At 29.8% G+C, this 72,089-nt stretch overlaps 2 protein-coding genes, 1 long non-coding RNA gene and 1 other non-coding gene across 5 annotated transcripts; 2 read left to right on the forward strand and 2 right to left on the reverse strand.

Annotated features, from left to right (window-relative positions):
• Nucleotides 1-6,548: 6,548 nt before the first annotated feature.
• On the reverse strand, nt 6,549-7,155 carry LOC127256817 (uncharacterized). The gene is made up of 3 exons (XR_007839905.1): nt 7,032-7,155; nt 6,771-6,892; nt 6,549-6,689 (listed from the first exon to the last, which is right to left on the reverse strand). It is a non-coding gene; the product is annotated as an uncharacterized LOC127256817 (long non-coding RNA).
• Nucleotides 7,156-16,250: 9,095 nt separating this feature from the next.
• TRNAL-UAA (transfer RNA leucine (anticodon UAA)) lies at nt 16,251-16,333 on the forward strand. The gene has a single exon. It is a non-coding gene; the product is annotated as a tRNA-Leu (tRNA).
• An 11,654-nt stretch (nt 16,334-27,987) lies between these two features.
• Nucleotides 27,988-35,623, forward strand: LOC127257469 (uncharacterized). 2 transcript variants are annotated; one of them, XM_051283913.1, is made up of 14 exons: nt 27,988-28,106; nt 29,943-30,254; nt 30,581-30,658; nt 31,536-31,693; nt 32,103-32,166; nt 32,560-32,627; nt 32,771-33,023; nt 33,196-33,306; nt 33,468-33,574; nt 33,664-33,717; nt 33,810-33,893; nt 34,291-34,454; nt 34,668-34,817; nt 35,011-35,623. In XM_051283913.1, exons 2-13 carry the CDS (start codon nt 29,957-29,959, stop codon nt 34,813-34,815), a joined length of 1,587 nt encoding a protein of 528 aa, XP_051139870.1. In that variant the 5' UTR covers nt 27,988-28,106; nt 29,943-29,956; the 3' UTR covers nt 34,816-34,817; nt 35,011-35,623. The 2 variants fall into 2 exon arrangements, with proteins under 2 accessions (XP_051139870.1, XP_051139869.1); XM_051283912.1 differs by having other exon boundaries at nt 28,037-28,215.
• A 16,199-nt stretch (nt 35,624-51,822) lies between these two features.
• On the reverse strand, nt 51,823-55,147 carry LOC127257437 (probable L-type lectin-domain containing receptor kinase S.5). Its single transcript, XM_051283860.1, has 2 exons — nt 53,787-55,147; nt 51,823-52,973 (listed from the first exon to the last, which is right to left on the reverse strand). The coding sequence occupies exons 1-2, from the start codon at nt 55,051-55,053 to the stop codon at nt 52,156-52,158; spliced, it is 2,085 nt and encodes a 694-aa protein (XP_051139817.1). The 5' UTR covers nt 55,054-55,147; the 3' UTR covers nt 51,823-52,155.
• Between the last annotated feature and the right edge of the window lie 16,942 nt (nt 55,148-72,089).

The raw sequence follows: 72,089 nt of genomic DNA on the forward strand, positions 1-72,089 counted from the left end.
AATAATAAAATTACGAGTAAATACAATTGTTTAACATAAATGGGATACGTATAAATTTAGTGAAAAATCAAAAATATAATAGTTATATAATTTTATCAATAAATTAAAATAAAATATTATTTTTTATATTACGTACGTGATCTTTGGGATTAACACAGAAAAATAGTACATTTATCCAAAAATTCAAAACCAACACATCCTAAAATATCATTCAAAATGTAGTAAATGGAAAATGATATTGATTTTAATACTAGAGGGAATGCAAGAATATATTAATATATGAAATCTATATTTACTAAATGTATTATGGATCATCTAAAATAGTAAAATGGATATATGAATAACTAAAGGGGTATTAAATGTTATATGTATTATATATATATATATAAAAATTAAATAACAAAAAATATTTATAAGAATAAAAATTATGTTTAGTTTAATTGTATATTAAAAATATTAATTTTAGTCTAATAGTAGTTGACAATAACTAAACATGGTTATATTAGATGATGCAGAAAAGTGAAATGATAATCTAGCTATCTAACATGATCATGTTTTATTTAACAAGGTTGTGTTCATTACCATGCTCTGAACATAGTCGTGTTCATATCTCTATTTACGGGCATATTATTTTCCGTGTTCATATATGTATTTTCAAAATAGTCATATTTTTATTTATATTCACAAGTTTGTTCTCAACACATCTATATTCTTGTCTATGGTTACAATTCTATTATTAACATGACTATGTTCTAAGTTGTATTCATTATCATATTCACTTCTTTGTTCAAATTATATGATATATATTTATAATTTAACCAAAAAAATATATATATGGTTATTTAAACATATAAAAAAATAACCAAAATTTTTAATATTTTACAAAATAATTGAAAAATATAAAAATGATAAATTAATATCTATTTTTAATAATCATGATTATATATATTTTGTCCCAAAAATTATAGTAAAATTTTAAAATAATTTTAATTTATAATTCAAAGTATAAAAAAAAATATAAAAATTATTTAAAAATTGTACGATAGTTTAACTAGAAAAATTTGAAAAAAAAAAACATCAATAGTTTATATAATTATACATAATTATAATTTTTTTAGTTAAAATAGAATATATTTAAAATAATATTTATAGTTATTTTTTTTAAAATTATAAATATAAATAATTTAAAAAAGTTTATTGTAAATTTTAAAAATGATCGGTTGTTCACTTAGCATTTCCAAATAGAACGATTCTTTATAAATATTATTAAAAAACACAATATATATACATTAACATAATATATATAATACATATATTTTATCAACTCACAAAAAAAAATAATTCAACATAATTTTTTTATATAGTAACAATACGATTCTCCATGCCAACATAAAATAATATATTCATTAAAAAATACAAAGTGAAATATAAATATATATATATACATATATAATAATTTGAATAAAGAAGTAAAAATGATAAAAATTACCTAAAACATAATAATATTCAAAACAGACCGTAAACATGGACATGAAAATAGTTATATTGAGAACACAAATAAAAAAAACATATTGTCAGGACATGGCCGCAGATAGGTGCAGAACACAGTTATGTTCAGAACAAGATAATGAACACGGCCTTGTTGCGTGTCCGGATTACCCAGTGACATTTCTGAGTCATCTAATACAGTCGTATTCAGTTTTTGTCAGCTATCGTGAAGTGGGACCACAATTGATAAAAATAAAAAATAAAAATCAATAGAATCAAAATTGATAATGGTAACATACAATGGTATAAAAAATCATTTTTACTCTATTTATAATATCACAAATGTATGATTAGTTTTGTTTATCTTTTTCTTTTTTCTATTCGCTTTCCAAACCCTCTAATAAAATCATATTCGATCTTTGCTCGACAATTTCTATTTGTTCGTCATCTTAATTCATGCAATCAGTATCATCTAGTCTTTAATTGGATTGGAGTAAGTTGCACTAGAACTAAAACTTAATCCTAAAACCTTCTGATGGGCTTTTGAAACATATTGTAACTAAAAATTGGGTGAAACTCTGCTCATATTGATTGAATAATCGTTGTTTTTGTAATTTTCTGAATTATGCAATTACAAACATTATGATAATTTTTTAAGATTTTTAGTTATGATCATTTTTGTTACAAATTTTTAGTTATAAATGTTCTTTAATTTTAAATTTATAAGTATAGATTTTTTCTCTTTTTTGGTGAGTGGAAAAATCTATTTTTAGGTTGCATTCTCGTGTCATATAATCAAGTGGTAGAAATTTTACATTCATTCACAACCAAATTTTGCCCTCCACACCTCTCTTCTCAATTTGTTGATACATTCCGATTGTGGTGTTGTTTCAAAAAACTTTAGTGATTTCATATTTAAGGATGATTAATGCTATGGATGAATTAGAGTACTACCAATCATATTTCATTTTATAAGAAGAAGAATTTCTCAACTCTATTAACTGAATTTTAAATACATTTCTTGATTTATTGTGTTAAAAAAGTATCAATTTATGAAAAATGCTAAGATTTTGTGGCAATAACCGGAGAAATATATATATATAACTAAATATATGGGTATCAAAGAGTAAGCATTTGTTGTCCTAGATGGTTAATGAATGATCGGTTGTAAAAAGTATAAGTATTTTAACTCAAAACACACAATATTCAAACCGAGAGACCTCCAATGTCTTTAATGTGGCAATAGCATCGAAAAGTTGAATCACTCATAGAAGAACTTAAAAAATTAAGTTGAGAATCAACTTGTCATTCAAATCAAAACGATTTGAAGTGATAAAAACAAAGAATATATATCTTCAATTGTAGAAGATAGTGTATTAGAAGGTATAATTAATTACATGACAGCGCCACATTCTCTATAATCAAACGGTGTTATAGAACATAAAATAAAATACTACAAAATATGATGAATGTCATGTTGCTAATTTTTGAGTTATTTGAAAATATGTAAGGAAAAGCCGTGTTGACAGCAAAATGTATTTTGAATAATTTGTTTTCTAAAAGATAATGATACAACTTTTTTTGAGTTGTGAAATCATCATAAATTTTTCTATAAAAATTTTAAGTCTTGAGTGTTTGGTTAAGGTTGAAACACCTTTACTTAAAAATATCACGATCAACCTAAATATAATTAATTGTATATTTGTTGGATACACACTAAAAAAATAATATTTATCATTTTTTTGTTCACAAGTAAAAAATTTCCGATATAATTGAAGAAGCTATGATGAAGTCAATGAATGTTATATTTTTTGACAATATCTTTCTTTGTACGGATATGAAAAATGTTCTAAAATGTTCTCATAAGAGAATATGAGAAGAGAATATTAATTCTGACCTTATGAAAAAAAAAAAACCAATGCATAGTAAAGGTTAAAGTGGTCAGCTTCAGTTTCGATTTCATCACTAATATGTAGGATGGTGAAACAAAGATAATGAATGAAGTATTGTTGGGACCATGGTTTTATGGAAAAATGCAATATCGATGAGATTGATTTTATTATGCAAAGTTATACTTGGATCTTCACCGATTGCTTGAAGGATTGTAAGTCTCTAGAATGCAAGTAAATCTTAAAAAGAAAGTATAAATTTAATGGTCCATTAAAAAAATTTAAGGCTCAATTGGTTATAAGGGGCTTTAGACAAAAAAGAGATAAATAACTTATTTGATATGTATTATATTCTATAATGAACACCTCCACTAGAGTATTTTCGTGATTGTTGCACTACATAATTCCGATATTAATTGGATGTGTTCTTTTATCAAAATTTTCAGATCTTTACTATTCTAAAAAAAATATTTTCCAAAAATATCAAATCATTCATCTATTTTTTTTCATTTTCTATATTATATTATAAATCAATTTTACATTCAAAATATTATATCAATATCTATTTTATGCGAGAGTTTTAATAGTGCAGTATCGGATGCCCTGGACAAATATATATTATCTATGTTTGAGAAGATTAGGGTTTATTTGATGATGCGGTTGCAAGGAAATAGAGACCATGGCAGAAGGTGGAGAGACACGTTAATTTGCCGGAAATTAATAAAAGTGCTGAGAAGGAATATGGCAAAAGTGTCGGACTGTATTCCAATCAAATTAAATGACACACATTATCAGATATCTTGCACGGATGAGAGACAACATTGTGTGGACTTGGCAGAGAGGACCTGTTTATGTCGGAGGTGGCAGCTTAATGGAATTCCATGTAATCACGCTATATCGGCAATTGGAAATCAGAGGGGTGATGCTTTGGATTACGTGAGTAGTGTGAATTACCTGGAGGCCTATAGTCGTGTATATGTACATGCCATCAAAGTTGTAAGCAGCAAGGTGTTTTGGGAGTCTACGAACTTTCCCCCACCGAAGCCCCCGATAGTTAGAAGGCTTGTTGGGAGGTCAAAAAAACAACGAAAACGTGAACCCGGGGAGCCTCGCAAATCCGTAAAAACAAAATATGGGACCTCTAAGTTGAAAAGGAGACATAGTGGTATTAAATGCGGAAGTTGTGGTGTTGGTGGTCACAATGCCGCCAACTGCCCAAATTATCGACACAACGAGGTTCGTATCGTGTATTGCTTAATTTTAGAAAAATGCTATAGTGATATTGCTTACTAATTTCCGCATGTCTTTACTTTACAGACTGTAAGAAAGGAAGGGTCGTCCCCAAAGCCAAGGCGTACAAACATGTGTAAACCAACAAGATGGAGTGTAGGTGTTCTTGTCACATATTGTTCCAATGAAAATTTCATCATCACTTGATTATTTTTATTTTTTATTTTATTGCATATATTCATAAAGGAACGTGTCAAGAATAAGGAACAATGCACCTCCTAAACTGCCGGGGAATGTAGTACTCGACAAGAATCCACTTTCGAGGATTTGTGTGGAATGACTTCAATACATGAAAGTGCACCGGTAAGAAAGGTTTAAAGTTTGCCTTTAGAAGATCTATTTGTTGATTTTCATTTTTAATAAATTTTTGCATAGGCATCGCAAATTTTTCTAACGAGATACAACTAGATTTGGCAACGCAAGAATCTGTTGCCAACGTAGAGACAGACAAGATTAACAAACCTACACCGCGAAAAGGGAAGGGGCTTTCGATATTACCCACTAGGCGAAGCGTAAGTACAATTGTCTAAACATACTTTATACTTCATTTGAAATGAAATTACTTTGTACGAAATATCCATTCTCAGAACTATGTACGAACTATTAATTTTTAGGTGAGAAATATTAGGACACACAATGCATCTCTTGAAGGACAGCAACAGTCTCTAGATAGTACTCCGAACCCGATAACGGTGGTGGTACAAATCCCTAAACTCAAGTCTTCTGTTTTATATGAAATGAACTTGGTAGTAAAGATTAATCTTTTGTTTTTCTTTTACAGCAGTCTCCGAAAGCCAAGGAAAAAATTCACGGCGAGCAGCTCGCATAAATGCAAACAAAACGAAGCGTGAGTGCTCTTATGTTATCTATAGTTCCTAAGCACCATATTGCATATCTACAATTTTCATTATCTATAAGGTGTAAACAACACAAATCTTGATTTTATTTACAGACACGTTATGGTATCAAGGTCATCAAATCAATCATTGATATCACCACTCAAGCAACAATGACTAAGGTAAGAAATTATTTGTGTTATGGGTAATTATGTTATGTTTACTTTAGCCATTAAAATTGCGTATTGACGCAGGAAAAAAACTTGGCTAGAAATAATGATAGCACCAACCTAAAACCGCCAACAATGTTTGAGCAGACTTAAATGTCTTGACCTGAACGGGTATCGGATGCTCCCAATTACGATGGTGTGTCTTCCTTCGAGCTTCCGGCGTATATTTGTCAACAACAATTAACACGGCTTGTTGAAGAGAATAGAGAATTCAACAAGCGGCATGGAATACGGAAGGGGGCAACGACAACTCGATCAACCAAACAAAATAAGTGTTGTGCATTTTCATATGTGTGTGATGTGGTGGGTACATGATTGTGAATTGAAATGAACAGCGTTGGATGCTGTTGGATTGTGTGGTCTGCATGTTTTTTGATTGTGTGTGGCTTCATTAAATAAGGTTAGTCTAGATATTCCAATATCAAAACTACTTACAACGTTTTTTGCATTTGTTCTATTTTGTAACGTTTTATTGATAGTAATGTAATATTACTATCTTAACAAAGAAGTACCAATGCCAAATCATTCGTCAACATCAATATTACTAATAGGAAATACGTAATGTTACTACCTAAACGGCAGTACCGATTCAAAATACAATAGATTCCGTTCACGGAGTTAGTACTGCTACAACTAATTCCAAATACAAAACGTTATACCTAGACGGTAGTACCAATTCAAACTACTAAACCGAACAAACATACAACCAACTTCGATAATCCATTTCACAGAATTCGCTGGCAGAAATTTTTAATGGCATACATACACATAGTATCACTAGCACAACACAACATACGACAACAATAAGTTTCAATTCCTTAACTTTTTGCTTCAAATTCATAATTTTGGCCTCTCGATCATTCATCTTCTTTAACAACCCAGGATAATAACCTTGGCTCGAGGACACATATGAAGATCTTCCCACAAAAAAAACTGCACCCGGAGCGTGTTCCTCTCTACACATAATCCACACGTGATACAATGAGTGTTCGTCTTATACTATATCGTATGCACCAATTCATAACATAAATTCTTACCTTCGATTTGATACAACAATTGAATCTCTTCCCAGGATTTTCGACCGTCCATGAAGTACGGAATATCGATTTCATTCCACAGTAGCATTCCACCTCGCCAGGTGCAAACGACGATGCTCTACCTTCGAACATCAACACATTTCGAAATGTATAATCGATACACATAAAGCAACACCCAGTAATCAATAACTTCGCCAAGATTGGAAGACTAATCACCCTACGAAATACAAGATTTTAGTAAAAGGAAAAAAAAAAACTCACCGGAACTACTATGAATGCTTCTCCATTCTCCACTCGTGTCGTGTCGACTAAAGAATCACATTGGAAGACAAATGATTTGATGTCCGTAGACGAAGGAAGCGGCGGTGAGCTGCCGCAGTGGATGAGATTGACGATTTACGGATCGATTGAGGAATTTAGGGTTCTTGAAAATCAATTGGGGGTGTGTTATGGATCTATTGGCTATGGTAAATTTGTTGTTTTTTGCAATTTAGCCCGATATTTGGTCCAATCGGGCCAAATTGCAAAAAAGAACAAATATTAGTTTCAATTTTTAATTTTTTAATTTCCGGCACGTCACTTGCCGACGACGACCACATCATCTGACATGTCAACACCGGCGAGTTATACGTCCACAACGGCCAATCCACGTCTGCATACGTGACCGACACGTGATATTTTCCGGCGCCGGAGGATATAAATAAGGCTAGAGAAAGAGTTACTGTCCTATTTTGAGAAATTGAAAAATACATGTCTAAAAACGATAATTTGACCCACATATATATTAGGCAATTTTTGCAATTTTCCCTAAAATCAATTATGTTAATTATATATAAATATGTATTTTTTAATTTCTTTGTATTATATATAATTTTATTTTTATAAATTAATATTATTTAAATATTTATTATTTAAAATTTTAAAGTATTTTTATTTTATTTATTTTTAATCAAATCATATTAATATAATACACAAATTAAACAGCTTAAAAAAATTTCTAAAAATTAAACACTTTTCTCCATAAATATTACAAAGAATACACATTATTTTTTATATTATCGACATAATTTCTCATATCTAATATTAAAAAAAAAAAAAACCAAACAAACACCTAAAATAATATTTTAAATCAATAACCTTGCGATCAGGTCTACCTCCGTACCACCAGTTTATCCTACGGAACTTTAACTTTAGCTTTATCATTCTATTATATATTTAAATATAGGTTGAACATTATGCTTTGTAAAGGGTAAAAAATTAAAAATCAAATAATGAGAATTAAACAAAATTAAAATAAAATCATATCATACCATACACACAATTTTTATATATTACCCGGTCCGGCTCTAAGTTTCGTATTTACTTTTTGCATGTCGATCTTTGAATATTAATTATTATATGAAAACGTAGTACAAATTAAAAGAAAATGACAAAAATACTTCTATTAGTGTCTTATAATACTATTATAATGACATTTGTGCAAAAAATTATACAAATATAAAAATATTTTTTTTAATATTAAGTACAATAATGCAAAATGTATTGTACATAAGATCCTTACAGCCGAATAGAGTATTATATAAATATTTTATTTTATTCAAACAGTAAATTAAATATATATCACAATAAAAAATTAATTAATAATTAGTACTAATCTTGAAATATCAAAATACAACCAAACAAAAATAATAGCAAACTCAATAAAAATCAAAATATATAAATATATAGATAGGTATGCAAGGGTGCATTTTCATTGATTGATAAATTATCTAGTGACATAAGAAGGAGATATGACATTTATATATTTATTTATTTATATAAATTAGGTTGGTGTATCGAACATGTGAAGCCAATAAATGTAGAAGAACATGAAATAGGATGGAAGGATATATAGGGTTTTATGGGTTTATTTCATTGTGTTTTTCACAATATCACTTCATAAAAATATTATATCAATTGTTCTTTTTTAATATATAAATTAAAAGTTATTAGGGTATGTTTCTTTAGCAAAGTTTTTTTTTTTTCCAAATTTTATTATTTGGATCTTTGTTTCTTGATAAAAAAAAATATTTTTTTATATCACAAAACATCTCATCAAACATTATTTACTTTTCTCTTTGTTCTTTTACATTTATTTTCATTTTCCCCTCAAAATCATTATAATTAATACTCCCTCCATCCCGGAACTAAATATTCATTTGCCTTTTGCACGTAGTTTTAGAAATATTAGTATTTCATTGAGATATTGAGATATAGTAAGAATAAAGTAGAAATGACTAAAATAACTTTATTTGTATGTGTGATATAAAGGTAATGACATTTGTGTAATATATTGTAAGTTGTAAGGATATTTGTAATGTTGGGTAGATAGTACAGTTACTAAAAAAAAATGGATACTTTGTTATGGAACAGACTAAAATGGAAAAATAGATATTTTGTTATGGAACGGACTAAAATGGAAAAATGGATACTTTGTTATGGAACGGACTAAAATGAAAAAATGGATACTTTGTTATGAAACGGACTAAAATGAAAAAAATAAATACTTTGTTATGGAACGGACTAAAATGAAAAAATGGATACTTTGTTATGGGAAGAGAGTATTTATTTTTCATTTAGATCTTCATAAGAAAAACTTTTTTTTTTTTTTTAAATCTAAAACCATTTAAAAAGTAAACGAATATACAAGCAATGTTTGTATAGCACGACAAATCTCGTTTTCTAGATATAACTTATTATTACTACAGGTTAATTTATCGCATCATGACAAAAAACCTCATACTAATCTACTATTACTTATGTAATAATAATAATAATAATAATAATAATAATAATAATAAGAGTATGTTAAATAAAACAATGAAATTACCTAACAATACTTCCTCCGTCCCATAATAAAGTATGTATTTCTTTTTTTTGTTTAGTAATTTTACTATCTACCTAATATTACAAATACCCTTACAACTTACAATATATTACACAAATATCATTACCTTTATATTACACATACTAATAAAATTATTTTAGTCATTTCTACTTTAGTCCTACTATATTTCAATATAATACTAATATTTCTAAAACTACGCATAAAAAGCAAATGAATATCTAATTGTGCAACGAATGGAATATTAAATATAATTATAATCTCTAAGAGTAAATATAGGTAAAAATATATGTAATTGTTAATTGAAGCCGGCCGGGTCGATCTGGATGGGTTTATACATATATATCGTTTCATCTGCCGGCTAAGGACTGCATGCGCTCAATTGTCTCCAATACTAATAATAATAATAATAAATAAATAAATAAAATAATAATAATAATAATAATAATAATAATAATAATAATGAAATTAAAGTCACGAGAAATGGTCATGGCAGCGGGCAGTGACCATTGCGTGTCACAACTTCTCTGAATCATTATTTATTTTCTCCAAAGTACAATCGGCTAATCAAATTAAACCTTAAATATGCATCAGTTAGAAATTCCTTGTGTTCATTCTTCTCATGATTCTTTATATGTTTGTGTTTTGTATTTTAAGTATAAAATCAAACAAATGCTCCTTTCGTAACGCCAAAATGTCTCCCTTTTTCTTTTTAATTAGTATATTAAAATATTATTATTTTATTAGTCAGTGAATATGTATAATATAATTTTAATATTTTTATTTTTATTTTTATATATACAATAAAAATATTTGTAACAGTAGAATCGGTAAAAATAAATACACAAAAAATCCAATTCGGTTAAAAAAAAAATCATACATGGGCTTAAATTTTAAGTCCAGATTAATTTGGTCCGGGCCAACATAGTCCGGTTTAGAGCCTATGTCAAATCTAAGCCTATTGAGCTTGGTTGGATTGATTTAAAAGATAAGTAGTAAAAAACAAAAGCCAAAAGTAGAAGACAATTCGATTTTGATGAATTATTGTAAAAATAGTATTTTGTAAAAAGATCTGTTTGGACGTTGTAGAGTTGAAATATTTTTAAATTGTTAAAATTATTCAAAAGGACATGTTAATATAATAGTAGCATTTTTCGATACAAATTTTATAATTTATTTTTAAATTTTATTAATTATATTTAAATATATTACATTAAAGTATGAAAAATATTTTTAAAAATTTGATTATTTATATTTTAAAATTTAAATTTAAAGTAATATATCACTTAAAAATAAAATTTCAATATAATATTAAATTATTTGTATTTTATTATTTATTTTAAAAATTTATAAACTATATTTAATAATTTTAGTATAATTAAAAAATTTTATATATCATATTTAAATTTGATATCTCAATTTTAAATTTTAATTCAAGTATCATATGTGAATTAAAAATAATACTAATATAATTATTTTTAAATATTTGTTAAAATATATATATAAATGATTTATTTTTATATTAGATTATAGTATTATATTTATTATTATTATTATTATTATTATTATTAAATATAAAATAATAATTTTAATTGAAAAATGTTTTTACTTATTTCATAAGTTAGCATCGCTGTGTTTCTGAAAAAAAAAATACTTTCAAAAAGCTGCTTTTACTTTTGAATATAAGTCAATGCAAACAGTTACAAAATATTTTTTTTTAAATAAAAGCCAAAAGCTTCGTCGACAAGTCAATCCAAACAGGATCTTAGACGGTGCCGGCCATCTTGATTTATTTAAAAAAAACAAAAACCAAATATTGTTTTTAATATGATATAATAAAGCTGAAGCAAATTATTATTATTATTATTATTTTGCTCAAAACAATACTTTTATTGGATTCGACACATAGTTTAAGGAATAATAATATTATATTAAAAATTTATATAAAATATATTGTAAAAGATTAAAATATTCTCGGGAGTGTATTTTTATAAAAAAGTAATTACATTGTGTAATGCGAAAAACTAAAGATAATTTTAGGTAACATTGATAGTTTTAGAAACAAGACTATTGTTTTGAAACGAACGGAAATGAAAAAATAAGATTATTTTTTTAAACAAAAAGAATATATTTTAGTAAAGTTAAAGTTGAATTGGTTGAGTATTTTCTCTTGTACCAAAAGTACAAGGTTCTATTCTCATTTTTTCATTATGTTTTAAAAAATATAAATTAAAGGGGTGTATTTAATTAGAATTTTAATGGATTTGTTTGAATTTTAAAAAGTCTGTAGATTTGAGTGAATTTATAAATTTTATAGAATTTATGCAGAATTTAATTGATTTTGTTTATAAATTTATATGAATTTTAATATATTTGATTGAATTATTTATTGATTTCCATATACTTTATTAGAGTTTATAAATTTGTGAATTAAATATTTTTTTTATTGATTTATATAATTTCAAATATATGTACACTTGTATGTATATAAAAAAATTTCAAATATTTAACAAAAATATTAAAAGTATATTAGTTCTAAAAAAATATATTTATTATTATTCTCATTTTTAATTTTTAATTTTTAATAATAATAATAATAATTTTAAATTTATATTTTTTGTTATATTATTATTTTGATCGAATTTATTATATTATATTATATATATTCAACGTAATTAATTTTTATTTTGTAACAATTTATTTAATTGTTATTATTATTATTTATACAAATTTTTATATAAAAAATATATTATAAATAAAATCACATTAATATCACAATTTTATTAATTAAAATTAAAAATAAAATAATTAAAAAAAAATAAACATAAACCAACATTGTCATTGATGGTTTTTGAACCGACGGAACTGAAATCGAAATAAGAAAATTTTAAGTTATAATTATGGAAGTTTAATTTTGCTTTGACCTTTCCAAAAATAAAAATTGATAATGTTGATTTGAACTATTTAAACAAGTTTATTTGTTATTTTAAATATATATAATTTTTAATATTATTTCAAATATATAAAACTTTAAAATATTTGTAATTTTTATATTAAATATATAATTTTTTTTATGTTATTGATATTATTATAATAAAATAATAAATATATATAAAATAATAACTAGTTATTATGCTATAAATAAAATAATATGTACTTTTTTCTTAATTTTGAGAATTTATTGAAATTCCACCTCATAACAAGAGATTCTATACAGCGTAATTTATTAACAATTTTATTAAACAATCCAACAAAATCCATGAATTTTTAAAGTCCATGAATTGTTAAATACACCAAAATTATTTTTAAAAGTCTGGATTGAATACACCAAAATTTTAAAAGACTTTTTAAAATTTAGATTGAATACATCCAAATTTTAAGAATTCAATAAAATCCAATAAAATCTATATTAAATACACCCCTTAAGTTTTAAACCAGGTCGTACTTGGACCTGTATATTTAAGTCTAGTTTAAAACTAGGGCGGACCTATCCGGTACCGAATCAAAATTAGGTCGTAAGCGGACCAGCTCGAATTGTCACTACTTCTATGTAATAGCACTATGATATTACCTTTAGGTGTAATAGATAAAGATATATATTTTGATGGCCAGACATAATTGATAAAAATAATATGTATGACTAAAACGGAAGAAATATTTTTCACTTTTTATACACATAAAAAATTTAATGTTTTATTCAAAATATCACACCAAATATTCATTTATATTATATTGGTGTGTTTATTCGGGGGTTTGGATTTTGAGTTGAAATTTAAATAGTAAAAATTTTGAATTTAAATAGATGTATGATGTGATGATATAAATAGGTGTTGATGTGATGTTTTGAATGTAAAATTGATTTTTAGTATAATATAAAAAAAATGAAAAATAGGTGTTTGATTTAATATTTTTAAGAGAAAAAAATGGATTGAATAATATATTTGGAGTATAATCCCCCAAACAAACACACCCTTAAATTGTGTTCCAATACAACTTTTGTAATTTTATTAATCCCCATCCATACATCAAAACATACATATATTTAGAATTTGTCTACCAAGAGATTTTATTTTATTTTTTGCTCTCAAATTTTTACAATGTAATCTTCCACTAAATAAAAATCATATTAAATGAATATATTTCAATAAAATAATATTCAATTATTATATCACATTGAAAACGAAACTAAAAATTTACAAAGAAAAAAAAAATCTAGTACACAAACTTTTAAAAAATAGAAAAATAATTTTATTAAATACTTCATATTTTTTAATTATGGATTAGAATATCTAGGTAAATTAGAATTAGGTAAATCATCTCATTATCTTTCCAAATGTTATTTGAGATTAGTGGGTTTTGCTCACTTTATGTTTTTAGATATAAATATTTTTCATATTAAATACGATAAATTGTATCGATAATATAAAAAATAATATTTTAGAGTATTATGTTAATGTGTGTATATTGTATTTTTTAAAAAAATAATATTTATAGAAAAATATTCTACCTAAAAATGATAAGTGAACAAACCTATATTTCGTCTTGGATATCAACTATGTTCTAAGACTATACTTTGTTGAAATATTTATAACAAAGTTTGTGACAATATTTATTTTGAAATGACAATTTACAACAATTTCTCAAAATATCATCTCAAACTCTGAAAGAATATATTGCTTTTAAACTATTGAAACACTTTTCGAAACTATTAGCAAAGTACAATTTCAATAAATTGAAAAACATCATAAGATAAAATATCACTAAAAGTATCACTACTCTAATCCTATGATAAATATTCAATTATTTCTCACCAAAATTTATTCACATCTTCTTTTATATATATATATATATATATTACGTACAATACAATTTAACAAAACTCGAGTTATAGGTGACTTTATAATGGTTGTATCCACAATAAAATATCAAACGGATAGCTTTAACAACTTGTACAAATGAACAATTTATTGTTCTATTCGAATTCTATTTTTTTGAAAACTAGAATTTGTTATACTTCATTTTTTTTTTTAATTATGATTTTTTCTCAAAAGATATCATAACGAACATTGATTTTATATACAAAATATCATATTCAATGATCGTTTCATTAAAAAAATATATAAAGGGTTTGTTTGTTTATGGGATTCTACCAAAATTTTATTGTTCATAAAAATATTTTCCCCTAAAAATATTAAATCGAACATCTATTTTTATTTTTTTATATTATAGTATTAAATATTAATTTTACATTCAACCTATCACATCAAAATTTATTTATATAATATCATACAACAATTATAATTTAAAATTTTTTACGATTCAAATCTCAACACAAAATCCAAGTCCCAAACAAACACAATAGAAAAACACCCAAAACATTATTGAAGTATAGCTTTGAGTTTTTTTTTTTTTTTTTTGCATGCCTATACTAGAGTAATACTGATAGTATGGCTCGTTCAACCTGCATTTTAAAAAAATTAATTTTTAGTGTGTGGCACGAAAAATTGTGTTAAATATATAAAATATATGATTTTAAGTTGAATATTAAACTTTTTTTTTTTTGTAATGAGTTTTTTTTTCTTACTTTTATAAAAAATAATTTTTATTATTTATTATTATTTTTAGGAAATTGCAATTGAAAAATAGTGTTTTTGTGAACAGAGCCTATGTTTATATATAATATTTAAATATAACATTTTATCAAAAAATAATACTATATCCATCTACAACTAATCTATCTCTTTTACTTTTTAAAAGTTAATTTTTTAATATTAATAATTATATCAACACATAATACAAATCAAAGAAAAATGACAAAAATATTTCTATTAGTGTTTTATAATACTAATGTAATGATATTTGTGCAAAAAAAATTATAAAGATATAATGATATTTTTAATATTAAAAATAATTACGTCAAAATGTAAATGGGTAGATTAACCGTGGATGGAGATAGTATATATATATATTTTTTAAAAAAAATCACATGAATAATATAATTAAAAGTTATTATTATTATTTTTATTTTTTAAGAGATATTTTATCATGTAATAAAAAATATATGTTTTTGTAAATTCACATTATAGGGTTTGTTAATGTATTAATTTTTTTGAAAAAAATATAATATACACCTGCGGTGTGGGGTGAGAAAAATACGTAGAAATTAATTGAAAAATAAAGTAATAAATATTTTCTAATTTATATTTTCTCTTTTTTAAACAAGGTGTAATATTTGATTTTGAAATTAAAATTTAAAAAGTATTATAACCTAAGATAATTTGAGAATTAAGTGATTTGAAGTGAGAGAAAAATGAATACTTTATTTTTTATTTATTTAAATGATGTGATGGATAAACTGTATTGTGAAGATTAAGTATAATTAATTATTTTTTATTTTAAAAATATTATAGGATATTTGATACAACTAAAAATAAAATTGTTGCGAAGTGTTTAAGAGGGAGTAATATTTTTAATGTTAATAGTGGTTATTTAAAATATTGAAACGTGCATTATTTATTGTCTGATATTCTAAATTCAGATAATAAATAACTTATTAAGTATTATAATAATAAATTACTACTTAATAAATATTAATTGGTGGTTTGCCCGAGTGGTTAAGGGGGAAGACTTAAGATCTTCTGCACATAAGTGCGCGTGGGTTCGAACCCCACAGCCACCAATTTTGTGTTTCAGCTATTAAACCATTCACTTTCTATAATTACTTTAACGCGCTGTTTTAGTCATTCGGCGCCGGAGGTGCCGTGTCCCGCCAGGTCAGCGACACCTGGCGGACACGTGGATTTATTATTATTTTTTTTATTTTTTCTTAATTTTTAATTTTTTTAATTGGACCAAATAAAAAAAATAAAAAATGCAAATAAAATTAAAAATAAGTTTGAAAAAACATTTTAAAAAATGAAATAAGAAATAAAAAATCCACGTGTTCGCCAGGTGTTGCTGATCTGGCGGGACATCTGGCGGACACGTCACCTCTAGCGAGCCACGCGGATGTCTCCGGCGCCGAAGGACTAAAACAGCAGAAAGTTTTCACTTATAGAATTAGTTTGCGACATGCTTCACTTACGGGAGTAAAATGATAAGGATCCAAACTTAAAAAAACAGTTTACCTTTTTATAATATATATATATATATATATTGTGAATAAATAAGGGGTACAATAAATTTGAAGTGGTGATAAAATGTGACCTGACAAAGGCTATAGTAATAATAATATAGGTTGTTCCACTACCTTCCTCACCTTTAATTATTTAGGTATCATTGCTAAATAGATAACGTTTCTTTTCTATCTCTGCTTTACAACTGGATGTGTTCATTGAATCATGAATGTACAGTCTAATCACCTTTTTTTAAACTGTTTATATCTTAAAAACAATGAAATAAATAAAATAAAAAAGATAAAATTATTAGTATTGCTTTTTAAAATATAGTAATTTATAAAATTGTGAAAGCAAAATACTACATGTTCTTGCTCAATGGAATCTTCACAATACATTTGTGTTAGAGCCAAAATTGAATTTTGCTAGAGTTCATTCTTAAAGGTTTATAGTTATTTTTATATTAATTGATAAATTAAGAACGATACACCTTTTATTTTTATTATTATTATTATTATTATTATTATTAAAAAAGTTATTTGTATATACATAGTTGTGTTTGGTTATCAAGTGTTTTATTATTAAAAAAAATTATTATTAAATTAAATACTTATTTTTATCAATATCACTTTAGTAACATAATAAGAATTAAGTCCCTTCAAAGTATTTTTATACCTCCGAATCACAAGGATGACACATGTCATCTAAACTAGTGTGTTGATCCCATTGCATTAAAAAAATTGTATGAGAGGAAACACACAACCGTTTTAACTTTGATATCTACAAAAAATAAAACATATAAATGACTTGTTATGCAACATATAACCAATGAAACATCGGTCCACAAGCCATATAAACCGGACATGTCGGGATTAGACCCCCCACATATCACACATGTCTTTCTAGCTTGTTTTTATTATCACTCATGCACTTAACTTTAAAGTTTTTTAAGTAAAATTTTCGTAAAGAAATGTGTACATTATTGATATGAGTAGCCTGTTCAATCCACTTAATATATGCCCAATTTGAAATGACTTAACATCGGCTCATCTATACACAGCAGTTAGCTTAACATGCTCAACTTTAGAAAATATCACAACTAAATAAAAAATAATTGATCTTTTAGATTAGGAGACCCGATCCTTCAATTAACTTATTTTTTTTATAAAAGTTGTTGACAAAAAATTATCCTAAAAACACTATCATGTAATAGTTGGCATTGCACATCAAATTATTTCTCCAAGTAAGTTGAAGTTAGCCTTGATAGTAAGCATCCAAACAATCATAAACAATAAGATAGTCTTCCTACAACCGAAATACAATTTCTTATATATTGCACGCAAAAAATCATACAATTATTTATTTTTGGCTCTTCAACATGCAGACGTGCCTCAAAATTTGGACCTAGACCTATAGCGTTACGTCAAGCAATATGTGGAATAACTCCCGATATAACAGTAAAAACAAGACATGTAGATGAATCAATTCATCAAGTTCCCATTATAATAGGATCCACACAAGGAAAAACACTTGCCTTTCCATTCGTTGGTTATTAATGGCATCCCGAAAATATACAAGTCAAAATATAGCTTTCAAATTAAATTCCGAATTAGTGGACACTACAAGAAAAAATTATTTTTGTAACAAATTTTTTTTTTATCTCTAAATCTACTTTTTTGTTACTAATGACATTAGAAACAAAATTAGTAATGAAATTACGTTAGCTACGTGAACTTTAGGGACGGAATTCCGTTACAAATATATTATTTTTTTGTAGTGGGATGCTACCTAAGGGAGTGATGATGCCATACGCAAAAAGGAAAAGACTTATAAAATGACACCTCAACATTCGTGTGTAATCAGTGATTTTAGCATTATAGATTATATTTGGCATTGAATTTCTAGATGCATAGGATGTGTCACTGCTAGGGATGGATAAATCTACCGAAATATCGATTTACCGTACTGTATCATACCAAAAATACCGAAAAATTCGGTATAACAAAATTTTTGGTATAGTATCGGTACCGTATCGTACCATAAATTTCGGTACGTATCGGTATGAAATTTTGAAAAGTTTAGTATTATACCGTACCGATAATATTTTAATTAAAAAAATTTAATTATTAATATAAATAATTAATTTTTTTTTTAAAAAAATAACAAAAACAAAATTTTAAAAAACTCTAACCCACAACACAAATACAAACCGCCACAACAAAAAAAACTCTAATTCTACTATTTTCCCTTTCTTCCTTATTCTTTCTTCAACTTCTTCGCCTCTTTCAGTTTTTTTATTTTCTCCATCATTCTTCTTTCTTCAACTTCTTCTCCTTTTTTGGTTCTTCTTCTTCTCCATCATTCCTTCTTTTTTTCGACTTCTTCGCTTACTTCTATTCTTCTTCTTCTCCTTCTTTTTTTTTTTTTTTTTTTTTTTTTTTACTATTTCTATGTTGTGCTACTTGCTTGAACATCTGTAGTTGCCACCACGTTATTTCATCATTCTTTGGCTGAGCAGGGGAACATCTTTTTTGAATTTTTTAAAACAAGTTTCGGTATAACTGATATATATTGATTTGATATAAAATTTTAAAATATTGAATTTTCGGTATAAACGATATATACATGTACCGTACCAAAAATTTTTGTTATATCAAATGTTTCGGTACGGTACCGGTATATATTTTTACAATACCAAATTTTTCCGTATGGTATGCAGTATGGTTCATAATTTTTGGTTCGGTATGGTATGCCATCCCTAGCACTACCATCGTGACTCCTACTACGATAAGTCCATCTCTCATAAAGTTGCACAAAATTCTTTGACAACAAATGATATTTTACCTATTTTGATGTAGGAACCTAAAATTTTCGCGATGCTTGCAAAGACATATAACATTTTCACTAAGTTTTTTGCAAAAAGTAGTACAATAGTAACAAACAAAATTCTCAATCCCGAAAATATACACTTTATTCAAAATGTCATTACATGTTCTATATTGTGAGATTTAGATCCTCGATTTCTTTTTCATCCCAAAGAACCACCAAAATATTATTTTCAATTTCAAGCCCATCTTTAAATATGTCTTACAAAGTTTTTCATTTTATAACTTCAGTGATAACTAATATCATTGTTCAGTAGAGATATTGTGAAATGGAGAGCAATACCAATAATATTAGAAAGAATTAATATACAAGTAAATAAATTGAAAGTAAAACCTGTTGTACTTCTTGCTCGTCCTGAATCATCCGGCGATTTGCACAAATTCTCAACCAAACAATTAGTGCAGATAAAATTGGTTAAGAGTATAAAACATAATTATATATAAGGAATTGAAAGAAAATTGCTCAATCAATCAGGTAGGCTAAGATTGCAGCCACTTCTTCACCAACTCCAAGTCGTCATACGAGATGACCCACGAAGGTGTCGATTGCGGTGGTTCCTAGCACACAGTAACCCAAGAACCCTAGAGTAATCCTCGTACACAGTATAAAAGGAAAAAACAATAACCTGTAGTCGATAGGGAAAAGGATTTGGCAAGGCAGTAAGTTCATCGCTCGCTCACAAAAAAGAATATAGAACTCGTCTTGCACTTTCTTCCAAAACTCCAAACTCATATTTATAGAAGAGAGCTAGATGGATAGATCCTAAAAGAGAATGAAACAACCTCACCTTATCGACTACTAGGCGGACTTGATCAGTATAGAAAAAGTAGGGATAAACACTGAGAGTGACAGAACAGATTTGGGGTTGATTCAAATCTTGAACAGAATGGGAAATATAGTGGATATGATTTAAGAAGAGAAATAAAAAATCAGACAAACCGGGTCGGTGCGGGTTCAGGTTGGACATGGTTGGCTTGGGTTATGTTGGATCGAATTTGGGTCGAGCCTGAAACACACCAACAATCTCCACCTTGTTTATGGTCGAACCTCGTGGTTACATTGAAGGACAATCGAGAGTGGGAATATGCTATCATCATCGTCATTATTCCCGCAATCTTAACACGAAGTCAATCCAGTAGAGCATATATTAATCACAAAACTAATATGTGCTATCAACGAAGAACAAACATGGTTATAATAAAATGTATCAAAATTTAACACATTTAAACGTGATTGAAACTTAGAAACATACAAGCATTTGGTTCCCATATCAGCAAGATTAAATTGAGAATGTATCTTTTCAACTTTAACTAATCATTTTGCAACTATGTCACGTATAAAATGAAACATAACATCTATATGTTTGGTTCTATCATGAAACACAAGGTTTTTACATAGTTGGATTCCAAACTGACTATCAGAATAGACTATCACATTGTCACGCAGTATCTCAATTTCAAAAAGCAAACCTTTTAGCCACAACGTTTCTTTTAAAGCCTCAAATATAACAACATATTTGATTCAGTAGCATATAGAGCAACAATATGTTGGAGTTGAGATTTTCAACTAATAGATGAGCCACACAAAGTAAACACATAAGATGTTGTAGATTTCCTATCGTCTATCGTTCGTATAGTTAGAGTCCACATAACCTCCTCAATTTTACTCATTCAATACATTTTCCAGTTTTTAACCTTAGATTACTAGAACCACATAAATATTTAAATAGCCACTTGACTGAACTCCAATGCTTTGTTCCATGATTAGACATGAAACGACTCAAACAACTCACAAGTATGCAATATTGGGTCTAGTGCAAATCATCAAATATATCACAGAACCTATAGCATTCGAGTATGTCACATTTTTCATGTAATTCATATCAGATTCATACTTAAGACATTGTTCTTTGCTTAGCACAAAATGAGAAGCTAAAGACACATTGGTAGACTTTGCATTAGACATACAAAATCATTTGAGGACTTTTTCAATGTATGCAGATTGATTCAACAATAGTGTAGAAGTAACCCTCTATAATAATGCTCATACATAGAATGTTCTTTGTATCACTTAAATATTTCATGTCAAACTTCTTGTTGAAACAATTATTAACATGCTTGATAGTATTCACAAAAGGACTAATCAATAATATGTCATCTACATAAAAAAAGAAAAAAAAGAAAACAGGAACATCATTTGATCTCATAAAATACAAGCAGTAATCAAAATTACTTCTTGTGAATTTTAAAGATCTCATGCACTCATTAAACCACTGTTTAGGTTATTGTTTCAAGCCATACAAAGATTTTTTCAGTAGACACACATGATCAAACTTACTTTTATCTAAAAACCATCAGGTTGTTTCATGTAAATTTTCACACTTAGATCACCATGTAGGAAAACAGTTTTAACATCAATTTATTTTAATTTTCCATTAAAGTGAGCAACTAAGGAAAGCATAATTCTAATAATAGTATATTTAACCACAAGTGAAAAAATTTCAGTGTAATCAGTCCCTTATTTTTGAGTGAACCCTTTTGCTACCAACCTAGTTTAAATCTAACATTATCATTTTCATTTTTGACTTTGAAATCCATTTGAAGTCAACAATAGAGCAATTAGTAGGCTTGGGAATAAGAATCCACGTATTGTTAACATGTAAGGAATTCATTGCAACATGCATTGCATTTAGCCATTTTTCAGCATGTTTAGATTTAAAAGTTTCTTCATAGGACTTAGGTTCATTTTCATCTAACATCTCGAACACACTAAAAGCATAGGAAGTCAAGTCATATTCATCAAATCTAGACGGTTGTTTAGTGGTTCTCTTAGTCCTATCTCTCGAAAATTGGTAGTTTTCTATGTTATCATATTCTGATTCAGAATTTTCAGCGGTAGGTAAGACATTTTCAAACAATTTATCATGAGAGTCAGATTTGTCATGCAGTTTCTTAGAACTTTTCAATTTATTTGGCTCTGCTATATTAGAAATCAAGTTAATTTCAGTATTTGGCACATGCAAACAAGGCATCTCATTTTCATTAAAGGTGACGTCTTTACTAATTAGTACATTGAAACCTGTTACATTTTTTAACCACAACCTATATCATTTTACTCCTAAAGAATAATATAAGAAAATGCATTTCACAAGTCTAGGTTCAAGTTTATCACCTTTATATAAAACATAAGCAACACAACCACACACTTTCAAATTGGAAAGATAAACTTTCTTACCCGACCACACAGATTCAAGACACTTATCCTTAAATGGCACAAAAAGAGACCTATTAATCAAATATGCAGCCGTAATCACGACTTTCCCCCAAAAACTGTTTGAAACACCTGAGGAGTTTAACATGTTCCTCACCCTTTCGATAAGAGTTTGATTCATTCGTTCCGTCAACCCATTTTGTTGGGGTGTATAAGGAACTGTCTTATGTCTAAAAATAACTGATTTAGCACATAATGAATCAAGCCACTTATTGCAAAACTCAAGACCATTATTTGTTTTCAAATATTTAATGCACTTACCTATTTGATTTTCTATTAACCTTTTCCATGCTTGAAAATTTTCAAAAACATCTGATTTTGTTCTAATAAAAAAAATCCAAACTTTTCGTGAAAATTCATCAATTATCGACAGAAAGTAACAACTCCCTCATTGAGTAAGAACAAGAGTTGGACCCTACACATCAACACGCAAATATTCAAGCACATCCTTACATTTAGGCACTTTCGGGACATGAGAATAATAAAATTTTACTCTATGTTGCTTACCATAAACACACGAGTCACAAAAAGGTACAGTAGTAATTTTATCATTTCCAAGAAAACCATTTTTCTTTAAGATCTCAAGACCTTTATCATTAACGTGACCTAATCTTCTATGCCACAATTCAGTTTTATTATTAACAACAGAATTCACATTTGGTATGCAATTTGGTTCAGCATAAGGAACATATAGATTGTTTTGTCTAACAACCTTAAACGGAATAAACAAACGCTTTAAGACTTTCATAACACTATTTCCCCATTTGCCTATTAATCCACTTTCATTTAGTGTAACACATGAAATTAAGTTATTGTACAAATCAGGAACATGCCTAACATTTCTTAAGGTTAACACATAGCCAGAGTTGAACTTTAGACAAATATCACCTATACCAAAGTTTTTCATTTGCCATTAAAAACTAGCATGGGAAATAGACCTATAGTTTGAAAACAAGTTTCTCAAATGAGACATGTGGAAAGTATACGCAAAATCAAGTAGCCACTTATTAGTACATATAGTATTAATAACAACACAATTTCCTTTAACCATAAAAACATCTTCTACATATTCATTTCCTATAGTCATATTAGAATGCTCATTCTGTTGGTTTTTAAAGTTCTTAGAATGTGGACATTGTTTAACATAATAATTGAGTTCCCCACAGTTGTAACACCTTCTGTTTTTAGGCCTAGACTTATACCTAGATTTCTCATTGCTCTTTTTACTTTTTTTTTTTTCTGTGTTTTTCTGACTTGTGATCTACCCCTAGCAAACATCACTTCATCAGTAACATTTTTATTATGCAAGTCAAGTTCTTTACCTTTTAATCTATTCATGACATTTTCAAGATTTTTACTATCTCTGCCATATTTGATATCAGACTTAACATTTGAATATGAATCAGGAATTGCATTCAAAAGAACAATAGGGTATATTCATTAATATTTTTATCGCATGTCAATTTTATATCTTGAACTAAATTTTTAAAAACATCTAAATTTTCATCAATATTTCGATTCAAATCAAGTTTAAATCGGAAAAAAAATTCGAGTAAAAACAATTTGTTTGGCAAAGATTTTTCCTATACAACTTTTCTAATATTTCCCACAACTCTTTTGTAGAATTAAGTTTTCCTACTTTTCTAATCACATAATCAGATAAGTTCAAGATAGTCAGAGAATAAATATATTTATCATTAATGCATTATAATCACCATCAATTGTTTTGGAAACTTTTTTAGCTACTAAAAGTCCTCTCATTTTTTGTTGTCAAATTGAAAAATCAATTTTTTCCATCAAATAGTGCAATATTGAAAGGAGACACATACAATATATTGACAAATATTTCACACGGTCACATAAAATGACTATTTGTGGTCAACTATTTATTCTTTTTAGGAGCAGCTTTGTACGTAATAGCCAACTCAAGCACACAACCAAATATGTCAAGCAAGAATTTACTAACTATCAGTAGTCAACTACTTACTTGCTCTTGGAGCAGTCAATTATGTGATAGTAGTGTCACATAATTAATCATATAGAATCAATCACAAATACCCAATGATTATCTAACACATAGAAGTTTAAAGGTTAACAATCCGTTACTGATTGAGGCAATTTTACAAATTTTTGTTTTACACCTATGTTGCAAATTCAACCCGTGCTCAACTTTTAACCTTAGCTTTGATATCAATGTTATACTTCTTGATCGTCTTGAACCATTGGGGTGATCTGCACAAATTCTCAACCAAACAATTAGTGCGGATAAAATTCATTAAGAGTATAAAACAAAATTATATATAAAGAATTGAAAGAAAATTGCTTAATCAATCAGGTAAGCTTAAATCGCAGTCACTCCTTCTCCAACTCCAAGTCGTCCTACGAGATAACCCACGAAGGTGTCGATTGTGGTGGTTCCTAGCACGCAGTAACCCAAGAACCCTAGAGTAATCCTCGCACATACAATATAAAATGACAAAACAATAATCTATAGTCGACCGAGAAAAGGATTTGGCAATGCAGCATGTTCGTCGCTCGCTCACAGAAGAGAATATAGAACTTGTCTCGCACTTTCTCCCCAAACCCCAAATCCATATTTATAGAGGAGAGCTAGATGGATAGATACTAAAAGAGAATGAAACAACCTCACCTTATCGACTACTAGGCGGACTTGATCGATATAGAAAAAGTAGGGATAAGCACCCAGAGTGACAGAACATATTTGGGTTTATTCAAATCTTGAACAAAATAGGGAATAGAGTGTATATGATATGAGAAAAGGAATAAAAAATCAGACAAATTGGATCGGTGCGAGTTTGGGTCGGACATGGTTGGCTCGGGTCGGGTTGGATCGGATATGGGTCGAGGCTAAAACACACCAACAAAACCATTATAATATCTTATATTGCTAACTTGAAATGATAATTTTCTTTAAGATTTATATCCTTCAGGGATGAGCTAAGAAGACTCAACAACATTGGATCATGGGGTGACAAAACTAGATATCAATATTTTTATTTTTTATTTTTCAAAACCTACATAATGGGGGAGAAAAAAAGTTAATTTAGATTCAACCAAGCATATGCATTAAAAATAAAGTGAGATAAGCATATAATTAATTCCTATATATGATACTTAAAATATATTACAAAGTCGAAACATTGTATTGTATTGCTAAAATAATAGATGCACGTACCATAATCCACAAAACAAGATTCTTCTTTAACTGATGAAATTTCATATATTGACTTATAGCATTGACATACTAAAAGAATCATTGTTGTGAACATAACACTTGAATATATATTAAAATTCACAAAGCAAGAGTCTTTTTTTTCAGAATAAGATTCTATTTAGCATCCAAAATTATATTTGTATTATAAAATGATTTTTACAACTTATAAAATTTGGATGCTTGTTCAAAGACAATAATGAGACATAAATAACAAATATATTGAAAAAAATAAACAATACTTATTCAAAAAATTGTTATATGGTCAATCATGAACGGATAAACATAAGTCATTGAAAGTTTTCTATATTTCTTAGGACATGATTCATCATAATGCAACAAAAAACTAAAGAGTAAAAGCCTAGAGCATGAATCGAATTTTGGAATGCAACTTAGTCTACATCCCCGTCAGTCTCCTCATCGCCATTGGTCTCTTCGTCGGAGGGCTCGTCGGTCTCACTCTTTGTCAAGGAATGAAACACAATCTTGAAAATTTTGTGATTTGACTCATTTTTTATTCTTGCTTTTTCTCTTTGAAATATATAATTTTCAATTTCAATAATGTATATAAACACCGGAAGATGAGATAGACCTGAACTTTTGACAATATAGAATAACAAAGCCATTCATTTTTTACAATATATTTTTGTAAAAAGTTATAATAATAATAATAATAATAATAATAATAATAATAATAATATTGCCTATCCACTGTTGGAGGAATAATAGCTGATAAAAGCAGACGCAGATCGATGAATAGGAAATTTATAATAATAATAAAATCATTCCTTTTTTACAACATATTTTTGTAACAAGTTATTATTATAATAATAATAAAACTTATTAGAAATACAAGAGGACTTGCCGGAAAAGTAATATTTTGACATAAAGAATATAATTTTACTATTGAAAATATTATAATTTACTTTTACTTACAAATGAATTTCGGGTTTCAGAGATATTTGATATTGTAAAAATTGTCAACTTTCTTTTTGGTACAATTCTAGAAGGACAAATTTAGACATGATAGAAGAAGCAGATGAGTGATACACATTTTCGAAGATAGAAAGTAAGAAGAGGAATAAGGTAAGATAATGTTGGTAGTATTTGTAGTGAAAGAAGATAATAACAGATTTTATGAAATTTTTATCTCACTAACAAACTTGTGCTTCATTTTATTATTAAATAATGAATTGGATTGGACTGGACAAACCTAATTTGGCAAAGAATTGGACTCACACAATAGTGGGGTATATATATGTATATATAAAATCAACCAACTAAACATATTCTATTTTCTATCATAACATATTGAAAAAAAATTAAAAAATTGAAATTATTTTTACGTTGTGCTTTTTTGGAAATGTTTTGAGATTTTCTAATTTTTACTTAATTTTCTTTCGAAAAAATGTTAAATCAGATATTTATTTTTTATATACTTTAAAAAATCAGAGATAACCTCCTCACACATTTATATGGAATTCTCGTAACAAAGCATCATTTTTTTTTATTTTAGTCCGTCTCATAACAAAATATCCATTTCATTTTTTTTAGTATCTGTACTATTTACTTAACATTATAAATACTCTTACAATTTACAATATATTACACAAATGTCATTACCTTTATTTCACACCATAGTAATAAGGTTATTTTAATCATTTCTATTTTATTCATACTTCATCTTAATATAATATTAATATTTTTAAAAGTACGTCAAATAAGTAACGAATAAAACCAACCTTAGCCCAATAAGGCCCAGAAGTCAGTACAACTAAAAGTTAACCGCTGGTTCGGTTTGTTAACCTAAGACAAGAGGGACCCAAAATATACAGAGAGAAAACTAAACGCAGCAACGATAAGGGGTTAACTAAAATAATCAACCGCGGTCAAATTCGTCCTTCCCTTCCGATTGCATCTCACCACGCTGTCGTCTACCTGCCATTTCTGTAAGCCCAATTCTCCTCCTCCTCCTCTCTCGCGCGATCTGTCTTTGATCACTGCATTTCTTCAATCTCTGCCGCAGCTATCGATTTATTGCAAAGCCCGTATAGACTGGTATATCAACTGCATCGGGTTTAAGAATGCATCGCCTGTTTTTTAGTCAATTTTGTTCTTTCGATGTGTAGCAACGCGAATTGATATTTTGTGAATTTTCAAGTGCAACATTATGGTGTGAAAGTAGGGATATTTTTTTCTTTCAAGGTTGGATGCCCTGAATCGTTTGGGGATTTTACGTTTAATTGATACTGTAAATTGGCTCCTTTCTGGATGTGGTCCATAATTTATGGTTTTTACTTGAAATTCTGGCGTATTAACCAATTAAATGATTCTTAGAAGTTTAATTCTGTGATCTCTACGTTATGAATGCTAATATTTTATCAATCATTTTGTATTAGCATTTAGGAAAGTAAGCATATGAACGAGTAAGAATGCGGTTGGCTTTCAGCTTGAATCTAAATAATTAAGTGCTTGCTGCAACTGATCTCGGCACCAACTTCTGGAATAAGGTCTACAAAGGACGACTCTTTTTGGCTCTAGGGCAGAAATTTGGTTCTTCTAATGAAATGGGGTTGTGTGATGATGATGATTCATTAGCTTCCCGTAATCAAAATGTATGAGTTGGGACAGGGATTTGCAGATTTGGACATTTTTACTCCAGAATGGATTTTATTTCTTGTTCTTCTTGGAGTTCATGCTAATGTTTCTGTCTTTTGGCACCAATATCTTTGAAAATTTTGCAGTACACTGTCTTTATTGCTTCCACTGGAATGGTGAAGGTGATAGCATAATATGCTTTTAATGTATGATATTGTGTGTTTTAGCTCCTTTGGCCATGCCTATTTCCTTTCAGGAATGAACAGAACCCTCATCCCCTCTCAAAACGAAAGTAAACATAAAAATAAAATCATGGACTGTGTTTTGCTGGTATTTTGAGAACTGTCTTGTTTAATCCCACTTAGGTTTGTGAAAGATCAACTCTTTAAACTGTAGGTTCCCTAGGGTTAGAGGAAAATCATGCAAGCCTTTATCTCTTGTCAAAATATTTAATTACTCTGTACCGTTGCAGCAGGCTTATCTGAATTTATGCGATTTGGTGCAAAATTTAGGGTGTGTTCTTTAAGGTTGGGATATGGGTTTGGGGTTTTGGAATACAAAAATTTTGAATTGAAATAGTATTTGATGTTATATACATAGGTGTTTGAAGCGATGTTTTGAATGAAAAATTGATTTTTTTTTGTGATAATTAAATAAAAAAGAGATGTTTGATTTGATGGTTGGTGGATAATTTTTTATTAGTAGTGTGAGACCAAATCCAGACCTGAAAAGAACCAGAGCCTAGTTTCTTGAAAAGCCACTTCAATTCCAAGTCTAGATTGATGTGCTGATATTGGTTTTGAGATCCATCTGTGTCGTTATAAATTAGAATCATTCCCAGATTGCATATTTTATGCTCAAGTTAGCAATGCACATGGAATAACAGTTTATCTCAACATAAGGGTGAACCACAGCTTAATTTCCTGATAAATTTAAGACGTAAAGAGAGGCTGGATTCTTGAAGTGGCATCAAAATTACCTTAGTGATTCTTGTGTGCACAATAATAATCATTATTATCAGTATTCTTTCTCAGTTAATAGTTTTAGCTGACAAAACTTAATAAATAGTGATAAGGCCACTTGTAACTCAATTTTCTTCGTAATCTATCAATCTCTGGTAAAACTTTTTTGTCCTCTCTTTATCATTTTCATAACTTTCATCATTTGTGCAATACATGTCTTTCCAGGAGTCCCCAGAAACATGCCACAACCCAGTAAACCCACACGTAGGTTCTCACTATTTGGCTTCTCCTCTGCCTCCACCCCTTCCAGCAATGCTGCTAATCTTAATCTTGATCCTCCGTGCCTGGAATTGGAGCACGACAGAGATGTGTACAGACCAGGGGATTTCATCACCATCACCATTAAGGTTAAAAACCCTACAGATGCTTGCTCTCTCTTGATTGAAAAGCTCAGATTTGAGTGCAAGGGGATTGAGAAGTTAGACATTCAGTGGTTCAACACTCCCAAGCCTGCTCCTGATTCCAAACAACGCCGAGGTGCAACACCACCCTCCCCACCTCCCAAAATGTGAACATTTCTGTTGGCATTGTTGATGATAAGATGTGTGGGTGTATGTGAGCTTCATCTATTAGCCTGAACTACATGCTTGAAAGATAATTCAGTATTTTTAAATTGTTGTTATTGGGCATACATGTGTCAAGTGTACACCTTGACTTATTTGACCTCAAGGAAGCCACAAGAACCAAGTAGTTTAATAATAACGGTTAAAAAAATAAATAAAGTGCATGAAGTAACCCTTCTTTCTTTCTTTCTTTCTCTCTCCTATTATATTAAACTCTAATTGTCTGCTCTTTCTCTTTAGGTGAATATGTATTCATGGATTGCCCATCTCCAACCATAGTTTCAAATCAAGTTATTTCTAGCGGGGCCGCCAAAACTTGTAAGTCTGTCCTTTCCTTTTATAAATTTATGGATGCCAAATGATGTTATCAATTACTGAATTAAAAGCTTGAGGAAGTTAATTCTTGAGACTGCAGTTATGGACTCATGTCCACCCCATGTACGGAAAACTAGAATATTCATTAGTAAAATAGATGTTTGGCTGTTTCGCATACATATGATAACTGACTAATTTTATGACATCTTTAATTTTATCTTTCATTCACCCACTGCCCCTCTGAAGCTTCTGTATTTCATGCTTTTCTTTGGTTGAACGTTTATGATCAAGTTAATAAATATATTATGTGTTTTTTTACCACCATTCTATTACCATTTGTAGGACAGATTATTTTGTAACTACATTATTTATATCTCTCTTCAAGAGTCCTTCCTCATGTAAGTTAAAGCTTGGATTAACCTTGAAACCCTTTCAGGAAGTTCTCTGCGACATCAGATTACTACTGATCAAAATACTTAGCATTTGTAGATCTATACTTATATTTATCCATCAAATTCTATATGCATTCATATTAAAGCAGTTTTGATAAAATTTAACTATGATGCAACTAAGTCCAAAGTTGTATTGGATTGCATTATCAAAAAAGGGGTTGATGGCTCCTTAGTTTGATGATTTGGGTGGACTTGATCCATGTTATGTACCACATCAAGCTAAATATCTGTAGAACTGCTATGGTTTTTTTCTTTTCTTCGCATTGGCCAAAATTTCCTGCTCTACTATTTATTTTTTGTTGTTGTTGCTTAGATGTCATTTTTACTAGTATGAGTTATTTCTTCAAAATATTCTGGTTTCCTTTTCCCAATTTCTAATCACTTAATGGAAGTTTGTAGTTGATTTTTGACATGGTTCTTACCTGTAGATGTGTTGCGCACTCATCTTCCAAACATTATACCTCCATCATACAGAGGCACAACCATACGGTATCTATATTATGTGAGGACTATGCTATCTGGACAATATTTGGTTCTGGAAAATGGCCCTACTCAAGGAGAGTCAATACAAGAATTTTCTGAGCTGGTTAGTGTGTGTTGAGTTTTGCTTTCTGAAAAATGAACATATTAGTTGTTACTTTTGCATTGGCAATTAATCATCTACCTGTTTGTTAGCAACTAGCACGAGCATTCTGACATGTTTTCTGATGTTATCTGACATGAAACTTATTTCATAAGTTATTATCTTGATATGCACAAAACATAGGTTGGATATGCTATTTCTGAATGTTACAGCCAGCTATCCACAGACCTTAATTTTGATTGGGATTAAAGGACCCAAATTATTGTTGTTTGAAGAAATGTCTTTGTTATTTGTGCTGATGAGTGATACCAAATTAGTATTTTAGAGATGCTTGATAACAATTACTTCTTTTGATCTTTCTTCCATGAATCCCTACTACTTGTAGTGATGTTGATTTCTGTAAACACCGTAGGAAGCTCGGATGCCCCTGCAGATTTGGGTTACTCAGAAGAACAATGGCCTGCTTGGCGAAGAAGGTAGCTTTGATGGAAAGCAACTTTTTATGACTTGTCCTCTTACATTTTTGTGTGAGATTTCTATCTTGTTTTTGTTCCATCAACCTCTAACTGTTTTGGTAATGATTCCTGTGCGTTCATGTTGGAGCATTACTTAAGCTTTTAGTGAAAGTAGATTGTCATGTTTCCATTTTGATTCTGATTTTTATTTGCTCCGCCAAAACAACTTCCATTTGATTTTTTTCTCACCTTGGTGCAATCAGTTTCATGGAATACGCACATCAACATTCTGAGCAGTTGATCTGGAGTACATTCGTTTAGTTGGATGCATGTTCTTCTTGCACTCATGGCTAGTTTCCATAATAATTTTACATTGATTTTGGGCTTTATTTTGTGTCACAACAATTTTATCAGGAATCGTTCCCCGAGTAACCTTCTTCTTGGATGTGTACTGGAAAGAAATGGATACTGATTCTGAGTGGGTATATTTCTCTACATACAGCCGCTTCTTAATGTTGATTGATTTATGTTTCCCCTCTCCTTGTGTTTGTTTCCTATGTAGGTTGGGAAAGGATAGCCTGGTGCTAAAATTGTTTCTTTTGATTTGATTGATTTTTCTTTGTAGGCTAAAATGAATGAAGCTTTTGATGGAGATGAGGAAGGGTCTGAAAGTTCACGGGATGAGATCTTATCTGTTTCTTCAATCAACCCTATGAAGGAAGACATGACTAGAAATTTTGGGAGTTCGTTATCACTGCAGTCATTTTCAGCAAGGTCTTCGACTAGAGGTTCTCTAAATGTAGAAGGACGAACCAGCTTGTCCTCAATCATGGCTCTTCCTCGGATGTCTGTGGCTGAGGTCTTACATGATTCCTCTGGTAGTAAATCTTGTTATCCTTTAACTCTCTTTGCAACGTGGAAACTATTGATGGATTAGTTCAGATTTTGTATGAGCTTGTTTGTTAGGGCAGGTGGCCTCTGTTGTAGCCTTGTGTTGATTAGTCACTCTGCACATTTTCTCATAGTTGTCTGTCTGTTTACTTCCTTCAGATAGTACCCAAGCTACAGTATCTCCAAGCCAGCCACCAAAACACTTGAAGTCCTCTGCTGATGATGATCCAAGATTACCATTTTCTTCAGGATCAGTTGAATCTGGAGCATGTAATTGTGTTCTTGACTTTCTCGTACTCCAGAATTTTTATTTATTTTTATTTTTTACTTTTTATTTTTTTCTCGTACTCCAGAATTTGATTCATATTGTTAATTTTTTCTCTTTTCCTGCAATTTGTTTGGACTAATTTTATCACAACATTTTTCTGCAGCAGAAGGGGTTGTTAGAGGAAGATCATACAATATCAGATTAGATGAACAAGTTCTACTGAGATTTTCACCTAAGAACTCCGATTCTACTTACTATTTCAGTGATATGGTAGTGTATGATTTAGTGTCATTGTTTCTTTTTGTTACTTTTTACAGTTTCACCCAATTTATCTTACCTCTTTTCCCATCTGTAAACAGATAGGTGGAACACTTACTTTCTTTCATGAAGAGGGAGCAAGGAGATGCCTTGAGGTACAGACACATGCCATAATCTTGTATGGCTATTAACAGATGTTGATTCTTTTTTACAATCTTGAAGCTGATGGGATTCTTGGTGACATTAGGTCTCAGTAACTTTGGAGGCAAAGGAAAGTGTAAATAAGCGATTTGTTCATCCTTCTCGAAAGCATTCTCCTACCATTACCAAGGTGTAGTTATTTTCCATGAAAAAGATAGTTCATGTTATGAATTATAGCTGCACCCTCGGGTTGGATGCTCAATTTTCTGAAATTAGTATATTACCTGTAGACCAAACATGGTTTCATTCTCTTGCATTGATGGAAAGTTTAATAGGAACCTGAAATGATTTTCTGCAGCATGTAGTCCAATTGCTTACTATAACATTTATTATGTTTTTCTTCTTTGTTAAAGTATTGCCCAAATGCTTACATGCTGAATCTTGAGTACCATATCTTTCGTTTATTCTTTGATAGTTGAATTTAGCCTTGAAGAAATATAAAAATTTTCATTTTGATACTGCTTGAAAGTTGTGACAACCTAAGAGCACAAAATAAATGGCTGATCTTTCCCCTTTTAACTGTTCAGATTCATAGCGATCACCATGAGGTTGTGGCTGATCTAGTCCAAACCAGCTTTCTCTTCTCCATTCCCATGGATGGGCCCATGACTTTTTCCACCCCTTATGTCTCTGTACAGTGGGCTCTTAGATTTGAATTTCTTACAACTCCAAAGAATGTCGACTGGACAAGGTAATAGCTTTTATAGTTGTGCTTTGATGCCTTCATAGGATATTATTTTATAAGATAAACATTCTAGCTGAAATATTTATTTCCTTTTGCTGATGCATATTGTTTGGCCTTCTTTTTGAATTTTTGTTGCCTGACACTTTGATCATCCTCATCAGTGGTTAGCAATTTTATATTTAACATCCTGTTATCTGGCATTGCTCCTTAAAATTTCAGGTTTGAGCATCCTCTTCTGATTGAGGGAAGAGATAAATGTGAGTGGGTTCTTCCAATCACCGTACATGCACCTCCTTTAGGGGCAGCAGCCGCTCAAACTCGAAATGAGAAGTCGTTCTCTTTGGAACCCTTGTGGGTTCATACTTGAAGGTAAGTAAAGCTGATTTTCTGAGAATATATAGATTAAATTTTGTTCAAGCTGTACAAGGATTTCGTTTAGTTGCATACTCTGTGTTCATGAATCATGCTTATCATTAAATAAACTCTTACCGCAAAGTTTTAAATTGCATGTAGATGCTTGCAAGCATAGAATCTTAGGAAGGCTAAACATTTGCTTTTACAGCCTCAGGGGTCTTTCTTCTGAATTTTCATTCAAAGTTGGAAGAAAGATGCTGCTAATGTTGGGAATGGATGGCTGTGACAAGAAGTTGGATGCTCTTAGCGAGGGAGGGCAACAATTGTGAATGAACAATGGGTATAATATCATTTCAATTATTGCAACATTTTGTGATATAGAAGGATGGGAGGCTCTTTTGCATTTCTCTTGTTGAATGGTCGGGTTTTCATTCATAGATTGGAGAGAGATCCTCTGCTTCTTCTTCTTCTTCAGCGGCTATTGTGACTAGATATGGTAGTGGTAGTGGTTTTGATCCGATATATCTATCCAATTCCTATATCCTCACATATTTACCTACTTATTGAATTATCATATTTTTACAAGTCATTAGAAAGGTGGCTCTCTGAACAAAGTCAGTTCTATCATGGATGCTTCGTTGCTACTTTCTGTGGTATCACAAATTTATTGAGTTTCTTTTGTCGGCGAAGTTGTTCAAGTTTTGGTAGGCAAAACATCACTGTATGTATCTCTGTTGGTAGAATCAAATTTGTAAGATTGATTAGAATTTTGATTGTGTGGTTGCTTATGTCTTTTCTATTGAATCTGTGTTGTTACTTTACTGTCGTTTGGGTGTTTAAGCTCGTCAAGTCCAAGTACATTTAAGTGTGTTTGTTTGGGGGATTGAATTTTCGATCCACTATTCATTCTATTTTTCCCTCTAAAAATATCAAATCAAACACTTATTTTTTATTTTTTATATTATACTAAAAATCAATTTTACATTCAAAACATCACATCAACACTTATTTATATTCAAATTCAAAATTTTTACTATTCAAATTCTAACTCAAAATCCAAAACCCTAAACAAACACACCCTAGTATTGAATAATTTTCAACTGTTCAAGAAAACATACATAAAACTTGTGTGCTTTATTACTTTCTCTATCCATTCGAGTTAAATTGAAATCAAATACGTTTTAGTTTTTAATTCAATTTATTTATTTATTTTTTTGAGGATTTTTATTCGTGCAAATAAGATTTATTTAAAAGAATATCATGTTGATATAAGGTAAATTCGTGACTGTAAAATCATAGTTGAAATTTGTCTTTGGATCTTGCGTGTCATATTTATTTGGATTGACAGTAGAAGCTAAAAGAGAATTAAGGTTGATATTTGAATTCACAGTAGAAGCTAAAAGAGAATTAAGGTTGATTTTAGGACTGAATGAATTTGTAAAAAGTATTTAAAAAATAATAGTATTTGATTGTAATAAAGTTGAATGTGTTTTTAAATTATTAAAATTATATATATAAAAAAAAGGTATTGCTAAATGTAAATATATTTTTATGCTAAATTTTTGTAGTTCTTTTATTATTATTTTTTAAAATTTTAAATTATGGAATATAATTAATATATATATATATATGTATTTATTAACTTTGGTATCCAAGTTGTGAAAGCTTATTATACATGATGTTGTTACCATGGCACTAGAATAAAACCAAGCTTGGAATGGGTTGGTGTGATTCTTCTACCCCCCTAGAACACCAAAACATTAAACCATAAAAAAAGAAAAAAAAAAAGAAAGAAATGGGGTAAAACCATAAAAGTCTATTTGCTAGTGATTGTAAGGATAAATTATTTTGCTAGTGATTGTAAGGATATAATTTTTTACTCGAGGAGTGTGTCTTTGGGTTTGTTTTTAAGATTTTTACTATTTTATAATTTTTTTTTTAAAAAATAGCAAATTAAATATTAATTTTTTAAATTTTTTTTTATATTATATTAAGAATTAATTTTTATATTTTTAATATATCATTTATTTATATCACATCAAATAAATATCTAAATTTATATTTTGTATTATTTAAAACTTAGATTTAAAATCTAGACCAGCTGAACAGGCATCAACCGTTTTATCCCTTCGGATAAATAGAGAGGGAGGACAAAATCACTATTTGTATTTATTTTCCCTCCATTTTACATATACATTTGGAAACTTACTTTTATTTTGTTTTATTTATCAAAATCAAAATTTAATATTCTGTTCATAAAATTTAAGAATAATGAAAAAATTAAGATGTGTTTCAATTGGCTAGGTTTGGCCAATACTACTGTGTCGGCATTGTACAGTGTGGTTTGGACGTGAAATTAATATGTAGTGTGTTCTAAAATTTAGGGAGCTTGACAAATTATTATTTTTTAATTAAAAAAATACTTTGCTAAAAATTTTGCACATCTGTGCAAAATTATAATAAACTAATTATTTGAATATTTGAATAATAATAATTTAATAAAATATATATGTCATTAGAAAATAAAACTATTTTATAATATAAATAGATATTTATTTATAATTAACACAATTTAATAGTCAAATTACACGATTACTAATTTTATAAATTTAATTTTATACACATTTATATTATATTTTCTACTCAAGCATCAAAATCTCAAATCCAAACTAAACCAATAAACCTAAAATCAGCATAAAATTCCAAAGTGTATCTTAAAATTGAAATGCAATTCAAACTCAAACTAACTCCTAAATTCACCCACACACAAACAAATCAACACTGAATTGGTCTCAACCACCGCATCCAAACATAATCGACCCCTACCCCTATGAAAACCAAATTGAAATCCTTAATAAAACAAATATGGTTGTGTTCATACACCAATACACCGTCACGCAAGGTAAATCGAAAAAGAACCTGACATCATAGGCGAAAGCTGTTGGTGTGTGAAGGTGAAAGAGGAAGAAAGGAGAAAAATTGTGAAAGGTTGTATCCCATAATAAAAAATCAAAGAGATGTCACACTTTTTAAATACAAAGTAATCACATTTATGATCAAAGAATTAATGGATTCTCGATGAATTGGGCTTATGAGATTATGCATTAGACTTACATATATATTTAAAAATATATATAGTTAAGATTGGATCTTGAGACTCGTGGGCCAAACCCAATTGCTATAAAATAATTCAAAATTTGTATTTTATTTTATTCGATTAATTTATTTTGACGGTTAAAGTTTAAATTTAATAGGATAGAAAAAGTTGTTGCAACATGTGAGGGTGGTTACGGATTTTGGGGCACTTTGATTTTAACCTCCTTCTTATAATTAAATATAATAATCTCACAAACAAAAACCTTACCGAATATAAAAAAACTCTTCTAATCGTTGTTTTTTTTTTTTTTTTTCGCTCCCAATTCTCTGTCCTTCAGTTCTCTCAAAATTCTCTTCAAAACCTACAATTTTCCTGGTTCGGTTCGCAGTGAAACTTTGATTCCGTTTTATTTGTTCTATCTTGGAAGGCGATCGGTAGCGGGTCGAATTCGCTTCAAAGAAATCGCGTACTACGCGAGGCTCGAATGTGATTTCAATTTGATATTCGATTTCAGAACTTCGGATAAGTAATTTTGGATTTGTCCGATCTCAAATTTCTTTTACATTTAACAAAAACAACACAAAACAATTGCACTGCCACAAATCTTGTCCGACCTTCCTAAAATTCCATGGAGAACTGAGCAAATGAAAGCAAAGGATCAAGCTTCAAGTTTCATGCATAAGAAACTAAGTACTGAAGAATCACGAGGAAGAACAAACACGGAAGATAAAAGGTTTTTAGAGAAAATGATGAGAGTTTTAGAGATTAGAGATGGAAAAAATGTGTTTGTGTGGGAATGAATACGAGAATGAAGGCCAACAAACACACCCTTGTTTATATATATAGGGTTTATTAGAATCTAACCTCATAGATTTAATCTCTAAATCACATAGCAATGAGTCGGGCTTCAAGTAGGGTGCATAAGAGCATGTACAATGAATTCATTTTAGAGACTCTTTATTTCAGTCCAAACCTTTTGTTTTTCAAATCCAATCAACATGTTACACAATAGTTTACTTACAAAGGCTATAAATATAGAAATTTTTTTGGACACAACTTGGTACAGGAGAGACAATATTCAGGCTGGTGAAAAAAATAAAATGCATAAAGATTTTTATAAGGCTATTACATAACTTTTTTCATACTTGCTTGAATTTAAAATGTTTCGTAAATTTGAAGCTTTTTTTATTTTTGTTTTAGTTTTTTGTTAGATTGAAGCCTCGCTAATTGTTGACCCAAATAATTAACAATCCTCGACCTTTAGTTGGGATACAATTTTTTTGGATTATTCTAGGATCATCATTGCTAATACTTTCCGCACCTACAAAACTAAAAATAATTAGTAAGTCTTATAAAAATTGTAATACTAACTCCGTCCGTAAAGATTATGTTAATATATAATATGCTAAATTTATGTCTATTCTATTTTATAGTAAATATTTTTATCCACTCATAATTTTATTATTTCTACTTTAACAAATAATAATCAAGTTCTCATTAGTTCTGTTTACTTACTCCACTAACTTTTTATCAATTCTAAAATTTTCATAATACCTTATTTTATTTTTTACTTACTCCACTTTAATATTAAAATATTATTATTTTTTTAATTTTTGTGTCCAATCAAAATTATAAATTTTTTCTGAAAAAGAGAGTACTAGATTAGACTTAATTAACTAGACATTAATAATTTTATTTAGACTTACTGAAAGTATCACAATAAAATATCTTTTAATATAATTCAAATCTTAAAGAAAAAAAGAGACTATTTTAATACATCTGCAATGTTATATTCATAATGTATTTTCTCCAATTTTATTAAATTTTTTAGAAATAATATCTCTAATAAAATAAAATCATACATCAACATATTTAGATCGATTATGAAAAATAGGGATTTTATATAATTGAATACTGACTAACTATGTGAAAAAATTAGTAATATTTTTATGCAAATAGTCAATTTTATTTAAAAGATTTTTTAACCACAAAGCTTCTTTTAGTGACTCAATTATGGCGATATATTCGGACTCGATGGTAGAAAAAGAAAAAAAAACATATATAGGAATCACACAAAGTCACAATATGCAAAATGGTTTGTTTTTTAGAATTTTTATCGTCTGCCACACATGGATCGCCTATTGTGACTTACCTAAATTAAAGACTAAACAGACAAGAGTAGATCTTACATCATGCATAAATTTTATTTTATTTTTCAGAAATTTCTTTATATATAATGATTGGTTTAAAATAGTACACTGTTATTTCTATTTTTAATTATATTCATGCCAAAAATTGCATTATCATCTCTAAATATTCCATATCAAAATTTTCACTCGAAGTGATTTTTAACATGATTGATAGCTTTAAAGTTAAGATCATCAACAACATATTATCAATATATTTTAGTAGGAAATTAAGATTCATATATGCTATTTTAAAATAAAGACAACTGTCAAATTTACTCTTATTAAATTAAAGTGATTTCATACATTTTAAAATTTTATATTCTATTGTTTAAAGAACTGTTAGAGACCACATAATGATCTATTAAGAAGACAAACATGATCTAGATTTTTTTTTCCCCAAAATAACACTTAAATTACTTCATATATATATATTCTCATTTAGATGATTATATAAAATTTTATTTTTATATTTAACAGTTTTAATTCTCAATTCAAATAAGCAATCAAAGAAAACATCTAATAGTAACATATTTTGCAATTTGTGCAAATATTTCTATAATATATTCTTTCATTTTGAGTATACCCATTAACAATTAATCTAACTTCTAAACCTAACCCTATTTTTTTCTTGTTTAACTTTAAATAACCACTTATAGTCAACATTTGAACAATTAAGAATTTTAGACACTAAAAACTAAGTATTATTATCTTTTACTGATTTTATTTCCTCATCTATTGTATTTTCTCATTCAATTTTAAATACAAATATTATAGCCTCACTGAAGTTTTCAGTTCATTCTCACCTACTGATTTAAAAACACTAAATACAAAAAGGAAATATCCTAATCATCAAAACTAAAAAATTGTTTAAATTTTATAGCTTCGGATACTCAGGCAACTTTGAGCCCAACCAAAAAAATATAAAATTATATGGCATATGCTAGTGTACATTAGGATTACGGACATATTTTTTAGAGCAAAGCAAAAAAGCTTCAAGTCAAACCAAATTGATGACATGTCAATGTTAGTTTTGTAAATTGATTTTTCTTTACAAAAATTTTACATAATGGCTTTAAAATTTATCTCTAAACTGGCTTGGATTAATCGTACCGATGAGCCTTAAAAAACACATCACATGCACCAAAATACCATATGAATCATCGAAAAAGCATAAGTTTTTATTTCTTTTCATAGAAAGAGGAGAAGGGGTAATATAAGATGTAGTTTCCACTGCCATTATTCCGTTCTATATTTAGGTACTAAACATGTTGACATATTTTAGTCTACATTATTATTCATAATAAAGATAGAGCTATAAATAGACATGACATACTGATTCAATAAACTCAAATCATAACAACGTAGTCTAATAAAGAAAACCAAATCTAAAGTAATTAAATCTAATCTAAATATAAATGACTAAAATATCTCATCAAAACATAATTTTACTCTTGGGGATTTTAATTTTTCCTTTATTGTTTGGGGTTTGTTTCAATTTAGCGAGAGTTTTTTTTGCCCCTAATAAGGGTTTTTCTTTTTTTTTTTTTTAAATAAATGTATTCGTCTGTTCGAACGATAAGCGGTTTCATGATTGGAAATTCATTAACCTGATCCGCGTAAAAACTTACACTTTCGAGAATGGTGGAATATTTGAGAAAGAAAAGTGATGAGAGAGAAAAAAACAGTGTTCCCTCGGCATAGATATTCTTACTTGAATACTTAGATCATTGATGACTCCAAATATAAGCATATTTTTTTATTGACAAAACTACGCATTACTTGAATTTCTATATAAAAACTATCACAATAACTGATTAATGGCATATATTGATCTCTATCGCTTGGCATGATCCATAATTATTGGTTGAGATTATTAACAATTTTTGTCCTTTTAAGTGTTGTTATGGAGCCAGAAAACCTAAGGCAGACGCCACAAGCGACAACCATCTCCGCTCGCAAGCGGTGAGTCCATCGCCCATAAAACTAAGGCAAGAGAGGTAAGCGGTAGCTTCCACCGCTCACAAGCGGCAGCCCTTCCCGCTCGCAAGCGACGTCCTAGACACCCACCGCTGCAAAGCGACGGCAACCCAACTCAAATATTGACTAAGTGTTCCAACTGCAGCGGTACAACCATTCCACTACCAGCCAGCACAAGCAAGCCCGCCTAGCTGTGCTGATGTCCTCCAGTCATCCGACAAGCGAGGAAGATCTGCGCTTTTACAAACCCATGCAAGGGGAGCAAGCACACTAGGAATTAGGATTTATGGCCAGCAACTGCTTCAACAGAATAACCATCATCAACTGCCTAACTGCGTAGCGGTTGAAACCACCTTGTAACTGCTTGTAACCGTTAGTTTTACCTGCTATAAATAAAGCCAGATATATGTATTTAAGGATACTTCGATTGGAGTATACTAGCGATTTCTTTTCTGTGCATTCTAGTTGTCTTCCTGTTCTCCGAGAGCTTGAACCCTGTAAGGGAGTTCTCCACAGGAATGGCCAAGGGAGTGGGGATTCCCCTTCTCCCTTGGCCAATACTTTACTGCTTACTTAGTGTAGTTTATCGCTTTCATTTACACTTTTGTAGAATTAGAAATTCCAGCTTTATTAGTAAGTAATGAAATATCATTCAGTTTTTCATCTCTATTTCTTTCATACTTTTTTCACACTTATATAAATCCTGATTTTAATGAATTTCACTTCACTGGTTTAGAGCACAGAAGAATTGATTATCCAAGCATTGTCTATTGTCACAAACATTTTCAAGGTAGTTCAATGTAGTTAAGTACGTGGGAGCCTTGTCGACCTGCTTAACTACTGGTTTAAATTCAGTTTTGATTAAAAAGAGGTAACAGAACGGTAAAGCCACAAATGAGGTAGAATTTGGGATAATTAATGGGGCATAGGCGGTGGTCTATTAGGTCACAGAAATTCCTAGTGACAGTAGGATTTATTTCTTATAATGTTCCGATTCTGAGTGTCATTGAAGTCTTGTTGTAAACCTTAAGGTCAAATACCAGTGATAAGGATTCTCTATAATCTGGTTTATATATTTACATCATCTCCTCTCCCCGCTTCCGTATTATGCATATATGTCCACTTAAACACCAACACCACTCGCTCATCTCATCCATGAAAACCTAGCCATTAAGTAACGCACAGTTCAGACACAACACATCTCTTTCACTCTCTACCGCTTAAATATATATACATATACACATTGTGCCACTCATTTGTGTCCCATTCGCTCACCCCTCACTGGGACTCCACCGCTCACCTCCGCGCCGCTTGCTTTCGCAATATTTTACCGCTTTTCGTAGAATTAGAATTTTGATCCGCTGCAAGTCGGGTCCCTTACTGCATTTTCCACCGCTTTCAAAAGACCTGTATTTGATTTAAAATTTGTGACTTAAAATCCCTGTGTTCGACCTGGAAACTCACCAGTTAAAGAGTATAAATAATTATGATAACTACTCAGGGTCTACAACCACAAATGTTTACCATATCTGATCATTTTCTATAATCCACCACATTATTTTCTTCGAATGAAAATTCCCTATGATTAACATACACATAAATCATCAAAATATTAGCTATCAATCATTGTGTCAACAATATTCTCGAAGTAGATCGAAAACAGATCGAGTCAGACACTGAGGCCATCGAAAATGTGTCTATTGTAATTGATTTTAATATATGAATATGTATGTAAGAAATACAATCATTTTCTTTTCTTTTTTTTTTTGTATATTTCTATTTTGTTTTTAATATATAATCTATCAATAAAAAGAAACTATCAAATAGAATGTGTCCAACAAAAGTGAAAGTAAAGGCAATATCACTTTTTGGAAATCGAAATCCGAAACCAAACAAACAGGCTAAATGCAGTTGAAATGGGAAATCAACTCATTGTTCGTGAAATCCAGTTTTTTACGGATTTCGTCGATGACAGCGGATTTCTTCTCCGGCAGCAGCAATATCTTCTAACAAAGAGTAGCAACGGCGGCTCGATAGCTCTTCCGGGAACTCCCAAAACAACTCAACAAGAACGATTGAGGAAACTAGTTTGACAGCTCAGCCTACAACCTAATGACTCACTTAGAGATTAACCCAACCGTCTTCAACGAAATTCCAAACCTACGAACTCGATCTAGTTACCTAACTCTAATCGACTGATTTTCCCAAGAACTCACAAAGAGCACACAAATGAACAACTTACCAGAAAGAATCTAAGGAGAACGCTTGTAGTTTTTGGCGAAGAAAGAAAACCCTAAAAAATCCACCAAGAAAAGTCGCGAAGAAGAAGATAATGAAAACCAGAGAAAACAAACGAAGTGGAATTCTTTTTTTTACACCAACTAAACCGAAAATGAGAAGAATGAGAATATAAGGCAAGGGTCCAGTTAAGGTTATAGAACCGGGCTGGATTATAGGGTTTGAGTTGCGGGTCGGGTTTGGATAATGGGCCAAATTTTAACACTCTCCACCAATTTGACCATTTCACTCATCAATGGTTGCTCCCGTACGGATACATCACAACCAAGTGACCATTTTTGCCTAATCAAATCGTATGGGAATTGTCCGGGAAGATTCACCAATACACAATGAACTTACACTAATAACAAACGTTAAATAAACTCTATACTCACAAGTAAACATTAGTCCTGCATAAACTAATAGCTCATTCAAAAAAGGGACAACTTAACGCCAAAAAGAAAAGAGGCAACGTGCGAATTCCACCTGTGGATGTGTTTGTTTGTGGGTTTCAGTTTTTAGGTTTGAATTTTTGAATTGTAAAAAGTTGAATTTGAATAGTTGTTTGATGTGATATAAATAGAGGTTGATGTGATGTTTTGAATGTAAAATAAATTTGTAGTATAATATAAAAAAAGAAAAGTAATTGGTTGGTGTGATATTTTTGGAGGGAAAAAAGAATTTGAATAGTAAAACATGTGGTAAAATCTACAAAGGAATACAACCACAAAGTTTATACATGTCATGACACTAAAAAAAAAAAAAACATAGCGAACGCTTTTACTAAAGAACCCTATCACATGTTTGAGTACTTAGAAACTCGAAAACAAACATACATTACATTAACAAAATCGACGCCGACCACAAAGAAGCTAAGAATATAGGTTTGCACACATTATCATAAAGAGAAATAATTATATTACAAAGTCTAAGCAAACAATATCACAAAGCTTAGAAGACTAACATACAGTTAGATAAACACTCATATATTCCCGGGAAACTAACAACCTAGATTATTCACGTAGTTTAAGTAACACAAACACAAAGACAACAAAGAAACAAGCAGAAAACCTGCACAACATGGACAACAAACAACCATAAAGCTTAAACTGAATTTTTTACACAACGAAGAAAAACAACAACACAGGTTTTTTAAAAAAATAACTTTAGTGCCTGTTTTAACAAGAAAAGAAGCCAAAAAATGCCAATTTTTAAAAAGGTATCATTTTACAACATTCACATACTAAAGGCAAGAAAAACAACAACGAAAGAAAAGAAGCCAAAAAATGCCAATTTTTAAAAATGTAGAAATAGGTTCATTGGAGTTTTGTAATAAATTAAAAAACAATAGTATTTTATTGATTAGTGGAAGTATGTAAGAGATTTTGACATTTTTGCCATTTGAATATTTGTATAAAGTAATTATATGTGTAATGGTATTTTTGTAATTTAAGTAAAAGTTAAGGGTATTTTTGTATTAGTGTATGATTATTTTTTTCTAAAATAGGAAATTGATACTTTAAAATGAGACACGCAAATATAGTAAAAAAAAATACTTTGAATTGAAACGGATGAAGTATATGTTAAAACTTAGATGGTGTATATCAAACACAATACAGAAATGGTCATCAGCATCAGAAATGACACGTTGGCGATGTCGCTGCCAGAGTTGATTTGACGCTTAGGTGTTTATTTGTGAGCAACATGCGGATGACAACTAAATTTTTTATTTTTATTTTTATCCAAAATTGAAATGTTGGACTTTTGGTTCAATTAGATCAAATTGTAAGTTATGATAAAATTTAAATAAATGTCTAGGGTCAAATCAAACAATACCAAAAAATCCATTCTCCTTTCGAACATCTAATCCCCCCCTCCAATCTTAAGTGTCATGCCGACCGATGTCTACCGTAAATCCATTTCTGATGCTGTTTATAAACCCGTCGCCGAGACTTTCGAAAGCAGTGTCGACTCTTAGAAGGATCAAATAATTGCTTAGGGCCTCTAGTTTAAGAGAATCTAGATTTTTAGATTTTAGTATATTCTTATTATATTTTAAAATTATTTGCATACATGGCCATGCTAAATTTTAATTTATTATTACTATTTTTCTCTCTACAATTGCCTCTAGCCCAAGAGGGATTATATTGTTATTATTATTGGATTATTGATGATAGTATGTCCATTCATAATATATGATTAAAATAACTTTTACATCTGAGTAATTTTTTTGTTATTCTATTTGTTGTTGATATTATTTTAAAAATTAATTTAATTATATTTTTATAAGATCAACAATTAATATTTGTTCGAGGTCCTGAAAAATTCGAGACGTCCCAAGCCAGGAGATGTCTCTTCTCCTCCGAGTAAGTATCTATTTTTCCTTCTTTTAACTTGTGACGTGGCCGTCCAAGCTCAGAAAAATGATTATTGAAGATGGATGTGCTAGACATTACAATTCTTTTTTATCCGACTTAAAGGTCATCCAACCGAGTCATCCCGATGCCAGAATCATAAGAGTCGGGACTTTAAGATTAAGACAAAAAATAATTATGAAAGAATTTCAAAGTTACCTTATTATATATTACATTTTATTATAAGTTTCTATATAGTATAATTTCATATCTGGAACTCTCTTTATTATTTGTTTCTTTATAGTTAGACTTACCTTTTGGTTTGTTTTTTTTTTTAATTATTTGTTCATTTTTATTTTTCTCAAGGATCTCTACATAAGGTCCTTGCCTATCATTGCAATAGAGTAGAGTGAATCTTGAATAAAATTTCTTTATTGTTCCCTCTCATATTTGTCTAGTGTTAGGATGTGATTTTCTTCTACTTAGATATGTCAAATCGGGTCCTTGGAGTGATTCCATCAGTTCGTGGCTTTCAATCCTTTGCAGTAGGATTTAACCTATTGTTTGTGTGGTTTGATTTCAGGTCAAAGGCTTATTCTTGTGGTTGGTTATCATCCATATTAATTCATATTCTTTGCACTATCCATTCCTCTTTATCCTCTATTCTTTCAAATCGGGTCTTTGGAGTGATTTCATCGGTTCGTGGCTTCCAATCCTTTGCAATAGGATTTAGCCTATTGTTTGTGTTTTAGCCTATAGTTTGATTTCAGGTCCGATAATTATTCTCGTGGTTGGTTATCATCCATATTAATTCACATTCTCTATACTATCCTTTCTTCTTTATTCTCTCTTCTTTCCAATCGGGTCGTTGGAGTGATTCTATCGGTTCGTGACTTCTAATCCTTTGCAGTGGGATTTAGCCTATTGTTTGTGTTTTAACTATGGTTTTGATTTCAGATCCGAGACTTATTCTCTTGGTTGGTTATCATCCATGTTAATTCACATTCTTTGCACTATCATTTTGTCTTTATTCTCCATTCTTTCAACTATATTATGAACCATTGGTTCTTTATCGAACTTTGTGGCTAAAGAAATTATTATAGCCATAATTATACGCGGTCGAGCCCTGTCAACTTGGTTGGGGTTTGGTGGGATATAAAATTTTTTCAAGAAATGATACCAATGAAAGTCAATCGAAGTTTAGAAATTTTTTGAGTTTTTTAAAATTCGTTTTTTAGAATCGTTCATTCAGTAGAAATCGAATCAAATTCTGAAAGATTTTCAGTTGATTGTTGTATTTTTAGTTGTTTTTTTTTGGTTTTGAGTAGAGTTTTTTTTTTTTTTTTTTTTGAGAACATTTCTTATAAGACAAAATTCGCTTAGATTATTTTAAGTTATTTTTGATATTGTATTTAATTTTGAATAATTCTTATTTTAATTGTATTTTTAGCTCCGGAAGGAGATGTGGGTGACCTTCAACTACCATGAGTGGGTGTGAATATCTACTATAGAGGTCAAATATTCTAAACTTTTTTTCATAAGTATGTTGGTGGGTATATGAAAATGTTTGAAGGCTTTTGACAACGTTACAGTTCTATGTTGCTAGTTTTGAATTTAAAAGACAATAAAAAAATTCGTTCTTACTTTTTATGGTCATTTTTAAAGTGTATTAGATGATGTAAATGTTGCTAAATATTTGGAAGAAGATAATGAGATTAGAGGTTGATCAACATATAAGTTTTTTCATAGGGGAATGTTTGGTAGAAGTTAGTGATGAACTATTGTCTGATGAAATAGTAACTATGATGTTGAGCGACAATTTCGGTGATGACAAATTATTATTTTCAGAATATGCTGACTCAATAGATGAGATAGAGAATCATATGGATAGTTGTGATGAGGTAGGTGATGTTAGTTTAACTGTAGATGGTCAAAAGGGACTTTTGAATGTACTTGATGATGAAGCATATATACATTATTTTAATATAGATATTGGTAAGAATCTTTCAGAGGAGGACGAGAGGGGGGGGGGGGAGAATGAAATACCACATTGTAAATAGAGTGTTGTACCTACTTGGGATGAATTGAATGTCAGTGACAATGATGTGAATGAACTAGATGTGATGGACAATGACCAAAAAATGAGGGATTTGCTTGAATTCCTGAACGGGCTGGCCTCAACAAATTTACCACTTTCCATGAGGCTGACTTTTTCCATCCGAAGTTGAGATTGAGATGTGTTTTGATAATAGAAAGGAGTTCAAAGATGTTGTTAACTTATATGCAATAGTAACTAAAAAACCTGTTAGGTTTTCGAAGACAGACAAAGAAAGATGCTATACAATTTGTATAGATGAAAACTATAAATTAATGATTATGCTTGTGTGAGAGTGATCAACAATTTACTCTATTTCACAATGAGCACAATTATGAAAAGAAGTTCAACATGATCAATATAAAGATTAAGTGGTTGAGTAAAAAGTATAGTACACTCCTGAAATATGAAAACATTTTGTATTGATGTGATGAATTAGTTGAAGGTCAGTATTTCTAAGGGCATGAGTTACAGGGGCGAGGAAAAAGGTATTGTAGGACTTGGAAGGTGATATTATTTTTTAATATAGTCGTTTATAAGATTATGCACATGCGCTTAGGGAAGCTAATGTTTGTTCCATGGTGTCATTTGGTTGTGAAAGGAATAGGGAGATTTCATCTTCGATATGATGTATTTTTGTTTTGATGCATTGAAAAGAGGGTTCAAAGATTGGATGTAGGCCTTCGATTGGTGTGGATGGCTTTCACGCGAGGAGTTTGTATGGATGAGTCATTCTCAGGTGTTGAGGTTAATCCCAACAACTGTATATTCCCAATAGCATATGCAGTAGTTTCCAACGAGACAATATAAACTTGAACGTGGTTATTGGCAATCCTTAAGAGGGATTTGGATATAGAAACAACCATGAGGTGTGTTTCATATCTAACAAGCATAAGAGGCTTATAAATGCATTGGTGATTTTATTTTCAGGAATAGAATATAGGAGTTGTGTCCAAAACTTACATAATAACTTCATGACTATGGGATTTGAGAGTTTGGCTTTGGGGAATGGGTCATAGAAAGTTGCGAAGGAAACAATAAGGAGTGAATCCAAGACAACAAAGTTGGAACTGAAGTAAATTGATGAGTAGGGTTTTGAATGGCTAGGAAATTGGGTAGCAACTGAGTGGAGCATGTCCATTTCCAGTGTTTTCCGAATGTGACTTTCTCGTGAACAACTTATGTTAAAGTTTCAACATATGCATTAGTGATGTTAAGGATAAACATATTCTGAGCATACTGGAATCACTTCGGGAGTATTTGATGCAGAGGCTTCAAAAGAATAGGAATCTGACTTGGAGGCAGTGGACTAATAAGGCCATATGTCCAAGAATCATAAAAGTATCGTCTAAGAATTGAGGAAGGATAGACGATTATATTCCATTGAAATATGATGACACACTATCATATTTCTTGTTTCAACAGTAGCAAACATTGTGTTGACTTGTCTGCAAGAAATTGAATATGTAGGAGATGACAATTAATTGGAATCACCTACCACCATGCGATTTCAACTATCAACAACCAATGTGAGGATGCAATAAATTATATTGAACAAGTTTACTCTATTGAATCCAAGTATAGAGCTTTCGCTGACACTGTTGCTGAGATTTTGTGGCTTTATTGGTTAATGGCTGATCTAGATATGCCTCAATCCTTTGGTAATTATGTTCATTTGAACAATTAGAGTACTATGAAGATTTCGAGCAATGATGTATTTTATGAGTGCACAAAGCACATAAAAATTGATTGTCATCTTATCCATCATCATTTTGTTTATAACACCGTCTTACTATCTCCCGCTACTTCCGACGATTAGACTATAGACAGCTTCACCAAACTCCACATTTCTTGCCCTTTTTAGTTACTCTTGAGCAAACTCAAGCTGCTTTTCACAGTTTGAGGCAGAGTCTTAGTCTATTTATGTATTCTTTTTGCTCCATTTAAATTTGAGGGAATATTAATAAATATATATTTTATGTATATAGTCTGGCCTAAGGCCTTCATGTATATAAACTAATGTAATCCTAATTCTTAATTGAGAAAATTAGTTTACTTTATCTTTTTAATACGCTGAGGAGTTGGTTAGACAAGGGGCGATAATTTCCCTCCAAACAAAAATGAGTTTTTTTCCATTGATATGATAGGTAAAAAATGTTAGACTTAGAAGCACGGAGAAATAACAAAGAATTGAATTCTTAGATGCGGTTGTTCTAATAAGCCAATATTTTGGCACCTAGCTATGTTGCAGGCCAGTGATATATGTTTTGTTGGTTCTGTAATATCTAATTCATTTAGTCAAGTGGTCATTACATGGCGAAGTAGACACACCTAAAGATAAGCTTAATCATTCGGATATATACATATATACTGGATTTGTTATCTATTTTTGTTACACAACAACGGCCATACATTATTAAGTTGATTGGCCTAAACTACTTGGTACTATATATATAGGGCACTAACCACTATATAGATAATATATGTTGTATTAATGTGTAATATACACTCCATTCGTCCGGCTTTAGGGGTCTCATTTATCTTTTGCGTTATTGTACTTAATATTAAAAATATATTTATATTTGTATAATTTGTTGCACAAATGTCATTATAATAGTATTATAAGATACTAATAACAGTATATTTGTCATTTTTTTTTAATTTGTAATACGTTTTCATACAATAATTAATATTCAAATATCAGTACCCAAAAAATAAATGGAACTCTTAGAGCTGGATAAAAATAATATTATATTATCATATGCAGTTGGATATATATATTATATTTTTTTAATTAAATATGCTAACGGAGTTAAATCACTTGCTCCGTCAAATAATATACTCATTTCCGTTCTTTAACAATCTATCCATTTTTTTTTTATTTTGGTCAATCCCATAACGAAATATCAATTTCTTTTTTTAATAATTGTACTGTTTACGTAACATTACAAATACTCTTCTAATTTATAATATATTAGACAGATGTCATTGCTTTTATACGATACAATACGTAATTAATAAACTAACAAACATATAAATTTCTATTTCCCACAAGAAATGAAATGAAAATAAACTCTGAAAGAAATCCATCGCCCAAATATCATCTATACCGTTGTATTCACAGAACATCCACAGGAGACCGGAAATCTTTTGATATCCTCTCCAACCAACAAACAAATAACGAACAAACAAAATAAACCACCGTACAGACAGACACACACACTTCACTATACTCATTCTTCATCTTTCACCAAAGAAGTCAATTCAAAAAACACAACGTATCATCCTTTGGCATATATATATATATATATATAGTGAGAGAAAGAAGAGAAGAGAAGAGAAGAGAAGAGAGAGAGAATTACTCCTACACCATGGACATGGAGTCATCGGTAGTGTTCCCGGTGAGGTAGAGCGGGCTCCACACCGACCCAAAATGCGACGTCGTCGTATTGCTATTCCCTGTCGTCTCCAAGTCGACGGGCCCCCCAATCGCCGGCCAGACGAAGGCCGGCTTGAAGGGCGGCACCACCGGAACTGCTACAGTCCCCGATATCATCTGAAGAATCGCCTGAGTCCGCGGCCTCTCGCTGGCTGCCGGGTGGGAGCACGCCAGCCCCAGCAGGAGCAACCGCTCGGCTTCCTCGGGGACATAGTCGCCGTCGCCCAACCTCTTGTCGACGGCCTCGAGCAGGCGGCCGTCGCGGCGGAGGTACCAAACCCAGTCGACGAGAAATTGGAAGCCGGCGATGCGCGCGCCGGGGCGCTGGCCGCAGACGAGCTCGAGGAGGACGGCCCCGAAGGCGTAGATGTCGGATTGCTGGGTGGCTTTGCCGGTGTGGAAGCACTCGGGGGCGATGTAGCCGAGGGTGCCGAGGACGCCGTCGGCCTCGGCGTAGGAGGTCTTCTCGTTGTCGAGGGCGCGGGCGAGGCCGAAGTCGCCGAGGCGGGCGTTGAAGTTGGAGTCGAGCATGATGTTGCTGGCTTTGAGGTCGCGGTGGACGACGCGCTGCTCGAACTCGTTGTGGAGGTAGTGGAGGGCGGCCGCCACGCCGCTGATGATCTGGTGGCGGATGCTCCACCGGAGCGGCGGCGTCTCCGCCCCCACGAATAGGTGCTTGTCGAGGCTCCCGTTTGGCATGTACTCGTACACCAGCAGCAGCTTCCCGTTCTTGTGGCACCATCCTGTCGTTTAATTAGTCAATTCATTCATTCGTCTATTTAATTTCATTGATTGGAGGAGTAATAATTGAAATGTAAAACACATGATGATGGACTTTTCTAACGGAGTCAGCAAGTCAACCAAGCCTAAGCCTAAGCCTAGATTCGGAAAAATCCAGGTAATTAAAGAAGGTTATTTGGTTAGTCAAAGCTCTGACTTGCGCGGGGGGCCGTACCGTGCGTGGGAGTGGGACACATACTAACGACGTTTCGTACGTTGTCCCCAAGCCTCTTAGTTGAATTTATTCATTGGCCATGACCAACGAATTTTTAGACATTCTTCTTCAACCTTACCCTACTCTTAACAGACAAACATAACTCATTCCGATCCAAAAAAAAAAAAGAAAAACAAACATAAATTATGTCTTGAAGGCCATCAAAATGAAAATTGTTTATTTTTTAATATTTGATTGATCTAAAAAATTGAAAATAAAAAGATAAATAATTTTTCATTATTTAATTTCATTTCTCTATCAAGACAATTGTATATTAATTCAGTATAATTATTTTTAAAATTATATTGTTTTAATTTTATAAAACATCATATTTAATTTGTCATTCAAATATTTATATTTTTATTAATTTTTGATCGATCTATCAAAATAACTATAATTTTTCTTTTATATTTTTAATTAAATTATCTGTTTTAGCGAGTAAGATTTTAATTCTCTAGTGCAATTTTACTTTTTACTTGTCTACAATTCCATTCTTGGTCCCAAAGAAGTTAAATTAATCGCCAAATTTCAACAAAATGATGAAGTGAATTGAATGACTGACCGAGGAGTTTAACGAGATGCTTGTGACGGAGGCGGTTGATAATGGTGAGCTCGGCCAAGAAGTCGTCCTGTCCCTTGATGCTCTCCCGGGAGAAGCACTTCACGGCGATCTCCATATTCTCCTTCACCAACCTTCCCCGGTATACGACGCCGTATCCGCCTTGCCCTAATTTGTGCTCCTCGTCGAAGCTGTTCGTCCCTTTCTTCAAATCCCTAAATTCGAACTCCCGCGGCGTCCCCGGCAGGCTCTTCAGAGCCTGGATCATGCTCGGGTTCGACTGCGCCACGCGCCGCCGGTGCACGTAGTACGCCACCGCCGCCGCCGCCATCACCACCACCACCAGTAAAGGAATTCCGGCGCTGAGCAACACCGTCAGCCATTTCGACTTCTCCTCCCCGAAATGGTGAACGGTCAGATTCCACCGGAGAATGCAGTTCAGCTGCATCGTGTCTCCGGTCGCGGCGGAGAATCCGAAATAGGAGTACTGGCTCACCGTACCGATTAGGTTTAGCTCCTCCGAGAGAATTGGGGATTCCGGTTTCGGCGGCGTCGGGCCCTCCTTAGTCGCCTGCTCCGCGATGTACACGTCCAGAGCCTTGCCGGCGCCGTCGTAGTCGACCCAGACGTTGTAGAACCGGGCGCCGATCGGCGCTAGGGTTATCCGGTGGGGCGCGAGCGGCGCGGTTTTGACGGATCTGACGCCGTTGATGTCGATTCCGATGTGGTTGTCATCCGGATCGAAGGGGCTCTGCTTGAAGGTGTCGAGCTCGACGGCCACCAGGCGGTTGGAGGGGTCGCCGTCGGTGGAGGAGTTCGTCAGGCCGAGGAACTGGCCGGAGCTGTTCGCCGGGAGTTCGAGGTCCGGCGCGATGACGAACGCCAGGCCCTCGCCGGCGGTTTCGTTTTTCGGCCTGTAGATGTTGACGAGAAATGAGGTGTTGAAGGACGCTATGAGGCGAGCTCCGCCGCCCGCCGCCGTGGCGTTGCCGGATCCAATGGCGGCACCCTCCCAGAGCTTGAACCGTTGCTTGAGGAGAACGCGGCCGGAGTTGTTGTAGAGATTGATTAAATCGCCGTTGATTGAATCGGGGGTGATTTGGAGGGCGTCGTTGCTGATAGTCGCCGGCCGTTCTACCTCGAAAATGTCGTAGTGCGTCTCGTTGAAAGGCCCGTATTCTTGCCGGAACGTCTCCGGCTTCGCGGCGGCGGAACAGGCAAGAAAAGATACGGCGACGGCGATGGCGGCGGCGGCGACGAGTTTAGCCATTTCATGTATTCAACTAAGGCTGAAATGGGCTGGCAGAGACAAGAAGAGGCCCTGAAATATAAAACTAAAAATAATAATGAATTGAAAAGCCTGAATTTATTTATTTCATAAAGAGAAAGAGTTGCCTGCGCCACGTCATCCTATCGTGCAATTGCCGGGAAGTTGCAGTCTACACTGAAATTTCTTGGAACTGTCTTTCTAATTTGTTATTATTATTAATATCATTATTTTTATTAATCTTGTATGACAAATTCGAAAATGGTCTAAGATAGGTGCAAGCAGACATTTTGACCATAATTTTGTAGAATTTGAAGACCAACTAGCATATATAGTTTTATTTCAAAACATTTTCGTACATTATGTCACATCATACACAAGAAAACATACATATATATATTTATATATTTGGTCAGACAATAGACATGTACTTCAATTTAACAATGTGCTTATCGTTTCTGCATTTAGGATGCCTTAAAAAAGAAACAAAAATATGAGTTAAAAAGTCAAAGTAATTGTATTAATTATGAAAACAGTTTCCATATAAAAATAGTTGTCTGAATTTAATACTATCAAATTAAAACTACTTCCAAAAAAATTAAAATGATTAAAAACGACATGTTAAAATAAATATATATTTTTTTCTAAATATTTATCATTTATTTATAATGTTATAATAATAATATTAAAAGTTTTAAATTATTTAATATAATTAAAAAATACATTTTAATTAAATATTAAATATGCTACAATAAAATTTAGGGTAAATTATTATTTTAGTCTTATATCTCACTTTATTTATCATTTTAAAACTTTAAGTGGCCTTATTTGAAAATAGTCTCATAAATAAAAATTTTTCGCTAAAATGGTCCTCGGTTCCAAACTCACCACGCTGGTCCGGCATTGCCACGTCAGGAACACGTGGAAATCTTTTTAATATTTTAGTTCACAAAATATTTTGGTAAATTATTTTTTAGTCTCGTATGTGACTTATTTTATTTTATTTTTAGGAATTGGTGTGTTTGTTTGGGGTTTTGAATTTTGAGTTGGGATTTGAATAGTAAAAATTTTGAATTTGAATAGTTGTATGATGTGATATAAATAAGTGTTGATGTGATGTTTTGAATATAAAATTGATTTTTAGTATAATATAAAAAATGAAAAATAGGTGTTTGATTTGATGTTTTTTGTGGAAAAATATTGGATGAATAGTGTAAATCCAATCCAATCCCCCAAACAAACACACCCGTGGATTATGTCTGAAGATAGTCATGTAAATAAAAATTTTTCGCTAAAATAGTCCTCTGATGTGGCATCTATATGGCAATAACATGTCAGCCGTGTCAGCGCCACGTCAGCAATGGCGAGCCAGCGTGGCGAGTCCGGCACCGGGTGACCATTTTAGCAAAAGTTTTTTACTTACGGATTATTTTGAGACATGGTCCACTTATAGTTCTAAAATGATAAAGAAGTCAGATACGAGATTAAAAAAAAATAGATTACCCTAAAATTTATAACTAGATCAAGTTTGTTCTAGGGTGTGTTTGAATTTTTAATAATAAAATTTTAAATTTAAATAAATTTGTAACATTATATAGATGTTAACAGGGGTGTGCATTGGTCCGTTGGTTCAAAACAAACCCAACTTTTAATTTTCATCGATTATCAGTTTATAAAAATTGTAATCATTTTGGTTTGATTTAGACGAAGAAATCGAACTTTTATTTATTTGCATATACAATCAAATACAAATACTCAAAATTATAATATATTATATTAATTAGTAGTATTATTTTTTTATTACTTTCAAAAGTTCGATTTTTTCAGTTAATCAAAATTAAAAATTGAAAACTATAAACCGAATTCGAAACTGAAATTTATAAATTTGATTTTGGATCGAAGAAAACCAATTAACCGAACAGTCTGAACAAAAAAAAATCAATTTTTTTTGTTTGAACCGACCAATGTTCACCCCTACACAGGACCGCCTCAGATTTTTTAAAGTCCCTGAGCAAAAAACATAATATAGGCATTATAAACATATAATTACATCCATTTTCAAAATAATATAATCGAAAACTATAATAATAAATTCCATAGTGAAAATTATTTTAATAATATATTCAATAAACGTTCATATGTTCCACTACGAGATTGAATTAGCTCATTAATTCTTTTTTTCTTTTTACGACTCATACTTTCTTTTAGAATGCATAATTTTTTTTTAATTTCTAAATTTTAACAAATAAAGAACAAGAAAGCCTGGATTAAAATTTTCTGCACCGAAGAAACAACAAGGCGCGGCGTCATAGCAACAAGACATGGCGTTGGACAGTGCGCAACTGGACATAGATAGCGCGAGTATGGAGTGCAACATGCACTCCTGAAATCCATAATACAACAATTTATCCCAAAAATTGAATGAAAAGAATTAGAATGAATAGATTAGAGAATTAAAATTAACCAATGCCCGAAAAAAAATAATAATAATAATAATAATAATGGAAGGGGCCAATAATTTTACAATTAAAATTAAATTAGATAATTATGAAGAAAAAAAATATAAATATAAATTTAAATTTTTGAAATTTAATATATCTAATAATAATATATTAAAATTTTAAAAAATATAGGTCATTTCTCATATTTTGGCATTGAATAGTGTTTCACTTTGCTCCTGCTAATAGTCGTTCGTCCGTGCCCCTAGATGTTAATATAGTATTTTAAATATAAAATTATTTTTTAATACCTTTTTTGTCCTAACTAAAAAGATTCTTTAATTATTTTCGTTCGTTCACTCAAAAGTATTTATTATGTAATATAGTAAAAATAAGGATAAATTATATAACACCCCTTGTATTTTGGTAAAACTGTATAAAATACTCCATTTTTTTTTTTTTATTGCATGAAATCCCATCATGTTAATATAAAAGTTTGCACGAAACACCATTTTCGTCCCAAACTGATATTTGATTGTAAATATGAATCCAATAATATATGTATTATACAAATAAAAAGAAATAAAATATCTTAAATAATTTTTTTAATGAAATAAATAAATAAATAATTTATTAACCCTTCATTTTATAATTCTTTTTTGAGATAAATTGTTATATGATTTTTACGAAAACTATAAAAATAAATGATTGACAATTATTTCTTTATTTATTTTATTTAATAAAATTATTTAAGATATTTTATATATTTTTATTTGTATAAAACTTTCGTAATTTACGTTTTTATTTAGAATCAAACATCGGTTTCGGACAAGAAGGATAGTTTATACAAACTTTATATTAACACAATGAATTTCACGCAATAAATAAAACATTAGGTGTTTTATGCATTTTTTCTAAAACACAACGAGGTATTATATAATTTATACTAAAAATAATCACACTACTACAAAAATCCTCTTTAATTTTTACATAAATTACAAATATATCGTTACACAAAAATTATTTTATACATAAAATATAAAAAGATAAAAATATTAAAATCATTCATAAACTTCTTGACAAATAACATATTATTATTTATTAATCTAATCTAAAATTCGAATAACCTCTTTCAATTAGGAAACAGTATAATAGAAAAAAAAAAAAAAAATTTGATTTACTGTTATTTTAGAAAAAAAATACTGTAATAAATAGTAGAAAATTCCTAAAATTCTCCAAACTAATACAACCTCATCCATATTCCTATAATCCAAGCATCAAAATAACAAAAAATATAAATAAACAAACCGCACTAACTTATTTATATTAATATATAGATTAATTAAATTTAATATAAAAAAAAAATTATATATAGATTGCACTGCTGGAATGGAGATGACAAAAATAGATACAATTCAAAATTTTGACAAAAAAAAAAAAAATTCTAAACAAATTTTGGACTGTGCTTAGCACAATCCGTTTTAATAAATTAAATACATTTTCAAATAAATAATTTTATAAATATAATAACAAATAAATGTATATTAAAAATTAAAATATATTTATTAATTGTATATTATAGGTTCAATTCTTACATTTATTTCAAATAATATTATTAAATTATTTTACAATTTTTAAAAAACAGTAACTTAGAATTGCCACCCCTACCTTGGTGAGGCAACCGCAGTGTAGGAATTCTTTTAGGTATTATTATTATTATTAGTATTAATCTACCTGTTGTTTATTATTATTTTATTATTATTATTATTATTATTATTGTTGTTGTTGTTGTTTATTTATTATTATTATTTTTTAATAGGATTAATCTACTTGTTTATTTATCATAGATGAAATAGCAATCAAATAAAAAAATATTTAACTTGTTTTTATCTTTAAAGCCTAACTCCGGAGGAAATTACATCATCTCCCACTTAAGAATGCAACGTTCACGTTGCATTCAAGGACCCCTCAACTGCTAGGTCCATCAACAGTCCGGTCAACGACTGCGAGCTGTCGCAGGTCGGCTTTGATACCAACTGTGATACGGCGGCCCGCAAGCTACGCAACTGGGCGTGTCGGGATCGATGACTGGCCCCATAGATCAACACGAGTTCTTCCAGCATGCTTATGTCTTCACTCACGCACATACTTAACTCTAAAGGTTTTCAGCAGGACTCACGAAAATGAATTTGTACATTGTAACATGAATAGTCTATTACATCTATTTAACCTCATATTCAATATCGGGGGTATTACATCATCTTCGACTCATGTCACTATTTAACTCCGAAGGTATTAGATACAACCCGAAATGCCTTGACAAGGTACAATTTCCTCCTTAGAAGAATTAAAGGTGTGTTCTTTTAAAATTTGGTTTTATTTTTATTTTTACTTTTTATTTTGATAGTTGGTTTCAATAGAAGTTAGAATACTATATTTTATGAAATAAAATAATAGATTTGCATAGTCATTGAGATTGTTATATAGTAAAAATAGTGAAATCAAATTTTAAGAGAAGAAAATTTAAAATTCTATTTAATTTGAATTTGAATTTTCTTTCTCATAATTATTAATAAAATATATTCGATCCGTCTATTTGAAAGATTTACATACTATCATTTTTGTTTGTTCAAATATAAGGTTTATATTCTAGCTCCCATAATATATATATAATTTATATTCTTTTTTATTAAATTTAATTACACTAGACATTATAAATATCTTTAAATTTACCGTTGTTTACATCAATGTTATTACAAACACAATAAAAAAAAAAAACCTTTTAACACAAAAAATACAATCATTAGCTACCATTTAAATACTATTCTTTCCAATAATCTCATCTCCACATTAAAAATAAATATAAACCATTCATATAGACGGAAAAAGTATCTAAATTTTCATAAACAAAAAATAAAAAATAAAATCGAAACAACCATTTCACTAATATATATAAATTACAAAATCTGAAAAAGAAAATACCCAAAACCAAAGTGAACAATTTCTTTTTATATTATTCCTTATTTTCTTGTATTGCGCCTCTGATTGTGCTAATATATATAAATTATATTGTGGTCGAGGAATATAATATTATATAAATCAACGTGAATTTGAATTCAGGTATACGTATATAATTCTTTCATGTAATAACAAAAGTGCAAGTCAAAATTGTTAATTTTATTTTCTTTAAATTAAAAATAATTCCAATTATAAATTGGATATATATATATATCGTTAGTCTTTGTAGAGAAAATGAGCAATCATTATATTAATTTTAATATCACTAATATAAATTGGATTTGAACTGATCAAACTTGATTTATATTAAACATTTGGAGTGTTGACATATTTACAATTATTGTCTAATTACTTTTTCTTGTCAACAACTTGCTTATGGCACCATTCTCTATTTTCATTTTGAGTTTTTACTAATACATATGACAAAGTCAAATTTTAAAATAATGGAGTAATAATATATTCTTTTTCTTTTTAGATCATATATTTGATCTGTTGTGTGTATTTTTATATTCATTATGCATTTTTTGATATAAAATAATATTCTTTTTTTTGAAAATAAATTAATAGATTGATATATATTTTTAATTCTTTTTTTTTTTTTGTTATGGAAGAATAATTGGTATATTATATAACCTTGAAGTTTGCTTAATTGTGCTTTTAGTCTTGTTTATGATATTATTTATATATATATATATATATATTTTTTTTTATCAAATTAGACATCGCATCAAATATATTTTTATTTAAAAATATTATATTTTTAAAAAAATTTTATTCAAAATATCACTAAAAAATTCAAATTAAAAAAAAATAAGCATCAAATATATTTTTATTTAAAAATATTATATTTTTAAAATTTTTTTATTCAAAATATCACTAAAAAATTCAAATTCAAAAAAAATAAAATAATAATAATAATTCAAACACCAAAATCACTAAAATACATAAAAATAAACTCTAAAATTTGAATTGAAGATAGGTTTAAATATTGATATTTAACAAGGTGATAATTTATAAATCAAACACCTACTTTTCATTTTTTATATTATACTGAAAATCAATTTTACATTCGAAACATCCCATCAACACCTATTTATATCACATCATACAACTATTCGAATTCAAAATTTTTACTATCCAAATCCCAACTCAAAATCCAAACCTCCAAACAATTCAAGCCTGATTTGCACAATCTAAATACAATTAGATACATTATAGTATTATTATGTTCATTAATTACATGTACATTCGAATGAATACAAATTTTAATAAATATAATAATATATTGGTTAATAATGATATAAAGTAAAAGTATTTGGATAAACATATAGCTGTGACATATCTATAAATAAATATAATATTAACTTATATAAATTAAAATAAAAAAATAAAAAATTGATATACATATGCTACATTAATTTGACGAAAGATTGATGTGTACATCACTTTTGACAGTTTTTTTTTTTACTATTTACTTATTTTTTTAGGTAAAATGGTCATTTATCATTTAATAATATTAAACTTTAACTATCTTCATTAAAAAAAAAATCATTTCTTTACCATAATATTTCATTTAAATTAAAACTAAAAATATATATACCAACTAAATACACTCAAAATAGAACTCTTACTGCTATCTCCGTCGATAAAATACCATTTCATTTTATTTTATTTTTGCTCATTAATGATATTTTTATAAAATGATATATGTATATATACACACGTATAAAAGATAACACGTATTGTTATAATTATTTTTTCTTAAATGTTAGAAACGATCGAGAATATATATATATATATATATATATAGGTATAAAAGATAATGTTGTAAATGAAAAATCAAGAAAAGATTGCACTTTTACAAGTGAGTTATTGAAACTTTAATTGTTAACTTTTAGATAAATATTAAACAATCTGTCCAACTTTAACAAACATGTTGATACTTCATTCTAATCCAGCAAGCGTTCACATCCAAACTCCCAATATTTTAACTTTGCCACAATTAATTAATTTACACAAATATTACATACATATATATATATATATATATATATAGTCGATGATTCCATATCAAATAGTAGAATTTCATGGCCTTTTTTTTTAAAAAAATAAATAAATAAATAAAAAAGTTGGGCCCCCTAATAATAATAACAATAACAATGTGTATTTGGATTGTATTTTAATTTGAAATAATTTTTATATTAAGAATTAAAAAGTATGTTACAATATAAAAATTTATTTAATATTTTTTATTGAATTTTTTAAATGGAGAGAGTATATATGACATATTTTGTTTGAATATATATTGTATTGTTTTTAATATTAACGAAAAAACGTGTAGAAAATTTTGATAGAACAACACAAATATTGTCAATTTATCATATTTTTTCAATCATTAATTAATTTTGATTATATTATATATTTATTTATTTATTTCATATAAATAAATTCATATATTAAATTTGAAATATATACACATTCCGCCCCTACATCGTATTCATTTGTCTTTTACATTAAAAAAATATTTTTATATTTATATAATATTTAATATAAATATTATTATATTTGTATTATACAACACTAATAATTGTATTTTTTTATTTTTATTTGTACTACATATGAAGTCAAAGTTTAACGCATAAAAAATAATAAATACTTATTTAAAGGATGACAAAAGTGTAATGAAGTATTAAATAAAAGATTAATATATGATGTAATATTTTAGGGTAAAAAAAATTATTGTAAAAATATAGTAAAACAAAATATTGAAAACACTGTCAAACAAACTTTTATTTGTTTATTTTTTTAAAAAACATATTTTAGAAAATTATGAGAGAAAAAATTAAATTAAATTTAAGATATATATATTTACGTAAAATATTGTTGTCAACTCAAGTATTTATATTACACATATAAATTGCGAAAGAATTAATATAGGATACTTCAAATTATATATGTGGGTTTTTTTTTATTCTTTTATAATTTTAAATTGAAGTCAACGTTATTTATTTTGTATGATTTTCAAAAAAAGTTTACTATATTTTTTTAACAAAATATCTCAGCAAAATACTATTCAAATAAAAACTAAATCAATACCTTATTTCAAATTAATTTTAAACTTCAATCAAACAAATCATGACACTTCATTTCATTTATAAATAAATAAATAAAAAATAATTAAATTTATTTATCTTCTACATCTTGAAAATTATTTTTATAATCAATAGATTTAAATATAATTAAAACACTTCCATATACACGTGTTACAAACAATACCATTTCAATATGTTGACTTAAAACACAATTTTACTAAGTTATATATTTTAAATAAAACAATTTTCTATAATTTTCCATATCACTAATATATGAGCAACACTGATGGAAGTATATGCATATTTTTTGTTATTAGATTTATAATAAGATATTTAGTCAAGATCTTCATACAATATACATGGACTATTTTAGATATTTAAAACTTTTGAATCTAAAATTATACAAATATATAAGATGAGCAAATTTTTTTTTTTTGATAATTAAAAAAACTGAGAGAATCATTCTTGAAAATTTGAGAAGACATCAATAATATTATCGATTGGTAGCAAGAACTATTTTTAATTAAATTATAACTAGAGAAAATATAATTGAGGATCCAACTTGGTTTTGTAGAAAAACAATAAATTAATGTTAAAAAAATTATTTCAATATGTTTACCGGTCATGATTATACTTTCATAATTCTAGAGACACTCATATTCGATCGACCACAAATTACAATATATCTAAAGAGTGCTCATTTGTTCAAAAAATTTCAATTTTGAATCTTTTTATAATTAATAGTATCTTTTATTAGAAACAATATATTTCTACCCTTTCATAACCTTTCATGACTTGAAGAAATGATATAAAGACCAAAGGATTTGAAGAATTAGACTTGTGAAATAATTTGGAGCTAATGAGTATTGAAATAGAGGTTGTCCAATGGGTTTTGAAATTTTTTTTTTGACGTGGGAACCCGTAGCCACTACCTGAAAGTGCGCACTGAGTAAACCCTCGATCGAACCTAATAACCTGAATTTGTTTTTTGAAAATTTTGAATGCGTTCGTTTGTGACCAAAGATAAAAAAGTTTATGAAATTAGAAAAAGTATGAAAATATATGAGTAAAAGCATAAGCGTTACCAATTAATAATTAGACAAATATGGATAATTGAATGAAGTCTTTAATAGGAGAATTAAATGAATACTTAATGGAGGATTAAAAAAAGTTTTTATTGAAGTGATCATAAAAGAACACATGCATAAACGAAGAAAGAGAGTCATTTCAAATTAATTCAAATATATCTTTCAAAATGTAATTTATTTATTTTTTTATACTTTGTTGCGTTCATGTTGATTTTTCTTTCAATTACAAGCACTTGCTTATGTTAATTTATAATTCTCCTTCAAATTATTAATTTTTATATTGTTCTTTACCTATTGTATGCTCCATTTTTTCAATTCATTCCTAAGTTCACTCATGATAGCTTATTCGGTAAGTTCTCTTGAGCTAGACTGCCACCTTACATTTTATTCTATTTGCCTAGCCCAATATCTTAGTAGGTCTTCTTCGATTGGAATTTTTCAACGACAACAAATTGACACATCTAGTGAACCCATTGAGCGTCTCATGTGTTTTATACAATTGCATAATTAAAATTTGGAAGATCTCTACAAACCATTGTATTTCGAAAACTTGTATCGGATCTACAATTGGTAACAAAATTACATGAGAGCAAATATTATCACACTTACTAATGTGCTTGAAAATCACATTAAGGCTTAAATCCAAGTTTTGCAGCGTGATTCGGCCTGCAAAATTTCACAATATCGGTGGACATCATCTCACCGACAATTTGGAATGAAATGATATGGTTTAAGGATGAAAAAGCACGCAAAAGAGGAATTATGATGTTGGAGGACATAAAAAAGATAGGGTAACTCTTTTTTTTTTTTTTGAACATATAAAAAAAGAAAGTTTCACTTCTATTGCTTCATTGCTGCTCCAATACGGGCAGATATTTCTTTTGTAAAATAATGAGATTTCTCGAGTTTTTAGCCAAAAGGACACGAATTCCTCAAGTATTTTCAATAGGCTTAGGGTGGGGGGAAGGGGCATAAGAAAGTTCAAAACTTCAAATCATACTTCTCAGGACCTTCAAAAGATTCTTGAGGTATCTTTCTTGAGGGGGTCAGGTTGTGGCTCAGATTTATCCTTATACAATTTTTGTTCCTTAAATGCTATATCCACACTTTTTCTTGGGAGAGCATTTCTTATTGCACCTTTTGGATCTTATTTGGCAAGGAAGACAACTCATTTTGTTTATGTGGGATTCTATGCCATATAGAGGTAGATAGTTCTTCTTGTTCAAATGTAATATTTTTCATAAAAGGTAATCGTTATTTTTGTTCTTGTAGGATTCTATGGAGTAGGGGGTATATTGGCACATTTGAGATGTCAAACCATACGATTGTTTCTTGATCGATAAGAAATAATGCTTCATATTCGATAACATAATCAAATTCGGGTGAAACAACTAATACAAGATGCAATATTGGAAGTCAACTAGTATTTCTACTCTGAAGAGTCCAATACATCGGTCACAGGAACCTCCCGAAAATACCATGAGATTAGGATAACTTCCATAGGACTTATATCCATCAGGGAGGAACCGAAAACTACCCGAGATGCCGTAACGATATTATGCATTTTTAGAGTAGTAAGAAAGTTCATCAGATTATCCACCACCTTGGAATTCATATGTGGATCTTGATGCCCTTACGGAAGCTATAAGGTCACCGGTAAAGCCTTGGTACCAGAAGTATTATTTGGACAATTTGGTGACGGATTTTCCAATAAATGCTAAGATCCCAAAATTCATCTTATTATTTGGAGAGGACTCTTATTCTACGATTGAGCACATCCGTCGTTTCATGGTTTGATGTTGATGGGAGTTTAACAACAATGAATGATATAAGCTTTAACTATCTTATTTTTTCTTAAAAAGTTTGATTTTAGTTAGTACATTAGACTACAACCAAATTTCATTCAAAATTAGGCTGAGGTTAAGCAAGTATTTCACGAAAGATTCTAAAACTCTTTGAAGGATATCTAATAATTTTTGATTTTGTAATATTTTATAGTTTATATTTAATAAATTATTTATTTATATCGAGTTTTGGTATCATTTATATCAATTTATTACAATAATTGTATTTATTGCATATTGGGTGTAAAATATTTATTTATTAATTTTTAAGTGTATTTTATAATTATTATGATGTATAAATTGATTTAATTGACGTTTTTCTTAAATTATATTTTTAGGTATTAGTTATGTGTTATTTAAGTATCTAATATTGGCTAAGTTAAATACTTCATCCGTCCCGGATATTATGTCCACGTTACTGTAGACACGAGACTTCTTGGGTTTTGGGCGGAGAAAAGCGGACGTAGGGACTGAGGAGTATAATTAGTAAATAATTATGAATGAATTAGTGAAAATAATTATCATATTATAAAAATAATTATATATTAAGAGTTATTAGTCTGATTAAAATTAAAAATTAAAATTTTTTAAATAACATTAAAGTGTATAATTCTTTTCCATAAAAAGAAAGTGAAAAAATAAGTGGAACGGACGGAAATAAAAAGGTGAACATGATAAGCGGGACAGAGGGAGTAATTAATATTTATAAGTTGGTATAATTATGTAAATGATTATTTATTGGGTGTTTACTTTTTCTTATGGGTGAATTAATGCTTTAAAACTGATTTGAGAGACTAAATTTGACATATGAAAGCGGAAAAATGGCATCTCGAATGAAATTGACCGTTGAAAAAAGTCTATCCAAAAGTGCCAACGACAAGTCAAATTCAACGGTCAATAGCAAAAAAATCAACTCAAGTAGAAATATGTGCAAGACAAGCGAAAATCCATAACCGGTGGTTACATTTTTCTAAGTGTGGAAAGTCAGCGACCATGGAAAGCCGGCGGAGCATTTATCGTTGGACTAGAAATCAGCACGTGGAAGTCTTCAAGTGCCAACTGCAATTAATTATGTCTCAGTTTCAGAGAAAGCGGCCATATTAACACAACACAGAAACAAACGGCACATCAATTATCAGCGCTGACACATTTATTCCTGTTGGTCACCGGCATTAACTCAGTGGCGGCTGCATTAAATCTACCTGCATTTACTCTCGCTGCATTTACTCTAACCAACCAGCATTAAATTTGTCTACTTCTTCCCCAACAGTAACACAACACAGAAACAAACGGCACATCCATTACAGCGTTGACACATTTATTCTCGTTTGTCACCGGCATTAACTCAGTGGCGGCTGTATTAAATCTACCTGCATTTACTCTCGTTGCATTTACTCTGACCAGCTAGCATTAAATTCGTCTGCTTATTCCCCAGCTGCTGCATTTACTGCCAGATTTCTCCTAGCTGCTCCATTTAAATTCATGCACTACACTTAGCCAAATTTTGTCTGATTTTATGTATTTTTATTCTAGAACTTTCTAGAAGTTAGATAGTTATTAGTGAGTTATATGTATTTATTTTAGGAGTAGTTATTTATGAGTGGTTATAACCGCCAAACTTCTATAAACTCTTTTTTCATTCATAAATACCTCATCTCATTGTACAATGCATAACTATACACACAATCATTCCATACATTTCATTTTCTTCATTTCTTTTCTCCCATATTTTTTTCTAGTTTAATAATATGAGATTTTCAATTGTTTTGCAAGTAAACTAATTTTATCCTCATTCTCTTTGAATTTCCGCATCTATTTTAGAATAAAATTTTTATCATACTTCTCCACCTCACCATCATCCAAAATTTCCATGTTCGCATTTGAGTAGTTTAAACTAGACTTTCAAAAAGGTTGTGAAAGCGCGGTAGAAAGGTTAATTATCCATGCCTATGATCGCGTCGTATTAGGTAGTTTGTAGCAACTAAATATGCGGGAGCCTTGTCAACCTGCTTAGTTGTGAGCCGAATTTAACCCCGATTAAAAAGAGGTATCAGAGGGGTAAAACCACTAGTGCAACGGTTAGAAGAATAATTAATTGGACATACGTGCTTGCCTATCGGGTCACAAAAATATCTGGTGGCAACGGATTTTATTTCAAATAATGTCTTTGCCGGGTGTCGTTGAAGCCTCGTTGTAAATCTCTTAAGGCCAAGTACCAACCGAGTCAAGGGTCGGACTTAAGCGAAAAAGTGTAATCACGTTCATTCCTCGGAATCATCCTACAAATACATATATATATATATATTTCGCTATCATCGTCATCCCGCTCATTTCATCCATGAAAATCTAGTCATTAAGGAACGCACAAGTCAAAAACAAAAATCTCGTTCCACCTTGCGTATACCATTGGGTTATGTAATTAGTAAAACTCATTCTGCTAAATTAGTTTTCTTCGAGCCATCTGTCGTAGCTTGTTGTGTAGATTAGATCAATTAGCTCTAGGTATCGTAGCCTGCATTAGTTTAGTATGCTATTTAGTCTTAGTAATATGTTGATGAGTGTTATTGATGGGCTATGATTAGTTTAAACTTAATTTGTCTTAGTTATTTGTTGAACTGTACTTTTCTATGTTCCAAGTTTAGTTTAGGGGTTAGTTGCATAATTAACATTTAGAACATAATTAATTTGTTGGAAGTTGTTATAATACAGTTAGTTGCTGCTACATTCTTTGGTATCAGACTATTATTTTCCTTAGTCTCAAATTAGATAGATTAGTATAGTGTGTTCTATTGAATATTAAACCCATTAGCTTTTGTCTGGTATAATGTTCTTCAATTCATTTCTTTCTAGTATATTGTATTTTATAATAAAATTTCTATCATACTTATCTACCTCATCATCATCCAAAATTTCCATATTTGCATTTGAGTTATTTAAACTAGACTTTCGACAAGGTTGTGGAAGCATAGTAGAAGGGTTAACTATACATGCCTATGATCGCGCCATATTCATTAACAGACATTAGGTGGTTTCTAACAACTAAGTATACAGGAGCCTTGTCGATCTGCTTAGTTGTGAGCTGAATTTAACTCCGATTAAAGAGAGATATTAGAGGGGTAGAGCCACTAATGACACGGTTGGAAGAATGACTAATTGGACATAGGTGCTTGCCTATCGGATCAAAGGAAATGTCCAGTGACAATGGTTTTCTTTCAAATAATGTTCTTCGTCGGATTCGCTGAAGCCTCGTTGTAAATTTCCTAAGGTCAAATACCAACCAAGTCAAAAGTCGGGCTTACACAAAAGAGGGTGATCATGCTCATTCCTTCAAACCATCCCAAAATTATATGTATATATTTTTCGCTATCACACCATCGCTATTCCGTTCATTTCATCCATGAAAATATAGCCAGTAAGGAACGCATAAGTCAGACACAAACACCTCGTTCCATCCTTTCCGATATACATATATTTTATCATTGTATAGCTAGATTTAAATTCTATAATTTATCTTTTCAATCACTTTGATTGTATCAACTCATTGCACTTTTTCTAATTAAATATAAAATATTCTCATATTCTCTGAGTTTGACCCAGACACTCACCGATTAAAGAGAATTTTATTTTTGACGAATTTTTTAGAGTTACTACACGAACACACACGGCACATATTTTATACATATATCAATTTTTGTATCTCAAAGATATTTTTAAATTTTCCAAAACTCTTCGATCAACATCCATTTACAAATTTTTCAAGATGCAACAAGGGGACATCTCCCAATGTGTGTTGCCTTTGTCTTCCAGCAAGTTTCCGAGGTTTCTCAGCAAGAACATCCATTGAAGGATCAACAGGCTCTATTTTTCTTAGCATGTTGATCCCTTAGTGAAATAATTTCGTTGGATGAATCTTATTAGTCTAAGAAAGACATCAAAATAATTTATTAGTCTCAAAAGAGCTGGCAAAAAATCTTATCAATTTTAAAATGAGTAGGCCAAGTCCTCCAAGATAAATAGTCTTCACTGAATATTACACAAGTATAAGAAGACTATTGGAAAGCTCTACCTAATAGTGAAACAATTGAGCGTCACCAAGCTTAAAGTAAGAAGCAAGATTAAAACTAACAATTGTATCTTTGTTCACATTGAATCCTTCAAGCACTTTTTTAATATATGACTTTAGATAATCGCAAGTTCTTATTTCCTCCATCTCTGAAAATGTTGATACCAAGATTTTTATTATCGAAAAAATATTTCTTTATCAGTATAATATATTGGTTTGAGTTAAATTATTTATTTGAATGCGAATATATAATACCCTTTCAATCCACATTATACTATATTATTTATAATTTTAAATAAGTATACTTAATTATTGCAGTATTGAATATGTTGGTTGAAATTAATTGATATTACTCAAATAAAAATAAAATAAATTATATGTATATATAAATATATAATATATTTTCAAAAACCGGCATTAATATATTAAAAAAATCTATAAATAATGTCATGTTCTTAGATATATTTTAAAAGTTTTTGCAAGTATTTCTTTAAAACCATACCATATTTTACTATTTTAAAACAATACCAAAATGCTCAAACCATTAAAATGCTTAGGAATATTTAAAATTTAATGATTTGAGCATTTTGAACGTTTTCGATTTGAATTGTTTTGATATGTTTTCTTTTAAATGCAATTAAAATGATTTAAAACTTAAAATGACTTTGTGGATCTAAATGAAGGATTTAGGTGTGAGCCTCAATGAGTTTATCCTCCAGTTGAAATGAATTTAACTTTTCACAAGACATAATTTTTAATATAGGGTTTGGATGTTTTTTATTTAGTTTATGTGTATTTTATTATGTTAGTTAAATAAATATTATACTCTCTGTCTCAACTTAAAGTACTATTTTTACAACTTTCGTCCCTCCCACTTTACAATATCTAATTTCTATCTTAATAAAAATAATTATACACTAATACTAAAATACCCTTAACTTTTATCTAAATTATAAACATACTATTACATATATAATTACTTTATACATAAAGTTAAATGATGAATATGTCAAAACCTCCTACATACTTCAACTAACTAATAAAATATTATTATTTTTTAATTTGTTACAAAATATCAGTTTACTTGGGACGGAGGGAGTATATATTGTTTCGACCCATATTCTATGTTGATTAACAAAATTCAGCAATAATGAAATTAATCTCAACCATCAATTGTATTTAATATCTAATGATGGAGATTTAAGTGAAGGATAAGTATGTAATTTTATAATAAATCATATATAATATTAAGCATTTGTAGTTACGCTGCACTTACACACACTCACACGCAGATTGAAACGTTGAAGAAGAAGAAAACTTCGACGGCGATGAACATCGGTTGCGTTGTGCCTTGTTTTCAGAAAAGTTGCACATTAAGATTTCAATGTATTCTTTCATAGTCCTTTTTATATAGTTTCTATTTTTGCCCTAATTTTTAATATTTCAAATTACTTTTCAAATAAGTGAATAGTGGTGAATTATATAGAGGAATATCG

Source organism: Andrographis paniculata, unplaced genomic scaffold (genome assembly GCF_009805555.1).
Source record: "Andrographis paniculata isolate CXL003 unplaced genomic scaffold, ASM980555v1 Contig57END, whole genome shotgun sequence".
Taxonomy (NCBI): domain Eukaryota; kingdom Viridiplantae; phylum Streptophyta; class Magnoliopsida; order Lamiales; family Acanthaceae; genus Andrographis; species Andrographis paniculata.

Excerpts from the sequence above, each read along its gene's own strand:
- LOC127257469 (XM_051283913.1), top strand. The coding sequence starts at position 29,957 with ATGCCACAACCCAGTAAACCCACACGTAGGTTCTCACTATTTGGCTTC. Across the intron at positions 32,167-32,559 it reads TGGCCTGCTTGGCGAAGAAG|GAATCGTTCCCCGAGTAACC; the intron begins GTAGCTTTGATG and ends CAATTTTATCAG. Across the intron at positions 33,575-33,663 it reads CTTACTATTTCAGTGATATG|ATAGGTGGAACACTTACTTT; the intron begins GTAGTGTATGAT and ends ATCTGTAAACAG.
- LOC127257437 (XM_051283860.1), bottom strand. The coding sequence starts at position 55,053 with ATGGCTAAACTCGTCGCCGCCGCCGCCATCGCCGTCGCCGTATCTTTT. Across the intron at positions 52,974-53,786 it reads GCATCTCGTTAAACTCCTCG|GATGGTGCCACAAGAACGGG; the intron begins GTCAGTCATTCA and ends ATTAAACGACAG.